Source organism: Zea mays, chromosome 4, assembly GCF_902167145.1.
Source record: "Zea mays cultivar B73 chromosome 4, Zm-B73-REFERENCE-NAM-5.0, whole genome shotgun sequence".
NCBI classification, from domain to species: domain Eukaryota; kingdom Viridiplantae; phylum Streptophyta; class Magnoliopsida; order Poales; family Poaceae; genus Zea; species Zea mays.
In genome coordinates, this window is record NC_050099.1 from 10,778,761 (window position 1) to 10,850,352 (window position 71,592).

A 71,592-nucleotide genomic window follows, 5' to 3' on the forward strand; every position below is an offset into this window, starting at 1 on the left:
TTGCAGGGTAGACATGCATTCAGCAGAACGAGACGGAGATGCCGAGGAGGCCGAGAACGTGAGCCACGAACTGCGCAAGATACGGTCCGGCCAGCTCGCCGCCGTCACGAGCTTCCTGTCGGGTGACCGCCCCTTGGGCCTCCACGGCCACGGCGCCACCAGCCAGCCTCGATATCACCCTCATGGAGTTCATGGGCACCCCGCTGGCGCACTTCTTGCCCCTGAGCAGCCCCGCCGGGGCGAGGAGCAAGTGGCCCTTGTCGATGCTGGCTGGCTACCACCTTGCCCTTGTCCGCGAACTCCCTGAAAAGCGCCACCGTGTCGTCGAGGGTCACCAGCAGCTCCGGCGTCCGGCCGCCCGGGAGGACGACGCAGTCGAAGTCACCGGCGCAGACGTCGTCCCAGTCCGTGGTCACGACGAAGTTGTGGCGCCGCCTCTACTCACTGACCGTGACGACGGACTCGCCCTTGCGCTTGGTCGGGCACGCGGCCTCGACGCGGCAGCCGCCGCCCGCCAGCGCCCGGAACGGCACGTTTGCCTCGTAGTCATCCACGTATTCCTGCACGGCGCGTCTCGGGGAAAAAAACAGCAGCGCGTGGGAAACTAACAAGCAAGGCAGCTACTACGACCGGCCGAAACTGCGGTGTGCGCGTCCGTGGCGTGTCCACGTTCCCGTTTGTTCAGCCACTAGGGCCATGTCTCCTTTGTGTATCAGCGTTTATATTCAAAAAACTAAATCTGAAAACTTGTCTCCAGTTTCTTTGATTTCATTCAAGCGATTCCAGGTCTCTCTCCAATAGCAGCAAGCTGACATTGCCGGTGGCAAGCTATTGTTGAACTCCAACGCTTGATCGATCCACGCTCGCTATGGCCTATGGCCCTGCAAGTGTGCTGGTGAAATGAGCTGCGGCCTGCGCGCGGCTAGTTTGCCGCGCGAGCTAGCAGAAGCACTAGCAGCGGCTTCACCCCTCTAAATTATTAGAAATCTAAAAGATTTAGAACAGTTTAGCCCATCTTTTTAAGTTTTAAAGTCCTAATACAAGATGGACTAAAGTTTAGGGCCGGCATACCTTGAACTACCTATTATTTCGAACTTTAATTCTAAAGTTTAGATCCCTAAAGTACAGACGAGGATATTAAAAAGAACACCTAACTCGTGCACTAGCTATGGAGGAACCCGCCGGCGCATGCTTTTCTTACCGGCTGTGCTTTGGCCATGCGCGCCATGCCAAAGTATCGTGCTTTAGAACACTAAAAAAACAACGCGCGTGCAAAGTCTCCGCTCGGCTGATCATACATCCCAGAAGCCTGCATGCATGTCAGAGATTCAATGGTCACATCAGATTGCTAGGAGATACGAGAAAATCGATGACCCATCGAATTCTAAGTTGTGTGTTTGGCTTTAATTAGAAATGACTTCTATTATTTCTAAAGTATTTTGTATATATAAATTACATCTAGTTCGAACAACAGCTCGGTTTAATCCAATTCTACACCAAGATAAACTTTTCCAACTCAAACGCATGGATCGTCCTCCGCAGCTATTGATACATGTTGGTTTCATTTTTTTTAACTTGTCTTGTAAAGATTTCTTTAGCATCTTAAATTTCACGTGTAAATGCATGATCACGTCCTTTATCTATTCGTTTTTTTTCTTCTTTTTGCAACTTTTCACGCAATGGTTTGGATGGAGCTCGTGTTTGGTATTAACGTTGACATACTCCCGCAGTTCTAATTTATAGTTCGTTTTATTTTTTATTTTAAATTTGACTAACTTACCTTATTAATAAAATATAATTATTATTGATTTTTTTACTATGATATCATTTAGCACATGATATAATTTAAGTGTGGCTTTAAATTTTTCATTCTTTCTAATTTTTTTAATAAGACAAGCCGATTAAACTTGGTTACAAAAGGTTAAACAAATTATAAATTGAGACGAGGGGAGTAGGATATTGTCTCTTCAGAGGAAAGATCCGCTACTAGAATCGTTTTATTTGGCGACTCCCACAAGCACTCGACAAAAGCCATTTTGCACTCGATAAATGATTTGCCAAGTGTCGCACTCGGCAAGGCTATGTCGAGCTTCGCACTTGGCAAAGAGCGCACAATAAAAAAATATTAGCAAAGGGCTCTTTGTAAAGTGTTCTTTTTAACGGTCACTCGGTGACACTTTGTCGAGTACCGGAAAACATTAAGAAAAAGAAAAATTAAAAAAGAAAACCCAAAAAATATTTTTAAAATCAGGGAGGCACCCAGCTCACACTATGCGACTAGCGACATTTTTTTCCCATATGCTATCACTTTTCACGCGCTTCACGATCCATCGGATTTAAACTCATGACCTCCCTCTCGCGTGCAGACCTAAGCATGAGACATCCGACCTGACCAATTCGGCCCAATTCACCCGGAAAAAACTGACCCAACCAATTTGACGGACAAGCACGAGCCATAGTTTTTGACCTGCAACTATACATGGGTCGGGTACGAGCCATGATTTTTTATAAAAAAACCCGACCCAACCCAAAAAAAGCTCAACCCAAAATAAACAAAACTCGACGCAACCAAAAAAAACACGACCCGACACGTCCGACATGTAGGCATAGGCCAACCCGACCCCAACGCAATAGGTAGGGTGAAAACAGGTCGGGTATACTCGCCAGGTATCGGATACGGATAGTGCAAATACCCGTTTTTCGGATACAGATTCGAGTATTTTTATATTCAGGACGGATATGAGTAATAACTGGATAGTACGGCTTCGAATTCGGATTGGATACGAAGCGAGAACTACTCGATAAATACCCAGATATTTGGGTTGGATACGGGTACTATAAAATCCACAATATGTCAACGTTTCTTCTATTTCATTTTCACTTCTTGCGTGAGTTATACGTGAAATCAGTCTAAGTATCCAAGTTTCAACATAATCAATACTTCACTTAACATTTTTATGTGGAAACTTGAGATTATCTTCTTGTAAATTATTTATTAATCTTGATAATTTATTTGCAATTTCGTGGTCGAACAAGAATATTTTATGATAAGCAATTAATGTATTATCCGACAAGTATCTGATATCCGACCAAATAATATCCGTATCCGTCACTTATCCGCCCAAATAAATATCTGGTCCCTGTATCTGTATTCGTGCCATTTCTAACTATATGTATCCGATCCCGAAATCATTTTAAATACATTAGGGTAGGATACAAGATGAGCTAATATCCGTCCATATCTACCCGTTTCACCCCTATCCATAGGTCAGGCACGTGCCATGCGAAACAACCCATGACCTGACCTTGACCCGACCCGAACCTCACCCGATCCGTCGTTTGAACAAGTCTACTATCGTGTGACCTCCTCTACCACTCCACTCTTATCTCACTTGTACCCATATTAAGTTTTCCGGCCCACATATTATAACAAATCGAATGTAAATTATTTGTTTGATGTACTAAATGAATACAAATGAAAATGTTGTCAACCATAAAGTTACATAACTTTTCTAGATTTTAGTAATGATCCTACGTGATTTTAGTTTCTCTAAGCTTATAGCATCTCCAAGAGATCCCCAGAAAATGACTCCTCAAAATCAGTTTTAAGGGACATCTAAATAATTAGTAGGGGTAGATTTTAATCATTTCTCCAACAAATCCCTTAAAACGGCAGATTGTTTCTGGGGAGCCCAACCCCCCCCCCCCCCTCATTTGTAACTACAAATGAGGAAGTTTTAAGGGCTATGAAAAAGTTGAGAGAGCTTCAGGGAAACTGTTGGAGACACGTTTTTGGATTTTTCCTAAAAAAACTGGATTTAGAGGAGACTTCTGAGAAGCTTTTGGAGATGCTATTATATCTCTATGCCTTCTTTTACAAATCTCTACATTTTCAGCTTTGTCGACGACATTATATTTTTATTTGACCCTCTGCTGCATAGAGAGAAGAAGAATACTGATATCCAGCTAATGCAAATTTCACTAAGGACTAGTTTGGTGACCAGAAAATTGAAAGGGATTCATGAGTAAAGGATTAGACTCCTCGAACTGAAACTGAGGTAGATCAAGGGGTCGATGGAGATGGTGTTGTACTACAGCTACAGGTCATAGACGGTTACCATAAACGCATGTCTACAGGATGAACAGGGTAGCAAGCATTAAACTATACCAAAAGAACGAGATCAAAGACACTTACAATTTCTAATGGAGTATCTTTACTGTTCATTGAAAGGATTAGCTAACTAAATAAAGACCAAATCGACCAGCCGTTCATCAGTATATATGATGTACCCGTGTGAACCTTGTTGGCTTCTATGCACGATTTTATATACTTTTACGGGCGTATGGCTTCTTAGACTATTTCCAACTGTCCTGAAACCGTTCACTACTATATATTTAGAAGATCTTCCTCCTCTATAAGTTCTAATGGTATCCACTATGGGCAAGTACAATAAATTGATGTAGGCGAACTATAAGACATGCCATGTCAGATGTGACTTAGAAGGAAGAGAAATAGAGATAGAGAAAACATACTACTCACTGGTAGTCAGCTGAAAGTGGACAGGTCACGTACTCCGATATAGTTTGTGAGAGCAAGAGATGGAGCAAGTATGAAATATACAACTTGTATTATTAATGGCTAGACTTTTAGATGGCTATATGTGACTTGACATTGCTCTAACGTGTAGGACACTCCTCCATCTTCTATATATAGAGACTCTCTCGCCTATTCTATATCCATTTTTATACTTTAAACAATAGATTAAGCAAAAGTAAAATACATATGTCTTTTGAGTGTACGATAAATATATATATACAAATATCTAGAGCAAAATATAACTCTAATATGAGTATTTAATGTATAAAGAATGAGATATAGAGAACTCTACTAGAGAGAAATATAATACATATGAGAAAATCTTTTAGAGTTGACGTATGGTTCCTATATTATAGTCAATCTACGCACGGTTGGCCGCCCGACATTGCAAAAAAGATACGACTGGCCGCCCGACATTGCAAAAAAGATACGACAACGATGTTGTTTGCTTCTACATATGCCCACATTGGTATGGACTTAACCTAGTCTAATCAATATTTAGCAAAACATTTAGTCCATTAGGTTTAAAGCAAAAGTTACAATGACACGTAGAGTTTTTGGAGATATTCTGTCGAGATGCGCGAGGACGGCGACACGGTGAGCACCTCGTCCATCGAGCATTTTACTAATCTAAGTAGTTCACATAGCACTACATTAATCACTTAATCTTGCCTTAAGCATTTTTTTGGTTATAGCACTCAGTGAAGTGTCTTAATGCCACTGTAACTTCAACACATAGTAACACACTCTATTTAGCCCAACAAAGAGGGTATATATAGCCTCCCAATGCAAATATAACCATTGGACTACATAGCAGTTTCTATGCATCCATCTAGTGTATCCATCGAATATGTCCCTTGCGCTGCCCCCACCTCCAAACCTCTTTGCATTCTCTGTGGAACTCATTGCTTGTCTCATGGAGGCTTCTAATGTCTTAATTGAAGTGTTGATCAATCCGATTATCATTTTGGTTGATTCCAACTCCACTTTGCATCTTTAAACTATGACAAAAATTCTATCAAACAACATTAGTTCAAACGGTTATATTGATCGTCAAACACTAAAATCAAACTTAAATGACCCATAGGGTCTATTTTGCTTACAATCCTCCCCTTTCTGGTGCTTGATGATAACATAACAAAAGTATTCAAATAATTGACACAAAAAATTAAAATGCAATTAGGATTAATGCAAAGGCAAGATCATATGATGCTAAAAGATGTCGATTGAACATAAAGGTAATACATATCTTGCGCTTGTCGATGTTCCCTTATGTGGTATTATGGACTTAAGCCTTCTCCTAACTCTTTAATCCACTTCCTTCCTTCCTTGGTCTAATTCCCCAAATCAAGTTGTCCATTTTATTTCCTTATAATCTCTCATAACAAATATCACTTGAACGATGCAATACCACTTGTATGCTTATTTGTTTTTTGAATTTGTGATTTTAGTATTTATCATGGGTTGGATTTGCTTTTGGTTCTTCAAATTCTCCTCTAATGAAACCAAACACCAAAAAGGAAGACAATATAACACAAGGGAGGGTCAAATTTTGTGAATATTCGTATGCGACATGCAATTGATCACAAACTTAACTCTCACATTAATTACAAACTAAGACCCCCCCTAAGTGTAGCATACATATAGGGGTTGTTTGAGACTGCTACAAGTTCTGAATCTAGCGTGGAGGTATAGTTTATAATATAAAATTAAATAGTTTTTTAAAAATATTTTAAGTCTAAATAATAAACAAAATAATTTATCTAAATGTATTCTAAAGATTAACAACTCTAGCTCCCAATTTTCTAGAGGTGTCTAATGATCTGCTCCAACAGCTCCACTAAATTTTGTAGAGCTGGAGTAGTCCGAAACACGATGGCAAAGCATACGTATAGTCAACCACCTCACATAATTTATATGTTATGTCTTCTCTTTATTTTTTTTCGCTGGATTTTAAAGAAAGTTTTAACGGCAGATCAAACCGCATTCTTTCTCGTTTTCATCGTACACGAGTTTTTGGAGAAATAAATATCGTCCATTGATCTCAAAGGTGGATTCGATGAAGAAGAAGTGTTACAAATATTCTATACGATTCTAATCTAAGAGAGTATCTTGCTAGTCAACCACCTTCCCCATATAAGGAAGTTTCTCCTCCTTGGATTTGGAGGTGCCCATATTACGTATATCATGGTGTATATGGCAAACGAGTTTCTCCTTCAGCATATATATAAGTATTTTATATATTTTAGTTTTGTCGCAATTATTACTAGGAAAGCCGATGGATAGAACACGATTGGGCTGGCCGGCCAACCCCCAACCTCCCGCGCTCCCTTCGCCACCACCGTCTTAATGGTCTTCCCAGTGGTTGCACCCACCTGGCCACCCCGCCCAGCCGCCCCCACCCGCGCGCTAGCGAGTAGGGAAGCTCTCTCTCTCTCTTCCGGTCTTCGGTCTCTTCCCCATCGTCTCCTCCCCGGTGATTCATATATACGCGCGCGCTCTCTCTCTCCGGCCACAGCGCGCGGCCTAGCTCGCCTTGCGGAACCGCATCACGCACGCCAGCAGCGCTAGCCAAGAGCAGCCAGCAGATGGAAACCACGGCCCACGCCGCCGCCTCCGGCACGATCCAGAACGCCCGGCACCGGACGAGCGCCCTCAAGCTGTGCTACCACCTGGCAGTCTCCAACGCGATGTACCTCCTCCTAGCCCCCGCGGCCGCGGCGGCGGCGCACTGGCTCTCCCGCCACAGCGCGGCCGAGCTCGCGGGCTCGGCCCGGTCCGCGGCCGCCGCCAACCCGCCCCTCGCCGTGGCGCTCCTGGTCCTGGGCGCGGTGCTCGCGACGGCGTACCTGATGCAGCGCCCGCGCGGCGTGTACCTTGTGGACTTCGCGTGCTACAAGCCCGGCGGCGAGCACGTGGTGACGCGGGAGACGTTCATGCGGCAGTCGGAGGCGGCGGGGGTGTTCACGGGCGACAACCTGGCGTTCCAGCGCAAGATCCTGGAGCGGTCCGGGCTCGGGCAGGGCACCTACTTCCCCAAGGCCGTGCTCAACTCGCCGCCCAACCCGTGCATGGCGGAGGCCCGCGCCGAGGCCGAGGCCGTCATGTTCGGCGCCATCGACCAGGTGCTGGCGAAGACGGGCGTCCGCGCCAGGGACATCGGGGTCGTCGTCGTCAACTGCAGCCTCTTCAACCCGACGCCGTCGCTCTCCGCCATGATCGTCAACCACTACAAGCTCCGCGGGAACGTCGCCAGCTACAACCTCGGCGGCATGGGGTGCAGCGCGGGGCTCATCTCCATCGACCTCGCCAAGCAGCTGCTCCAGGTGATTGAACAGATCGGAACCCTTTGCCTTTCCCTCTGCTAGCTCTATCTGCGACTGCGATTCCATCGAGAGCTGCAGGTGCAGCCGAGGGAGGGAGTGTGACGACTGACGACGTACTCACGAGCGTTCGGGGTGGGTGGCGGTTGCGGTTCAGCCACCGCAGCTGCTTGGTTTCGTGGCGGTTTGCCGCCGTCCGGTGATTCGTGAACGGACGGTCGAGATCGAGTAGTCTGACGACGCACGCAGGGTAGTTTTGACGGAAAAAAATTTGTTGCAGCCGGGCTGCAAACCAGTCCGTTTGCAGCCCCTCACAAAAATGAGGATAGGCCCCACCTGCAGGTCCACCAGATAACGTTTTTGTTGTATTATTGACCTGCAGGTGGGGTCTATCCTCATTTTTGTGAGGGGCTGCAAACGGCCTGGTTTGCAGCCCGGCTGCAACAAATTTTTTTCCGTTTTGACTTGGCTTTGACTCTGCATGCCTAGTACGACGCCACACGTGTCGTCTCGCTTCTGCAATTACTAGTAAACTCACCTACAAACAACTGAACTACTCATTCATCGATTGGCTTATATTTATGACCGCACGACCTAATAATAATACACGTATTTGACCTATACTATTTCAAAGTTGTGAGAAATTCAGTGTAGTTCTACGACGAGTAATATATAACTTTGAAAACTACTCGTTCATTATGTGTTGCAAATTAATGTCATCACGAAGCTAGCTAGAGAGTTCATGCATATATGTCTTGCGCCAAATCTAGCTGCATATATAGGATCAAAGTAATCATATAACAAAATTTTGGAGAAGCTGGAAAGATTATATTTAGAAGCGTTCAATTTCATGTGACCATGCGATACATATTTGAATTATTGCTGGTAGGGAAATTTGGCGTAGTTATGCGGATATCTTTCAAAAATCACTCGATGGTTTGCGAAGACCTTTTGAAAAAAATGAACTATATATAGTTTATGCACATACATTTTGCATGAAATCTTTCTGTAGATCAAAGTAATAATTAGCAAAAAAAATATGTGTGTGTATATCATCATCATCCAAGTATAAAGTGTAACAAATAACTGGAGCACTAGCTTTGGAAGTTTCCAAAGGGCTTAGAATTCTGGAGAAGTTTAGGACTAGTTTGGGAACGAGAAAACCAGAGGAGAATAGAGAGACTAGATTCTCCTTATTCAATTCTAAATAAGATGAGAAATTTAGTCCCTCCAATCCCCTCCGGTTTTATAGCTCACAAACTGGCCCTTTCTGGCTGAGGATAAAGGTAGCTACAAATGGAACATTGCGTGTACGTACCAGGAATAATCGTTCGCGTAAAAGTGATATCGATTATGACACAGCGGCGCCCTGTAATTTTTGATTTACTTATTTATGTCGGCAACATATGCAGGTTGATGTCGAAATATAATGAGTTTCCGATCAACTGAAAATTGGTTTAGAAAATGTCGTGAGCAACCATCATATTTCCAATCACCATCTGCACCCAATCACTCGAAATGGCCACGCGTACACGGCAGGAGCTAGGTTGCTTTACACGAGCGTCTAGAAGTAGAACACCGCTGGCGTGTACGATCACGATCCGAGCAGTAGCGAGCTAGCTGCTGCCGTTCGACTTCGATCACCAGTGCACCAACCAACCAGCCCGAACTGCACAACGGCTGCTGCTCTGCTTCTTCTACCTCCCGTCCCGCCCCGTCCGATCCGCTACGCTACGCTACTACTCTCCGTCCACTTTCTCTCCCTGCAGCTCGCTCATTATTAACGCCGTTAATTAATGGGCGGTCGGTGGCCTGTCTGCCGGCTGCCGCACGTATCAGCATCGCCGCCTGCAACCAAACGATGGTGGTGGTGGTGGACTGCTGGCGGTGGTCTCCGCATGGGCACCAGGGCACGGGCAGCGCTGTGCATGCAGTTCAGTCGTCCCTGTAGGTTGCAGCTAGCCCTCGCCATTGATGACGACAGCTAGCTGACGGAAAGCTCGTGGAGTAAATGCGGGCCACGGATTAAATACTTCCTTTGATCCTTTACATCGAGTCGTTGGGAGATGGGCGCAGGCGGCCGGCGCGCGTCGCGAAAGTTCTCGCGCCAATGGCAATGCGCACGGGTCCGTGGGGTCCGGGCTGTGACGACGACGCGACGACCGACGAGTAGTGATTAGTGAACCGTGTGTGGACGACCTCCTCCCCATCGTTTTCTCTTTCGTGAATTCCTCCTCATGAGCTGACGACGATGCATGCATGGCTGCAGGTGCACCGGGACACGTACGCCCTGGTGGTGAGCATGGAGAACATCACGCTCAACTGGTACTGGGGCAACAACCGCTCCATGCTCATGTCCAACTGCCTCTTCCGGATGGGCGGCGCGGCGGTGCTCCTCACGAACCGGCGCTCGGAGCGGCGCCGCGCCAAGTACCAGCTGGTGCACACGGTGCGGACGCACCACGGCGCGGACGACCGCGCGTACCGGTGCGTGTTCCAGGAGGAGGACGAGACGGGCCGCGTGGGCGTCGCGCTGTCCAAGGACCTGATGGCGGTGGCCGGCGAGGCGCTGCGCACCAACATCACGACGCTGGGCCCGCTGGCGCTGCCCATGTCGGAGCAGATCCTGTTCCTGGCGTCGCTGGTGGCGCGCAGGGTGTTCGGCGCCCGCGGCGTGCGGCCCTACATCCCGGACTTCAAGATGGCGTTCGAGCACTTCTGCATCCACGCCGGCGGGAGGGCGGTGCTGGACACCATCGAGAAGAACCTGGGGCTCAGCGCCTGGCACATGGAGCCGTCCCGCATGACGCTCTACCGCTGGGGGAACACCTCCAGCAGCTCGCTCTGGTACGAGCTCGCCTACACGGAGGCGCAGGGCCGCGTGCGCCGCGGCCACCGCGCGTGGCAGATCGCCTTCGGCTCAGGGTTCAAGTGCAACAGCGCCGTGTGGCGGGCGCTGCGCACCATCGACCCTGCCAAGGAGAAGCCCGCCGGTGGGAACCCGTGGGTGGACGAGATCCACAACTTCCCCGTTGAGGTGCCCAAGGTGGAGAGCGTCGTCATGTCCTCCTGACAGTGACACCCACGGAGGGCAACTACTATATGCTGGTGATGGAGGGCGTGCGCCGGCAGAGCGAACAATGATGGTGGACGTACGAGGTTATGCCTAAAATACTACAGTATTGTTAATGAAAGCATTGCAAAAGGTTTTTTCTTACACTCCAAATAGGTTGCTTTGGCTATCAAATTGGCAAGAGCACTAATATGAGTCGGTTGGTGGGATATTTAGAATATGATTGGTTCGGTTGTGAACCGTGAAAAAACTATTGTGAAATGTATGCTATTAAAAGTATGTTGTGAGTTATCTGCTGTAAAAAAAAGTTGAAAGTCGTTTAGTCAAACTGATGTGAATTGTCTATTATGAACAATTTGTATATTGTTCATATCTTAATCAATTTATCTAATTAAATTATGTTCATGATATTTTTATAAATAAAACTAGACTCCATTTGCTATATAATTTTTTTATAAAAAATATTTTTTATTTATTCTAACATTTAATTATATTTAATCCAACTTTATTTTCAATTTTCATATTTCTTCATTAATATATTAGATAAATTAATTAAATTTATAATTTTATTTTGTTAATTTTTTATTAAAAATATGTTTTATTTGATTTATGGTAACACTTAATTATTTTTAATCCTATTTTAATTTCTATTTATCATATCTCTCTATTAATATATTAAACTTATCATATCTCTTTATTAATATATTAAACTTGGATAACTAGCAAAACCAGAGTCCAAGTTGCTTTCAAATTTATACTATAAAAAATTGTCTTTTCAAACTAATAGCAGAACAAGTTGAACTCCTTTGGTTCACCTTGTACTTTTTTAAAGCAGAAGCATGTTGAAAAGGCTGAACCAAACACATCCTTGTAACGGGAAACTAGCCAACCAGTCATTATAATAAATATGGGTAATTTTCATGTGCCTTGAACCATCCGACATTCAACCCTCAAACCAATTCACACGGTGTCGGTGTTGTGTGCGTGTTCCGGGTTCTAGATGGTGTGCGTGGTGGGCGCAAGATTTATACTGCCTTGGGCAGAACGTCCCTACATCTAGCCTTCGACGACTTTATGCTATCGGCACCATTGTTGATCAATGCTCGTATTAGGGGTTACAAGCGGTCGAGAGAGGGAGGAGAGGCTCCCAAGTCTCTTGTTGTGGAGGTGGTGGTGCTAAGGGATATAGAGTGGAGTCCTAACTAAGTCTTGGCTTGGCAACGGACTCCGACCTCTAGGTCCTCATCGGTGCGTCCTCTTTCCTCCGTCCGTTTGTCGTCTTCGTGCTGGGTATCCATCTGGGCCTACCCCCTCGTCTGGGGACCAACCTCCTCCTTTTATAGGCCAAGGAGGGTCAGCCAGTGGTGGCTTCCTCGAGAAGGAGACACTGAGTGATGGTAAAACCGAGTGTTCTGCCACGGGGTGAAGCCCGTGGGCTCGAGATCGCCTGTTTGTCTCGTATTCTTTACAGCGAACGACGCGGGCAGCATGGGTCTTGAGCGTCATCATTCGAGCTACACCGATCCATGGCCTCCGTAGCCTGGGGCTCGGTGCGGCTTGTCTTGTTGTGCTCAGCAAGCGGTCTGCGCACTTAGGCCTAATCCTGATAGGTCATGAGTGCGCTGCAAGCTAGGGGACACACGGGCCATAAATATGCAGTAGTCCGAGGGGTTTGTAGGTTATGAGTGTGCCGCAACCCAAGAGGCTCGTAGGCCATGAGTGGGAGGCGGATCGGTGCCTCTGTCGTGGATCGACAACTGGTGTAGTTAATGCGACCGATCACTTATGATGGGTCGAGCTTGGGCCAAGCGAGAGGTCCACTCGAGTGGTTTCCCTTCGATTCGCCCTGCCACCCTATTTAGTTCTGCCACGCCCGACCCCGGCTTGGTGCCACGAGGTTCGTCCTAGGGCGGATGCTCCCATGGCAGACATTTCCTTTCCCCTCCATCCGACCGATGGGCCCTTGTCTCTAGAGGCCTCCTCCTAGCGCCATCGCTGACTGGCAGCCCTAGGGACCGGGGATCTTATCCCCGATAATACTATATTTGATCTCCAAACCCATCATGCCTAGTAAACTCTTGCACCTTTTTCCAGTTAAAAGGCTTACAACAAAACCAAAACACTCTATTAATATATTTTGAGTAAATAAATCATTTTATATAATGAACTTCTCCATTGATCATCATTATAGATTAACGAGTATCTAAAAAATGCCTCATATTTTCATCCATTGGAAACATAATGATTTCTTCTCTTGTATGTCCCTCAAGTCATTATCAAGATTACTCTAGTTTCTTGGATCATAGATATCCTCAGTTGAAACCGGTTCTTCAACAACACTAGCATTTTTTGTAATGATGTCAACAATTTCTTTAAGTGTAGGGCCATGATCTTCTGTGTTGATATTAGGTTGTTTCTCCACTGCAATAATAGCCAACTCATCTTTATGATTCAATAAACTCATTCACTTTTTTCTTCAATTCCTTTTCTTACTATCAAAAGCATGCCTTGTATGCAGCGTGACTATATGTTGAAAACTAAAGACAAAAGAATTATGATTTGAAAGCTACACCAAAGTTTTGAAGGTGATCGATTAATTTATAGAATTTTTACTGATTATGTAGAACTCAAGTTCCAAAATAATTTATCAATCGAAAAATATATCAATCAATTACATGTGTGTTTCCATACTACAAACAAATATTCAATAAAGTCATAAAAGTAAACTTGTATGTCATATTATCCATAAATATAATCAATATGTTATAAAACCACACATCTTTATTCGGGTAATTGGACAAAATTCTACCTTTGGTTCGATCGTGATGGGGAGATCGAGTGTTGTGATGTGGGCTAGATGCTACGGCGGCAACAACTCATCCTAGGATGCACCGTAGTAATATAATTGTCTAAACCCTAAACCCTAAATGTAGAAACATCTCTCAACCACAAAGTTACATATTCAACATTTGTATTTGTACAAACACAAAGATCATTCCATTCATCTGTACCAAAATTTACAATGCTTCTGAAGCACAATTTACGAATGTACGGTTAATGGAGTGCATGCATGTTATATTTTAATAATGTGTCTTAGATAGAATTAGGTAGGCAGGATCTTAAAAGCTTTGATATTCTATAATATAATTCTACATTAGATCTTAACATATGATCTTCGGTCTAAATTAAGATGTCATGACACATCGACTAAGGCACAACAAAAAGAGCAAATGTGCTCCTTCAAAACAATATGAACAATACATGAAGGGACACAACAAAAAACAAACATAGTCGAAAGCCATTGATAAAGGATCAGACGACTAATGGAAAAATGGTGACATGGACGGTTTGGGCTACGAGCACAGTAGTACAATTTAGCAAATTAAGCTCGCAGACGTCCCCAGCCCGAAGGTCGTTTGATGTCACCAAATGTTTCCCGCCCTCGGTGAAGCCCACAAATAACGGGAGGTGGTAGACTACAGGGCTTAATCTCTTCTTGGGGTCGTTCAGCATTATAACATCACAGCCATGCCTTCTCTGTCTAACTGCATTGGAAAGTGCACTTCTATCTGCGAGCTTGCTTCCCGACCCGATCCTGCCCCGGAGGCAGGTTTGGGCTCGATTTCTTTTGAATCACCTTTTCTCCAAGTTCCCTTATTGATGGAACCAGTATATCAGACTAACAGTATATCCCTTTATCGATGGAACTAGCTTGAATGGCAGACAACGAGCAGCCTAGTATGGATGTGGTCTGCACCGGTGCGTCTAACAAAGTTGATGAAGACGCGACCAAACTTGAATGGTAGACAACGAGCAGCTCCGGTGAAGGGAGCGGGGAGGATAGTTCTAGTGACGACAATCCTTGTACTCCTATACCTCCAAGGAAGAAAAAAACATCAGATGAATAGGGATGCAGTAAGGAAGTCGATGCTCTCTGCTATGGCCAAGATGTTTCGTGGGTGGAAGGCCGAGATGAATAGGGAATTTGTTAAGAAGAATAAGGTTTCTCCGCCCAAGAAAATGGGGAAAATCACTCAAGCTCAGTGGGAGGAATTTGTTCGTCAGAAGACCGAACTGAAGGCCAAAGAACTGGGCGAAACTAATTCTCAGAGAGCGAAGATGAACAAACACCCCCATCGCCTGGGGTCAACTGGATATCACCATAAAGTTGTGCAGTGGAACAGGATAATCGAGGAAGCTATAACTAACGGCACTTTGGACCCAATATTAAAAGATATCGATGAGCGAGCTATTCGTTGGATCTTAGGTCGGGCAGGTTTGAGTGAGGACGGCAAACTTTTGCATCCAGAATTGGTAGGCGAAGTTTCGACAAAAATTCAAGAATATGCAGATAAGAGAAAAAAGGAGAATTTAAGCCTCGGAGGGAGAATGACATACTAACTGCAGCACTAGGCAATCCTGAACACACTGGACGGGCTCGGGGAATCTCTTCTAAGATTTCCTGGAGAGAGGCGTTTCCAGAGTATGCGTCGTCATATAGGAAACACGAGAAGTCGAAAAGGACCCTTGAAGAGACTATTGATGAAAGGGTACAAAAGGCTATTAATGACGTGATGAACAAAATGAAGAAAACAGAATGCATATCATTTGAACTCAAGCCAAGCCACATGAGTCCACCTATAGTCCCTAGCAGCGTTGGATCTGTGCAAGACTTGACCAAGTACCCTGTAGACGATATTGTTGAGGACAAGCCTTGCTTTCTTCATATTCCAATCAATCGATCTGAGACAAAAACAAAGCAAGCTGCTACTGGTTTGGTAAAACCAGGACTTGTTAACTACAAGGATAATCCTGTCCCGCCACACTATGCTGTGGTCCAAGTTCTAGAAATCACAGACAGTGGTTGTGAAGATTAGGAGATAGATTTTCCAGTTGAGGGGATCATAACTTTGCAGGAGGCAATGAACGAGTTGGTCCTTTGGCATCGACGCGACATCAAGTTGGGTGATGAGCCGAATTCAACACCAATGCAACAAAAAGATAGTTCGATCATTCCACACCCCATGGTGCAGGAAAATATGACACCGACCTCCAAAAAATCGTTGAAACAATCATATCACCTCTTGCGAAGGAACTCAACGAGGGGGACGTAGACAAAATTGTTCCTCGGAATGTCGACGTCAACATCAAAAAGGAACCAAAGGTTGGCACCAATGTTGAAGGGCCAACTATTTCAAAGAAAATTCATAAGCGAATCGCCACTGACGATGTCAAGAAACCGTCAGAATCAGTGGCACGCTACCTGCATAAATTGCAGAGAGTTATGACAAATCAATCAAAAGCGGAATCAGCATCTCATGGAGTAGGCACACGGTCCCAAATAGACAATTTCGAAGTATGGGAAGAAGATGGAATGATTCATACTCGAGAATCATTACGTCCTAAAACCAATATCTCGGTATACAAGAAGGAGGATGTTCCTCCAAAATTTGTGAATGGGAGGCCGTTCTTGACGACGGTGCAACTTTCTAAGTTGTCGACTCCGGAGATTAGAATGCATGAGTGGTACATGGTGGCTAGCAACAAATACAAACTCGAGGACTTCACATTTGTTGTGCCAGAAGATGCATTTTGGAGCAATGATCATATAGATCCTGTGCGGCATTTATTCTTTGACGATCTCTGGTCGTTGTACCACCGACAAAGGATGGAAACCAACTACTTAACCCTCTTTTTCTTGTAAGTACCTCTAAACTTTCATATTTGTTAGTTTTGTACACGCACACATAAACGAGAGTCTAACGATTAACACTATTACACGTAGGATGCAATACATGGATGATAAGAAGAAACAACTTAAGACAGGGTTTCTTGACCCGTTGATGATATCCCAAGCTCGCTACAAAGTAGTTGCTCGGAGGCATGGAGAAGAATACAAAGACTTGGACGATGCTGAATTTGAGAAAGCCGTCAAACAGAATCAGAGAAAGAAAATGAAGGTAATGGCGGCATACATTGGACGAGCCATGTATAATCATGTACAACATGACAATGACTTAATAATAGCTCCGCACCACTTTAAGTAAGTTATCGACATGGTTTAATTTTGAACTATAAAGTATGGCAATCGTGATCTTAACATGTGTTTTCGTCTATGTCTATATAGTGACCACTACATTTGTATCATGATCTGGCCAAAGGATGGTAAAGTCGTGGTCTTCGACTCACTGAGAATGGAAAAGGCTAAGTATAATGACTTCTTGAAGATTTTAGAGAAGTATGATTATTATTGCACACTTGTACTTATTACAACTTAACAAATGTATTCTTAATCTCACAATGCTATTCTTATATGCAGTGCATACCGTTTTTATTGGAAAGATCTTGGCGGCGAACATCCAGAGGACAAGCCTAATTTGTCAATATCATTATTTCTATATGGTGACAAACAACCTCCGGGTACTGTCTTGTGCGCTTATTATGTATGCGAATGGTGTCGTGTCACCTTCCATTACATGGTCAATCGTGAGGATGTAAGTTCGCTATCATTGTCTATGTTGCAATTTTTATGTTATATTGTTGCTCATCACATTACTCTTAGCACCGCTTGCTTTTTGCTTTCATTGCAGGTTCCTAAATCCAAGATCAATACTGAATGGTTAGAAAGAGATATGGTTTCCGTCGGCGTTGCTAAGGTTGTAAGAGACTTGCTTTACTTTATGCGCCGTGAAGTTCTTCATCAACAAGGGCTATTCTACAATACAAATGGAAATTTGCAAAAATTCCCAGAACTAAGTTTGTACACAATATCACACAGTGTTTAGGTCTTTAGTTAGGAACTTTAGATGTTTAGTTGTCTATGAAACTTTGAGATGTTTAGTTGTATATGGAACTTGATATGTGTATAAATCTGTGTATGACGATGGAACTTGATATGTGGATGAATCTGTGTATTATACCTGTTATGGAACTTGTAATCTATGTATTATACCTATTATGAAACTTGTAATATGTGTAAATCTGTGTATGTGTATGAAACTGTGTATAATCTGTGTATTATGCAATCTGTGTGAATCTGTGTATAATCTGTGTATGAAATCTGTGTATATTCTGTGTTTGAAAATTCTGTATATATGAATCTGTATAATGAAAACCGTCTGTGATTTATATTGTATGCAGTCGGACTTATATAAAAACCGCCTGTGATGTGTGGCTATCACAGGCGGTTCCTTTGAACTGGACCGCCTGTAATCTGTGTTTTTCACAGGCGGTTTTTGATTGACCGCCTGTGATGTTGTTTTACATTACAGACGGTGCACCACAAGCGGTTCCTGGAACCGCCTGTGTAGTGTCGAACCAAACCGCCTGTACAGAGGTATGCTGTAGTAGTGGTTGTGCTGTTTTTGTTTCCCTTCTTTTTTATTTTTGCGACGAATATGTATATTTGTACGATATATATATACGAGCATGCATCAGAGCATGACGAAAGTTCTTGATGCGGACGGCAAAAAACTATCCAAACAAAATAGCTAATAACTCATACGCTTTAGCCTTGCCCAAATGCACTACCGGAATCGCGTTCTTTGCCGAGTGTCTAAGACACTCGGCAAAGGCTATTTTACACTCGGCAAAGGCTTTGCCGAGTGTAACACTCGGCAAAGAACACTCGGCAAAGATTTCATCGGCAAAGGGTTCTTTGCCGAGTGCTTTTTTTCGGACACTCGGCAAAGACTTTGCCGAGTGTCAAAAAGCACTCGGCAAAGAAAAACACTCGGCAAATTAAGAATCGAAAAAATTAAAAAAAAACAGCAAAACATTTTTTAAATTCTAGGAACAACTCTCCAACCCTACTCTATTACCTTACCTGTTGCCCTATCATTTTTCACTATTATTTTGAATCAAACTTATATGTTTTGTAAATGGTGAGATTCGAACTCACAACCTCTCCAACCTACCCTATTACCTTACCTGTTGCCCTATCATTTTTCACTATTATTTTGAATCAAACTTATATGTTTTGTAAATGGTGAGATTCGAACTCACAACCTCTCTCTCGCGCATACCCTTCTATACCACTACACTACTACACCAATTATGTTTATACTACGTTTTCATTCCTCATGTACTATAACAAATCGAGAGTAATTTGATTATTTAAGGCACTAAATGAGTTCATTTGAAAATGTGACCAACTATAAAGTTGCATAACTTTTTGAGATCTAAAAGTTTTATTTTAATAGTTTCTACATCCGAGACCATTTATAAAATTTGAATTTTAAATTTAAAAACTTCACACGAAATTTTCAATGATAAGATGATTTCAAATCAAAAAAATGTCAACTACAAAGTTTCATTACATTTCAAGACCTACAACTTTTATTTTGGTAGTTTTTCCATCCGAGACAGTTTGAAAAATTCATATTTCAAAATTCAAACATAGTTTTGCATAACAAGATGATTTCAAACTAAAACATTGTCAACTACAAAGTTTTATAACTCTTCAATACCTACAACTTTCATGTTGGTGGTTTTTCCTTTCGAAGTCGTTTTCAAAATTCAAATTTTAAATTTTTAAAATTCAGACATAGTTTTCGTTGACAATATGACTTCAAATGAAAAAGTTGTCAACTATAAACTTCTATAACTTCTCAAGATCTACAAAGTTTATTTTGGTTGTTTGATAATTTGTTTATCTCAGATGATGGTTATAACAATATGCACAAATTCTATACGTCTCTCTCGTAGTTTCATAAACTACGAGAGAGATATAGGTTTTGTGAACAAATTTATTTTTATTTTGTCATATGAAGAAATGTTCAATATATAAATTGTACATCATGATGAGTTATACAAATTTGTAGTTGAAAACTTTTTCATTTGAATTAATTTACTACTTTAAAATGTGATTTTTAAATTGTCTTTCTTATGGGTTAAGAAAGATCCTAACCAACTTATAAAGTGGACTCTATCTCTATGAGTATCATTTGTGAAGTTGGAAAAGATGACATGTGTGTGTCACTCGCACGAGCTCGCTCGCCGAGACGAGACAGATGGATAGGACAGTGCGAACGTGTGAGGTGTTGTGCTAGAATTTGATTTTTGCAGTTACGAATAACGATGGTGACCATAATGATCGATCTGGGCATTAACATGAATGTTACTAGCAACTTCTGGAATTAATCCTATCAATAGCGCCCAAGTTCACGTATTATGAACGAACTGTGTCTAGTTTCTTCCCCTCGATCTTAAGTGTGCTTAGGAGATGCATGGCTCCCTTCTCCCTCAAAGCTTTCTGCCATCACTGAGAACACCACATCTCCATAACCATAGCTCAGCGCGTGGCAAGAGCAGGCCTCCGGAAACCCCTATTTATTTGTTGAAGATACTGCTCGATCGGGATGATAGGACCAATAACGCACGTGAAGCTGCTGCTACTGGTTCGATCTCTGGTAGCGTGCACGTACATACACGTACGCACGCATCTTGCTTGGAGATCGAGTTTTCCGTTTTGGATCCTACTAGTTAATTTAATTGAAGTTTAAGCAAAGCATTGACCACTAGCCATATCGTATTAATTAGCTTAGGTAGCTAGGTCAAGGTCAAGCGCACTAGCTAGCAAGTACTACAGCTACGTCAATTTAATTATCTGTCAGTAACATTTCAGTAAACCTAGGCGACGACTGATTCGAGGATCGCTACTTGAGTTCCATGGACTGGAGTCCGCTTGCCATTATTATTATTATTATGAATCCACGATCTGTACGTGCATGGCCCAGCGCGCAGGGCAATATGCAAGCTAGCTAGGTCAACGTACTGGAGCTAATTAGTAGCTCCCAGATGATAGTAGTGTGTGCCAATGACTCACGTACGTACGCCGCATTGGGTTTTTCCGCCATGAACTAACTTGCATTGTTTGCCCTTCGGTTTCACTGCTAGTATACCATGCATACGTATATGTTTGGTTTATGCATGCATGCATGCATGCCCTTTCCATCAAGTACAAATAACAAACGCAATGTAAGCACGTCGTCGCTTATATTAATTACCTGTTTCAGTACAGGCACACCAAGGTCAGCTGCCTAACTCCAGGTTAGTACTTTTTTTGTCGTTCAAAAATAGCACAGTTAGCTGCAGGGGTCCAAAGAATCGACTTTAATTTGAAACGAACGACCCAGTGTTACAGAAAGGGAGAGACAGATTTAAAAAACATTCAGTGGAAAGAGTTTTACTCGGATTCATTTCTATTAAGAATTTCTTCTTGTTGTTTTTTTTTTCATCCCACCACGTACCTGTTTGATTCAAACAGGGACTATACAGAGAATATATACATCTGTGTGGAGAAATAAAGACACCTTCCGAGAGTTAGCTGATAATGATCATATATATGTGAAATAGCACCGGATCGGATCTGCACGTCGTACGACGAATACAGAAAGGAGGAGAGAAAAAAAAATAACAGCAGATCAATAATTAACTACGTACGTGTGTACGTGCGTCGTCGTGCAACTGTACAAAAATCATTCATGTGGCAAATGCTGGTACGAGAGCAAAGTTCTTGCACTACTGCATCGTATAGACGAACAAACTGGCGCGTACGCGCGGTACGCGCTGATTCATCAGTTCGTGCTAGCTAGCTTCTTGACCGCCCCAAACCAAACTAGCGTTCGACCTGGAATTTCCGGCCAGACGGCTGAGAAATGGCACACGCAACAAATGTCTCATCATGGATCTACATTGTTTTGTAGGGTCCTACTATGACCGACCTCGGTAACGAATCCAAATTTTGTTTGTGTTCTACCTATTTTTTGTCGGTTCCATATTATAAATTGTTTTATTTTTTTAGAAAGTCAAAACATCTCAAATTTAATCAAATTTGCATAACAAAATAATAATAATAATAATAATTAGATTCTTTATTAATTATATTTTTATAGTGCTTCCCACATCCCAAAGTCCAACTTTATCAATTTTGCATAACAAAAAAAAAGTCTTGGTCATTATGGGTAGCCGCCGCGTAGGGGGGGTATCCGGGCATGCACAGGAAAACTGAAAATTGGAGGGTCCAATGCGCAAGAAAATAGATACAGTACGCTCTGCATCTGACCATCTCCAGTTCTCCACCTCCAATCCTTCTCCCATAAGAGACAAGAACGAGGTCGTCTCGCCATCGCCGCCACTCCTATTTAAGAGCTGCCGGAGGTGGGGGTAGATCCGGCGAGCCGTTCCCGCTGTCCAGATTCAGGAACTAGACTCCTCCGGTCCGGTCCTCCCCCTCCCGCCCCGTCTCGCTCCAGCGGCTCCACGCCACCGTTTGCCATTCACTGCCAGGTATACAGTCTGCCCCCTCCCCTCTTTGGGGGGGAAAAACTTCCCGCCGGCGCTCGGGGTCTGGAGCACCAGTTCTTCTAGGATCGCCGCGTGGTTTAGGTGTCGCGCGCTCGTGCCCGCGCATTTGTTTTGTCGCTCGCGCGCCGTGAGTGAGCTGCTCTTCATCCTTTCGTTTCGCCTTATCGAAAACAGGGGGAGCAAAAGCTGTTGCCCTGTAGTTTGTTTTCCTGAAAAATATTGTGGGTTTAAGAAAAAAGTTTGTTTTCCTGAAAAATATTGTGGGTTTACTCTCATGGTCATGGCCGATGAGCGCTACAGAGATCGTGTTGGCTCTATTTGGTTAGTTTTCGTCCTAAGGCTCGATCTTCTGCGTGTGCAGAATGGCGCTCAACAAGGAGTACACGTACGCGGAGCTGGAGAAGGAGCCGTACTGGCCGTTCGAGAAGCTGCGGGTCTCCATCACCGGGGCCGGCGGGTTCATCGCCTCCCACATCGCGCGCCGCCTCAAGGGCGAGGGCCACTACGTCGTCGCCTCCGACTGGAAGAGGAACGAGCACATGCCCGAGGACATGTTCTGCCACGAGTTCCACCTCGTGGACCTGAGGGTCATGGACAACTGCCTCAAGGTCACCACGGGGGTTGACCACGTGTTCAACCTCGCGGCTGACATGGGTGGGATGGGGTTCATCCAGTCCAACCACTCCGTCATCATGTACAACAACACCATGATCAGCTTTAACATGCTTGAGGCTGCTAGAATTAACGGCGTCAAGAGGTAATTTCCAGCCTCAAGGTAGCTGCTCTTTGTTTATCATGCGTGCATTTACCCTGGTGAGCTAGTTTCATATATATTGCCTCCAGTGCTAAATCTGTTCAGTTAGGAAAATCTTGAAATCAAAGATAATACTTCTGTTCATGAAAGCTTTGCTCAATTTCTACATCTGAAGAATTATTAAACGGCCTGTGTTCATTAGTATATTCTGGAAATTTATTTACAGTTGACATGTTTCCTTTCCTCTTGGGTTTGTATATTGTATTGGCCCACAAGAGGGAAGTATTCATTGGGCATTGGCCACATGAAAACTGCTGTCAGATGCAGCTGAGGTTAATTTAGAGCCCATCTCTTGCAAAAAAAAAAAAGTTTGAAATTTCTGTCGTTTACATGGCAGGTTCTTCTATGCATCAAGTGCCTGCATCTACCCTGAGTTCAAGCAGCTGGAAACTGTAGTTAGCTTGAAGGAGTCCGATGCTTGGCCTGCCGAGGTTTCTAATAAACTTCTGCATTTCTTTACGCTCGTGTTAGCTGTCACCTACTTGAGCTGTGACTTGCGATGGCAAAATGGTTTTTACTGAACTGATGCCTAATTTTTAGCCTCAAGATGCCTATGGCCTGGAAAAACTCGCGACTGAGGAGCTGTGCAAGCACTATACAAAGGATTTTGGCATCGAGTGCCGGATTGGTCGCTTTCACAACATATATGGTCCCTTCGGCACATGGAAAGGTCAGTTTGCTATCTGGTAGCTAGTAGTATTTTGCCAGTTCTTTGTTGGTGCTATCGATTTTCTAGATGACGTTGTCCTATGTTTATTGCTTGGCAATATAGGTGGAAGGGAGAAGGCGCCTGCTGCTTTCTGCAGGAAGGCTCTGACCTCCACAGGGCGCTTTGAGATGTGGGGTGATGGCCTGCAAACCAGATCCTTCACATTTATTGATGAATGTGTTGAAGGTGTCCTTAGGTAAGCGAAATTTAATCTACCTTTGACTTCTACATTATAATATTTCCTTTTTCTTTCAGATATCTTAGATTTAAGATCATACTAACTAGCATCAACCTCGTATTGCTACTATGTCCCAAGAGAAAGGATTAGTGGTCTCTGATGTGCGGTTTTATAGGGGCCCTTGAAATTTCCGTTGAAATATGTGGTGGGACGAAAAGATATGCTTTGATAAACACGTTTTATATGGGCCTTACCATTTTGTGTAAGGCCTTTCTTGAAACATCCATCTAGTTCATACAGAACGATAACTGCACTATTAATTTGCTTGTGGCTCTTCAGAAATTCATGCCGTGCTGCAAATTCTACAAGATGCATAGACAGAGTAGTTCTTCACTTCTAAAACAGACATGCTCCTTCTGAAATAGGCAAAATGTCCTGTAGTTTTTGTTGCTTATGTCACTCTTTAGCTTGGACGCGATGGTCATATACTCATTTTTCACAAGTTCAACCTTAAAATGCAACCGAACAGTGAATCTGCTAAAAGATACTGTTCTCCCAAGTGTTTTCTCAACCAATAGTCACGAAGTATCGGAGAAAGAATGAAAAACTGTGAAACCTGCCTTCCATTTCTGAGCTTTGAATTAGTATCCTTGAAGCTTTGTACACCTGCAGCACCTTTGTCTCTGCTTGAACATCAGAGACCGGAGTTGAAAAACAACACAACATTTGGTAGAAAATCGTATTCCATCACATTTGTCTGTATGGTTGAAAACAAAAAAGGAGGTCAATCTATATTTTTTTGTTTCTGAGCTCTGAATAAGTATCCTTGAAGCCATATACATCTGCAGCAAGGATCTTCCAAAGCTCAGAAAGCCTGTACTGTCATCACCTCTGTCTCTGCTTATATATCAGAGATCGGAGTTGAAAAACAGCACGACATATATCAATACGCTAGTAAATTTTATTCATTAAAGAGTAGCTCCTTATTTTAAATAAAAAGCAAGTAAATCGTATTCCCCTGGCAATTACTTCGCACATCTTCTACAAAAAGGCTTATCTGAGTTCTGAATAATACTCGTTTTGGTACAGAAAGTTCCAAATGAAATCCTTTTATGGTGAACTAAGCTGTTATTTTGTCAAACACATCCAGGTTAACAAAGTCCGATTTCCGTGAGCCTGTAAACATTGGAAGCGACGAAATGGTGAGCATGAACGAGATGGCGGAAATGGTCCTGAGCTTTGAGAACAAGCAGCTGCCCATCCACCACATCCCCGGGCCGGAGGGCGTGCGTGGGCGCAACTCAGACAACACGCTCATCAAGGAGAAGCTTGGCTGGGCTCCGACTATGAGGCTGAAGGTACTCCACCAAACCTCGCACGTACCATCGCTCCAGTCCCTGAGCTGGATCACACCTACATAGTCTGATCGTTCATTGCACTGGACTCAAATTTGGCCTGCAGGACGGGCTGAGGATCACGTACTCCTGGATCAAGGAGCAGCTTGAGAAGGAGAAGGCCGAGGGCATGGATCTGTCGGTCTACGGATCATCCAAGGTCGTGCAGACACAGGCCCCGGTTCAGCTCGGCTCCCTCCGCGCCGCTGATGGCAAGGAGTGAACTTTGGCTGCGCCGGTCAGTTGCAGGGCATGATATACCAGTAATACACAGTTGTTTCAGTTTCCATGATTTGTAGTCACCATTTCTTGATTCACATTTGACTCCACAAGAGAAGACCATTTGGACGATGGATATTTTGTCAGAAGTTACGGGATTTAGTTCAAATTTGAACTGAATACAAAATATCCTGACACGATATCTGTCGTCCAAACACTTATAATAATTTCCACGCTGTTTTTTTTCCTCTTGTGTGCCTGTACAATAGAATATTTCAGACTTACAACACACATGTAAACTGGTGTCACTTTATTTCACAGAAATAGCAATGAATAAAATAAGGTTAAGCAGTCTTGAAATCATATGCTTGAGAGGGTCACTAGGTGGCACACGGTATTAACGCTGTCTCTAGCAGATCGTGCCTGTAGTCGTGCAAAGTAATATTTTGCATTGTAGCATGTACTATTCATACTGTGAAGTTTAAATATGAGATAATATAAGAGATATGATGAATAAGTTGTTAGAGACAACCTAACGCCTAACATAGTTTTAGTTTTTGGTCGAGACAACTTGTCAGTAGGAAAATGTTTGGCAGATTCTTTTTTAGGAGAGGCAGCTCTTTTCTTGGATCCGTTGTGTATAGGAGGGTAAATGCAAGGTACGGATAAGGGTTAAGATCCCATACATATTTGATTCCGAACATTTAGTATTCGATCTGTATCCGAGTATTCGGAGTTGGATAAATATGATGTCGATTAGTATTAAGTCTTATCTGGTACATTTAATCAATATTTATATCTGATCTGAATCTAAACAAATATTCGTATATAATCCAAATCTAAAGAAAAAAAATATGAAAACAATTACACTATCAGCGATATCTATCTGAATCCAAACAAAAAAAATATGGGCTGACAAGTATGTGTGTTCAGTTTTTGGGCTGACAGGCCAGGTCGCTAGACAAGATCACACGGCGAGCCTTTTTATTTAGCCCAGTTGATAGCTCACCGTGACAGGTTTTAGGGGCAGGACAAACAATTGTTGTAGCCTGTAATATCCATGTGATTGGTTGTCGTACGGTGGTAGCCTCGCTCGTACGCGAGGAGCTAGGCTCCTTGTGCACAGGCTAGACCCGTGCATATACTTCTGTTTGGTTGCTTGCATTTGTACATGTAGGACTGATATAACTTGTGTTTGGTTGTCTGCATTAGAATGTGTTAAGAGAAGAGTGTATAAATAAATCTTCAAATCTTATACAACATGTGTGATATAATTTTATTCGCAAAAGTCCTAGAAAAATTAATATAAAATCGGTTTGATAATTAAATCTTTTAACTAGAAGATATAATGGAAAAACATAAAAAAGAAGAGCCTTGGTTTGTGTGCAGCTGCACGAGCAACACCTGCATGTGGGCGTACGCTCGCTGGCTGCGTATGCCCGGAGCCTGGCCACGCCCCTCAGTTTGCATCAGCTTAGCCAGTACCCGGAGCGAAGTAAACCAAACAGCGCATGCTTTAATTCTCCGCGGGTACGAGAGCACGACCGCGCACGCCAACCAAACAGGCGGTAAAAGCTCACACCGCCAATCCACAAATCCAAAGCTCCATGCCTCCTCTTGTATTGTGGTGATCATCGTCGTCATCATGCTTGAAGTACGTCCATGAAACTATACAAAGCTACCACATCTAATAGCTAGTAAATGAATTACATGAAGAATTTTTTAGAGCATCACATGTCGACACGCAGGTCGTTATACAATAATGAAACAACCTCAACCCGGTTGTGATACTTTGCAGCATGCAGGCATGCACAAAAGTTATTACCAAAACATCACATGATATTAAGGCCATACCATTCACATCATAGGATTTCATGCATCATATCTATGGAAATTTCACTGAAAATCTCACGCGATTGATAAATCAACCCAAATTCGAGACCTTCAACTTGAAGAAGATTACACTGATGACGTCGATCTGTTACGTCAATCTGTTGATTGTGTATGTGTACGTGCAATCAACCCCAAGTGAGGGTTTTGGTGATTTAATGACAAAACAAATAAAGATACTAACAACTTTTGTTCCCAATGTATGATTAGAAAGAAACAAGAACTTAAGTAAGCACCAAGGACTTCATGCAACAGACGTATAAAATTTTATGTAAAATCTTGTGTTGCATGATGTAATTCTTCCTTATTCTTTTCCGCACAGGTAAATGTGTTTGCTATAGCTCAAGTCCCTAAATTCAAAAGCTATTTTCTGAAAACCAAAAATCACTTTAACATTATTTGGTTGACCATGGTTAGGTTTGAGAAACCTAGAGTGTTCTTGCTGAAAAGCAGCTGAACTTCTTCAACTGCAGCTGAGCTTTCCAGCTGAACTTAACTTCAGCTGAGTTGAGCTTCTTCAGCTGCAGCTGAGCTTTTCAGCTGAGCTGGACTTTAGCTGAGTTGAGCTTTCAACTCCAGTTGAACTTCAACTTCAGCTGTGGTTGTGGACCTCTTTGACCATACAACAGCTGAACTTGCCCTCGGGCAGCTGAGCTGGGGTTTTCTCTCCTAAACTCTCTGGTCTAGACCAGTTCAACTGGTCCTGGGGGGGCAGTTCAACTGGTCTCTGACCCCTCTGACTTCTGACCTGCAGTCTGCCAGTAAGACTGGCAGTCAGGTCACCAGGGTTGTCAGGGGGCGGTTCAACCGCCCTAGGGGGCGGTTCAACCGGTCCTGTCATGTCTGACCCGCCTGCAGGTCAGTCTGCCAGTCAGTCTGGCAGTCAGACTGGCAGACAGTCTGATGACATGTTAGGGGGCGGTTCAACCGCCCTAGGGGCGGCTCAACCGGTTTTCTGCGGGGTTCCTGGTCAAACGGCTAGTTTTTGAGCCGTGACTATAAATAGAACCCTCTCCCCCCTTCTTCAATGCGGTTGTACACTTACACATTTATTGCTCACCTAACTTGAGACAAAGCACTTCTCTCTCCCATCTCTCTCACACTTAAATCTTCCTCAAGATTCAACCTTGTTGGAGGAGCTCTTGGGTGTGAGGTTTGTGCTTGTGCTCACGATTTGGCTTTTCTCTCCCATCTCATTTTAAAAGACTTGAGCTTGTGCAAACCCCTCTTGTGCTTTCTTGGTGTTCTTGAAACCCTAGGTTTCAAGATCTTTTGAGATTGCTTGGGAGTCTCCAAATTTGTGGATGACCCTAAGAAGTTTGTATCACCCGCTCCTTGAGCTGAGATAAGAAGAGATTGCCTTGACCTTTGTTAGGACTGGGCGTTCGGGTTTACCCGAAATTTCGGGTCGGGTTTTTTGGGTTTTTTATATTTCGGGTTTTCAACAGTAGAACCCGTACTCGTACCCAAACTTTCGGGTACCCGCAATTTCGGGTACCCGTAATTTCGGGTTTGTGTTTGGGTAGAATTCGGGTACCCGGTATTATAAATCATACACAAGACTACAAGAGTACAAGACATCTATATGACGAAGATAATCATTAAGTAAACTGCAGCAGAAATTAAACTCCAGCAGCTTTGTGCTAACAGCCAACTAGGACGAAGATAATCATTAAGTAAACTGCTATGGTTCCAAAGCAACGCAACAGAAATTAAACTCTAGCAGCTTTGTGCTAACAGCCAACTAGGACGAAGATCCACGGACACCCAACAGCTTTGTGCTAAACGCCCAACAGAAATTAAACGCCAGTCGCCAACAGAAATTTAATTTAGCTTTGTGCTAAATTAAACGCCGGGCGCGTGTGCGCGTGTGCCTGCTGGCTGCAGCCTGAGCCTGGGACAGAGCCTGGGACAGAGGATGAGAGGAGTGCGCTGGGAGCGGGCTGGGAGGAGGACTGTGCGTCTGCGCGCACTGCGGTGCTGGGGCCTGGGAGCTTGGGAGGAGCCGGAATGGAGCCTGGAGGAGGACGCCGTCGGCGGTCGGCCCGTCGGCCGCCTGGGAGCTACTGAGCTAGGGACCTAGGGTTGCTGCCTTGCTTTGCTGGGACGGCTGGGATGGGATCAGGGGCAGCCGGACTCCGGACACGGAGTAGGCAGAAGCAGCGGCACAGGCTGCACAGCCCAGTAGCCCACGCCAACAGCGCAGCCCAACAGGCAACAGCCCACGGCTAGGACCAGTTCGGGTAGAATGGGTACTTCGGGTACCGCGGGTGAATACCCGATTAGGCCCAAACTTAGTTCGGGTATTTAGTTTTGTTACCCGTTGAAATTGTTCGGGTAACGGGCATCGGGCTAAACGGGTACGGGTTCGGGTATTTTGGGTAACGGGCTTCGGGCTCGGGTTTTATGCCCAGTCCTAACCTTTGTGGTCGGCTTTTGGAGGATTAGGGTTGAAAAAGACCCGGCCCTTTGTGGGCTCCTCAACGGGGAGTAGGACACCTTTGTGGTGTGGCCGAACCTCGGATTAAATCTTGTGTCTTGTATTCTTGCTTGTCTTTAACTTAAGATATTTTTACTTGCAAGATTGACATATATATTTTTCCGTAGAGTATATCTAGAAGTGAAATAGCCTTTACATATTCATCTTCTTATTCTAACTTAGCTATACCTTACTTCTCAAAAGAACTCGCAAAATACTTTTTCGAGTAGATTTTAGTCTAAAGTTTGTAAAACAGTTGGATTGGTTCAGAGTGGTTCAACTTGCGCACGTAGCTGTTGAACCGGCCTGCACCAGTCGAACTGTGTATTTAACAATCTTTCGAAGTTTGTTGTGAAAATTTTTAGATTAGCCTATTCACCCCCCTCTAGGCTACTTTCAATTGGTATCAGAGCTTCGTACCTCATTTTACACTTAACCGCGTGAGGAAACGATCATGTCTACTCAAAGGGACCATGTGGATCCTCTCCTCGAGGAAATCCCCATCACATCTTCCGGTGAGGAAGTGGATCCCAAGATCCTCGATCTCGCCATGAAGATTGCCGAGAAGATGTTCCTCAAAATGAAAGAGGAAGATGCTAAAAAAGGGCCAAAGAAGAAGAATCAAGAAGAAAGGCCGAAGAAGATAAAGGTAAGGGAAAATTTGAATACAATGACGACCTAGTGGATCTTTTGGTGTCGAAGGTGTTGAGCAAGGTAAGTCTCAACACCGAAGGATCATCTACCAAAAGTAAAGGTAACAAATTTAGTAAAGTTCAATTTGATTACTCTAGAAATTTTATTCCCAACTTGTCTTCCGCCCCACTTGGAAAGTTACCAACTCTTAGTGAGTTGAACTATGACGAGTGGGCCGATAAGATGAAGTCGCATTTAATCGGTGTGCATCCTAGTCTTTGGGAGATTGTTAATGTAGGTATGTATAAGCCACCCAAGGAGAAGAGATGACTCCGGAAATGATGCAAGAGGTTCACCGGAATGCTCAAGCGGTAAGCATAATTAAAGGAAGTCTTTGTCCAGAAGAATACCGGAAAGTTCAAGGAAGAGAAGATGCCCGTGACATTTGGAATATTCTTAAAATGTCACATGAAGGAGATCCCAAAGCTAAGAGACATAGAGTTGAAGCTTTGGAGAGTGAGCTTGCTAGATATGATTGGACAAAGGGTGAGTCGCTTCAATCACTCTTTGATCGGTTGATGGTGTTAGTAAACAAAATAAGAGTGCTTGGAAGTGAAGATTGGAGTGACTCCAAGGTCACAAGACTATTCATGAGAGCATACAAAGAAAAGGACAAGAGTCTAGCAAGGATGATAAGGGATCATGATGACTATGAGGAAATGACGCCTCATCAATTATTTGCAAAGATTCAACAACATGAATCCGAAGAAGCCCCAATCAAGGCAAGAGACTCTCATGCCTTGATCTCAAATGAATAAGACAACCCCAAGAAAAACAAAGACCACAAGGCAAAGAAAGTGGTCGAGACATCAAGTGATGAAGATAGCTCAAGTGATGAAGACACAACTATGTTCATCAAAACATTCAAGAAATTTGTAAGGAAAAATGACAAGTTTCAAAGAAAAGGAAAGAAGAGGACATGCTATGAATGTGGCCAAACCGGTCATTTCATAGTGGATTGTCCTAACAAGAAGGAACAAGAAGCCAAGAAGGAATACAAGAAGGACAAGTTCAAAAAGGGAGGCAAGACCAAGGGATATTTCAAGAAGAAGAAATATGGTCAAGCCCATATTGGTGAAGAATGGAACTCCGATGAAGAGAGTTCTAGCTCCGAAGAAGAGGAAGTGGTGGCAAACGTTGCCATCCAATCTACTTCAAGCTCGCAACTCTTCACCAACCTACAAGACGACTCCTACACTCCAACTTGCCTCATGGCAAAAGGAGATAAGGTAACTTTATTTAGTAATGATTTTCCAAATGATGATGATGATGAACAAATTGCCATGAAGAATAAAATGATTAAAGAATTCGGCTTGAATGGATATAATGTTATCACCAAATTAATGGAGAAGCTAGATAAAAGAAAAGCAACTCTTGATGCTCAAGAAGACTTGCTTATCCTTGAAAAGGAAAGAAACCTAGAGCTTCAAGAATTGCTACTCAATAAAGATGAAATGCTAGATGCCTTGACTAAGGAAGTATCTTTAGTCAAGATAACTATAGAGGATAAAGAAAAATAAGTAATCAATATGAAAACCTCTATAGCTAATCTTGCAAATGAAAAGGATGCACTTGAATCAAGCATGTTAAGCTTGAATGTCCAAAATCAAGAACTTCAAGTGCAACTTGAAAATTGCAAGAACATCAATGCCTCATCTTTAGTGATTGAATCTAAGTCTAGTTCCTCAAACAATACCTTTTGCAAACATTGTGCCAAATATCATGCTTCTTGTTGTCTAACTAACCATGCAAGGAAGAAAAGCCCACATGTGAAGGTCAAAGAGATATTGAAAAGATGCTCTAGCAATGATGGGTTAAAGAAAATTGAACCCAAGTACAAGTCCCTAAAGCCCAACAATGGAAGAAGGGGGCTTGGGTTCAACTCATCCAAGGAAAACCCTAGCATAGTGCATAAGGGGTGGAGATCCCCCAAGTTCATAGAGGGAACCACCCTATATGATGCCTTGGGGAGGATTCACTCCTCAAATAACAAGTCAACTCAAGTAAAGGTAAACTTGAGTTCCACAAAGAGTAAGATGAAGGAAGTGGGATCCTCAAGTGGAGAAAAATTTAATGCTCCCATTTCTCACTCTTATCTTTGTGATTATATGTTGACTTGGGATTTAGGAAAATTAGTTGTTAAATATGTGGGTGCCTACACTAAAAGAAAAGTCATGAAAAGAAGTGTGTGGGTACCCAAGGTTATAACTAACACTGCAGGACCCAATTCAATTTGGGTACCTAAAAGCATAGCCTAAATTTGTTTTGCAGGTCTACTCCTCTGGTGGGTCAAGCTGGGTGCTTGACAGTGGATGTACAAATCACATGACCGGGGAGAAAGACATGTTTCACTCCTTGCAACTAACCCAAGAAACACAAGAAATTGTGTTTGAGGATAGTGGCAAGAGTGAAGTGATTGGTGTTGGTAACATTCCTATCTCTGACCACCAATCACTTTCAAATGTTTTGTTAGTAGATTCATTAAGCTATAACTTGATGTCCGTTTCACAACTTTGTGGAATGGGATATAATTGCCTATTTACTGATGTTGATGTGAAGATTCTTAGAAGGGAGGATTCCTATGTTGCTTTTACAGGTCGCTTGAAGGGCAAACTCTATCTTGTTGATTTCACAACTAGTAGAGTGATGCGTGAGACTTGTTTAGTGGCAAAATCCGACAAGGGTTAGCTTTGGCATCACCGGCTAGCTCATGTTGGCATGAGGAACTTGGCCAAACTTCAAAAGGATAATCACATTATTGGACTAACGAATGTCATGTTTGAGAAAAACAAGGTATGCAGCGCATGTCAAGCGGGGAAGCAACATGGCGTTCCACATCAATCAAAGAACGTGGTCACAACCAAGAGGCCTTTGGAGCTTCTTCACATGGACCTCTTCGGACATGTGGCTTACATCAGTATTGGTGGTAGTTGAAAAAGAAATAGGCTTACACCTTTTCCTAAATTGATTTTGGTGGTTGAATTGCCCAACACAAATAATTGGACTAACTAGTTTGCTCTAGTCTATAAGTTTTACAGGTGCCAAAGGTTCACATCAAGCCAACAAATAGACCAAAGATGGGTTCAAATAAAGAGAGCTAAAGACATCCCAAAGGCACCCTGGTCTGGTGCACCGGACTGTCCGGTGTGCCACCGGACAGTGTCCGGTGCACCAGGGAACTCGAAGCTGAACTTGCCACCTTCGGGAAAATAGGAGGGCGCTCCGCTATAATTCACTGGACTGTCCGGTGAAGCACCGGACAGTGTCCGGTGCCACACCGGACTGTCCGGTGTGCCAGCAGAGCAACGGCTACTTCACGCCCAACGGTCGACTGCAACGCATTTAATGCGCGCCTGCGCGCGCAGAGGACAGAGCACGCGCAGAAGGCGCACCGGAGAGTCTACAGGACCTGTCCGGTGCACCACCGGACAGCCCAGAGGCCCCACCAGTCAGAGCTCCAACGGTCAGAACCTAAAGGCCGGTTGACGTGGCTGGCGCACCGGACAGTGTCCGGTGGCGCACCGGACTGTCCGGTGCGCCATGCGACAGACAGCCTTCCAACGGCCACTTTTGGTGGTTGGGGCTATAAATACCCCAACCACCCCACCATTAATTGCATCCAAGTTTTCCAACCTCCAACACATTACAAGAGCTATAACATTCAATTCTAGACACAACCAAAGAGATCAAATCCTCTCCCAAGTCCGGAATCACTCCAAATCAAATAGTGACTAGAGAGAGCGACACTTGTGTTCATTTGAGGTCTTGCGCTTGGATTGCTTCTTTTCTTTCTCATTCTTTCTTGTGATAAACTCAATTGTAACCGAGGCAAGAGACACTAATTGTGTGGTGGTCCTTGTGGGGACTTTGCGTCCCGTTTGATTGAGAAGAGAAGCTCACTCGGTCTAAGTGACCGTTTGAGAGAGGGAAAGGGTTGAAAGAGACCCGGTCTTTGTGACCACCTCAACGGGGAGTAGGTTTGCAAGAACCGAACCTCGGTAAAACAAATCATCGTGTCTCGCTCTTTATTTGCCCACGATTTGTTTTTCGCCCTCTCTCACGGACTCGTTTATATTTCTAACGCTAACCTGGCTTGTAGTTGTGCTTAAGTTTATAAATTTCAGATTCGCCCTATTCACCCCCCTTTAGGCGACTTTCAATTGGTATCAGAGCCGGTGCTTCATTAGAGCTTAACCGCTCGAAGTGATGTTGGGAGATCACGCCAAGAAGATGGTGATCGGCGGTGAGAAGTCCGCTACAAGCCACGGGAAGGCTCCATCAAGGGAGTCCGCCAACAACAAGAAGGATGGATCCCCTTCACGCATTCGATCGCACAAGAGTGGCGAGAAGAAGAATAAAATGAATAAAGTGGTCTACTACGAGACCGATTCTTCCTCGCCCTCTACATCCGGATCCGACGTCGCGTCCGTCACTTCTAAGCGCCAAGAGCGCAAGAAGTATAGTAAGATCCCCCTACGCTATCCTTGCATTCCTAAACATACTCCATTACTTTCCGTCCCATTAGGCAAACCACCGACGTTTGACGGTGAAGATTATTCTAGGTGGAGTGACATGATGAGATATCACCTAACCTCACTCCACAAAAGCATATGGGATGTTGTTGAGTTTGGTGTACAGGTACCATCCGTAGGGGATGAAGATTACGATGAGGACGAGGTGGCCCAAATCATGCACTTCAACTCTCAAGCCACCACTATACTCCTCACCTCTCTAAGTAAAGAGGAGTATAACAAGGTGCAAGGATTGAAGAGTGCCAAGGAGATTTGGGACGTACTCAAGACAGCGCACGAAGGAGACGAGGTGACCAAGATCACCAAGCGAGAGACGATCGAGGGGGAGCTCGGTCGCTTCCGGCTTCGCCAAGGGGAGGAGCCACAAGAGATGTACAACCGACTCAAGACCTTGGTAAACCAAGTGCGCAACCTCGGGAGCAAAAAATGGGATGACCATGAAATGGTCAAGGTTATTCTAAGATCCCTCATTTTCCTTAACCCTACGCAAGTTCAATTAATTCGAGGTGATCCTAGATACACGCTAATGTCTCCTGAGGAGGTCATAGGTAAATTTGTGAGCTTTGAGCTAATGATCAAAGGCTCCAAAAAGATCATCGAGCAAGGCGACTCCTCCATGCCCGAAGCACAACCCGTTGCATTCAAGGCGACGGAGGAGAAGAAGGAAGAGTCTACATCGAGTAGACAACCCATCGACGCCTCCAAGCTCGACAATGATGAGATGGCGCTCATCATCAAGTGCTTCCGCCAAATCCTCAAACAAATGAGGGGGAAGGACTACAAATCACGCTCCAAGAAAGTATGCTACAAGTGTGGTAAGCCCGGTCACTTTATAGCAAAATGTCCATTATCAAGTGACAATGACAGGGGCGACGACAAGAAGGGCAAGAGGAGAGAAAAGAAGAGGTACCATAAGAAGAAGGGCGGTGATGCCCATATGTGCCGCGAGTGGGACTCCGACGAGAGCTCCACCGACTCCTCCTCCGACGAGGACGCCACCAACATCGCCGTCACCAAGGGCCTCCTCTTCCCCAACGTTGGCCACAAGTGCCTCATGGCAAAGGACGACAAAAGGAAGAAGGTAAAATCAAGATCCTCCACTAAATATGCTTCCTCTAGTGATGAAGATAATTCTAGTGAAAATGAGGAGGATAACTTGCGCACCCTTTTTGCCAACCTAAACATGCAACAAAAAGAAAAATTAAATGAATTAATTAGTGCTATTCATGAGAAGGATGAACTCTTGGACTCCCAAGAGGACTTCCTAATTAAGGAAAACAAGAAGCATGTTAAGGTTAAAAATGCTTACGCTCTAGAAGTAGAGAAATGTGAAAAACTATCTAGTGAGCTAAGCACTTGCCATGATATTATTGCCAACCTTAGAAATGAAAATGCTAAAATGATTGCTAAGGTTGATACAAATGTTTGTGATATTTCAATTCCCAATCCTAGAGATGATAATGTTAATTTACTTGCTAAGATTGAAGAATTGAATGTCTCTCTTGCTAGCCTTAGAAACGATAATGAAAAATTAATTGCTAAGGCTAAAGATTTAAATGTTTGCAATGTTACAATTTCCAATCTTAGAAGTGAAAACGACATTTTACATGCTAAGATTGTTGAACTAAAATCTTGCAAAACCTCTGTATCTAGCGTTGAGCATGTTTCCATTTGTACTAGATGTAGAGACATTAATGTTGATGCTATTCATGATCACCTAGCCTTAATTAAGAAACAAAATGATCACATAGCTCAACTTAATGCTAAAATCAATGAGCATGACTTAGAAAATGAAAAATTTAAATTTGCTAGAAGCATGCTCTATAGTGGGAGACGCCCTGGCATCAAGGATGGCATTGGTTTCCAAAAGAGGGACAATGTCAAACTTAATTCCCCTCCTAAAAGATTGTCTAACTTTGTAAAGGGCAAGACTCCCATGCCTCAGGATAACGAGGGTTACATTTTGTACCCTACCGGTTATCCCGAGAGCAAAATTAGGAGAATTCACTCTAGGAAGTCTTACTCTGGCGCTAATCATGCTTTTATGTATAAGGGTGAGACATCTAGCTCTAGGCAATCAACCCGTGCAAAATTGCCTAAGAAGAAAACTCCTATTGCATCAAATGATTCTAACATGTCATTTAAAACTTTTGATGCATCTTATGTTTTGACTAACAAATCCGGCAAGGTAGTTGCCAAGTATGTTGGGGGCAAACACAAGGGGTCAAATACTTGTGTTTGGGTACCCAAAGTTCTTGTATCTAATGTAAAAGGACCCAAAACCGTTTGGGTACCTAGAAACAAGAACTAAATTTGTTTTGTAGGTTTATGCATCCGGGGGCTCAAGTTGGATCATCGATAGCGGGTGCACAAACCATATGACAGGGGAGAAGAAGATGTTCTCCTCCTATGAGAAAAACCAAGATCCCCAACGAGCTATCACATTCGGGGATGGAAACAAAGGTTTGGTCAAAGGATTGGGTAAAATTGCTATATCTCCTGACCATTCCATTTCCAATGTTTTTCTTGTAGATTCTTTAGATTACAACTTGCTATCAGTTTCTCAATTATGTCAAATGGGTTACAACTGTCTTTTTACGGATATAGGTGTTACTGTCTTTAGAAGAAGTGATGATTCAGTAGCATTTAAGGGAGTGCTAGAGGGTCAGCTATACTTAGTAGATTTTGATAGAGCTGAACTCGACACTTGTTTAATTGCTAAGACTAACATGGGCTGGCTCTGGCATCGCCGACTAGCACATGTTAGAATGAAGAATCTTCACAAGCTTCTAAAGGGAGAACACATTTTAGGACTAACAAATGTTCATTTTGAGAAAGACAGGATTTGTAGCGCATGTCAGGCAGGGAAGCAAGTTAGTGTTCATCATCCACACAAGAACATCATGACGACCGACAGGCCGCTTGAGCTACTCCACATGGATCTATTCGACCCGATTGCTTACATAAGCATCGACAGGAGTAAGTATTGTCTTGTAATTGTGGATGATTATTCTCGCTTCACTTGGGTGTTCTTTTTGCAGGAAAAATCCCATACCCAAGAAACCTTAAAGGGATTCTTGAGACGGGCTCAAAACGAGTTTGGCTTAAGGACCAAGAAAATTAGAAGCGACAACGGAACGGAGTTCAAGAACTCTCAAATTGAAGGCTTCCTTGAGGAGGAGGGCATCAAGCATGAGTTCTCTTCTCCCTACACGCCACAACAAAATGGTGTAGTGGAGAGGAAGAATAGAACTCTATTGGACATGGCAAGAACCATGCTTGATGAGTACAAAACTTCGGATCGGTTTTGGGCGGAGGCGGTCAACACCGCTTGCTACGCCATCAACCAGTTATATCTATACCGAATCCTCAAGAAGACATCATATGAACTCCTAACCGGTAAAAAGCCCAATGTTTCATATTTTAGAGTCTTTGGTAGCAAATGCTTTATTCTTGTTAAAAGAGGTAGAAAATATAAATTTGCTCCTAAGGCTGTAGAAGGCTTTTTACTAGGATATGATTCAAACACAAGGGCATATAGAGTCTTTAACAAGTCCTCTGGACTAGTTGAAGTTTCTTGTGACATTGTGTTTGATGAGACTAACGACTCTCAAGTAGAGCAAGTTGATCTTGATGAGATAGGTGATGAAGAGGCTTCGTGCGTCGCGCTAAGGAACATGTCTATTGGGGATGTGTGTCCTAAGGAATTCGAAGAGCCTCCAAATGCACAAGATCAACCATCTTCCTCCATGCAAGCATCTTCACCAACTCAAGATGAGGATGAGGCTCAAAATGATGGAGAAGATCAAGAAGTTGAGCCACCTCAAGAGGAGAGCAATGATCAAGGGGGAGATGCCCATGATCAAGATGAGGAAGATGAACAAGTTCCACGACCGCCACACCCAAGAGTCCACCAAGCAATACAACGAGATCACCCCGTGAACACCATCCTCGGCGATATTCAAAAGGGGGTAACTACTCGATCTCGTGTTGCTCATTTTTGTGAACATTACTCTTTTGTTTCCTCTATTGAGCCACACAGGGTAGAGGAAGCACTTCAAGATTCGGATTGGGTGGTGGCGATGTAAGAGGAGCTCAACAACTTCACTAGGAATGAGGTATGGCATTTAGTTCCACGTCCTAACCAAAATGTTGTAGGAACCAAGTGGGTCTTCTACAAAAAGCAAGATGAGCATGGTGTGGTGACAAGGAACAAAGCCCGACTTGTGACCAAGGGGTATTCACAAGTCGAAGGTTTGGATTTTGGTGAAACCTATGCACCCGTAGCTAGGCTTGAGTCAATTCGAATATTACTTGCCTATGCTACTTACCATGGCTTTAAGCTTTATCAAATGGACGTGAAAAGTGCCTTCCTCAATGGACCAATCAAGGAGGAGGTCTATGTTGAGAAACCTCCCGGCTTTGAAGACAGTGAGTATCCTAACCATGTTTATAGGCTCTCTAAGGCGCTTTATGGGCTCAAGCAAGCCCCAAGAGCATGGTATGAATGCCTAAGAGATTTCCTTATAGATAATGGCTTCAAAGTCGGAAAGGCCGATCCTACTTTATTTACTAAAACTCTTGCAAATGATTTGTTTGTATGCCAAATCTATGTTGATGATATCAGATTTGGGTCTACTAACGAATCTACATGTGAGTAATTTAGTAGGATCATGGCACAAAAATTCTAGATGTCTATGATGGGGGAGTTGAAGTACTTCTTAGAATTTCAAGTGAAGCAACTCCAAGAGGGCACATTCATTAGCCAAACAAAGTATATTCAAGACATTCTAAACAAGTTTGGGATGAAGGATGCCAAGCCCATCAAGACACCCATGGGAACCAATGGGCATCTCGACCTCGACACGGGAGGTAAATCCGTAGATCAAAAGGTATACCGGTCGATGATAGGATCTTTACTTTATTTATGTGCATCTCGACCGGATATTATGCTTTCCGTATGCATGTGTGCAAGATTCCAAGCCGACCCTAAGGAAGCTCACCTTACGGTCGTAAAACGAATCTTGAGATATTTAGTTTATACTCCTAAGTTTGGGCTTTGGTATCCTAGGTGATCCACATTTGATTTAATTGGTTATTCGGATGCCGATTGGGCGGGGTGTAAAATTAATAGAAAGAGCACATCGGGGACTTGCCAGTTCTTGGGAAGGTCCCTGGTGTCTTGGGCTTCAAAGAAGCAAAACTCTGTAGCTCTTTCTACCGCCGAAGCCGAGTACATTGCCGCACACTACACGACGGTTGATCTTTAGCGACCCTTATTAGGTACCAACTGTTGGTTGCTAAAGGTTAGGGACCGACGATCAGTCGCTAAATCCTTTTGTAGCAACGGTCGGTTGGTCGCTAAAAGTCTAGAAATTTAACAACTTATGGTTGGTCGCTATAGATGTCGTCGGGGACTAGCGGTGGGTCGCTATAGAGCAAGGATCACTATCAAATCTTATAGCCTGAACGTACCTGTTAGATGTTAGTGACTAAAAATTAATTAAAACAAGTAAATATTGATTGCTAAATTGCATGGTGATTTATTTTTTTAATATTGCTTGTATGCAATATTTGAGTTGTTGTAACACTATAAAATCCATCAACTAAAAATAATAAATTTAGTTATTACGATAAATAGGGTAATAAATTTTTATTCAAATGTTTATTATTTATTCGCATTCGTAATAATTTATTCAAATATTTATTATTTATTTGGTAAAATTTTTATGAATTTTTGAGTAATTTAAAAATGAATTTCGAAATAAATAAATAAAAAGAAAACCCTCCATAACCCTAAGGCCCACTAGGGGCCCATCTACCTAACCCTATCAGTCGCGCGTCCCTGGCTTCTCTCCCAGCCGCAGCCGCCGCCGCCGCCTCTCTCTCCCTTCCCTCTTCTCTCTGCCCTCACCTCTCTCCCCCTTCCATCGCCTCGCTAGTAACAGGTCACCGTGTGTGTGCGCGCCATGGGGATTCATCTGTCGCCGCCTGCCCTCGCCTTCTGCCTCTCGGCGCCCACTCGGTTCCAGTGGCCGCTTCGAGGAGGCGCTCGCGCGCATCGAGGAGCTCCGGGAGCGCGACACTGGCGCCGACGACAGCAGCACAGCCTCGTCGTTCTTGAGCGACGGAGAGGCGGCGTCGCGGCTAGCAGGCAAGCAGCAGTCGCACTCCGCAGATTTCTTGAGCGACGGAGAGGCGGCGTCCGGTGGCATTCAGAGACGTGCGTGACGGTCGGAGGTCGTCGAGCGCGTGTAAGCTTGTTGACCATTTTCAGCATGTGTAAATTGGCGGTTAGATTTCGTTCAAGAAGTAAGTGCTACATTTCTTGTGTCCTTAAATCAATTAATACCACTACTGCTTGTTCACTGGACATGTTTTAGCTAGATAGCATCCAAGACAAATAGCGTTGTTGGCGATCTGAGGCAGCTGGTAGGCAGTCTAGGCTTGGGCGCACGCGAGCCAGAGAGGGAGGGCTGGGAGCACGTCATCTCCAAGAGCAGCGACGACGTCTCCTACAAGGCCTGGTGCGACAAGCCCACGGTATGGCTTCATCTCCCTCTCGCCTTGTTCTGAGAATACAATATGCTCTGTGAATATGACCCATTTTTTTCGAATAAAATTCATCTAAGATTTGTGCAGCCAACCATTAGGGTTCTGCTATGCAAATAAAATTCATCTAAGATTGGTGGCCACTGTAAAGGGCTCGAGTCTGGTACTAGCAAATGTGAAGGTTTTGTAGTTTCTTAAGGACTTCATTATATAGCATAGAGTCGTACCTTGTGTTTCAAAACTTTAAATAGTACACTGGGTTACTTTATTGCTGTTAATTGGGAAAAAACTGAATCAGTCTAATTTTTCACTTTGATGTCGTCTTTAAATCCAGTTTTCGGCGATGCGATGAGGGTTTTCGGCGATCCGTGCTTGCTAGTTGCGCTCTACGATCAGGCGGAGGGGGTTTGAGATGTGAATATTCCACTTTTTCATTCTAGAACATCAAACCTGAGTTGCTCTACGATCAGGCGGAGGTTGTTTTGTAAGTACTTTGTTTCAGCTATGATCTGTGAGGTATTTTATTATTCTAAATGATTGCAGTTGGTGCTTTGGTTCAACTGATTAATGATCGGATGCTATCTCATTTAATGATGTCCTTTTTCTGAGATAAACTGATTATATTGGTGACTTGCAGGTAGTTGCCAATTGCGTACATGCATTGCAACAGATCTGGGCTCTAGAAGCTGCTAACTTGGTAGCAGAAAGATTGAGGCATTGCATAGCAAACCACTGGTATTTTAATTTTACCTATTAATCAAATGAGTTTCAATCTGGCTTGGAGCCTTTTCTATTAAATAATGCCAATGTGAATTTTCTTGAGTTCTCTATTTTTATCTGCAGGATCAAAGAGTTTAGTGAATGGCCACAGTGCATGTTCTTGAGTTGGCATCAAAGTTCCTTCCATATAATAATAACAAAATATTTGACATAATGAATCTGTTGGAGGATAGACTTCAACATGCAAATGGAGCCATTGTTTTGGCAACAATTAAAGTTTTTCTCCATTCCCATGACTGTTGTTCATCAACAGGTACGCATGTTACTCCTAGAGAGGTGGTCTGGATCATGCTGCATTATTGCTATTACTTCTCAAAAGCATTTCTTTCTTGTTCTAGAATATGAGATTTAGTATATGAGCACCTTCTGTTGATGCATAAAAACAAAATCTTATTTAGATTAAGATCCCATAACGGACTAGCACATGACATCACAACAACAACACACTTGGTCCATAGATAATGTTTTATTTGGAGGTTAATTTACTTGAATTTTTTTTAATTCCATGGACTCTTTACTCTGGTGGGTACTGGCAGTCCTAAATAGTCATTGGCCCTTTTATGTGTAAAATAACAGCTTCCTGGTGTTGATCCCAATGATCCATCTGTTAAAGGTCTCTGTATTGTGATGCAATGAAATTCATGTTGCCTCTAGACTATAGCATTGTTCTGCTTCACCTTGACTAAATAAGAATAAATATATTATATGTCACCAAATCTTCACATGAACTGCTATCCTGTATTATCTGGTGGAAATATGAAGGTTTCTTTATTTCTCTTCTTAAACAGCAAGAGAAGAAGGAAGACAAGTCAGACAAAACAGAAGACGAGAAGAACTGATGTATCCATGTTCATGCTTCCACTGTTGAAATGCATATTCAACATAGCTTGCTCAGCTCCTATCTGTTGTTTCAACGTTGATTTAAAAGAAGAGCTGGTAGTTGTGGGCTTTTGAACAATAGCTGGAATGATCTAGCTAGCTATATGTAAATGATCTAGTTGTGAATGATATTATAACTGTGATGCTTTTGTGAATATATAATTGTGGTGCTTTTGTGTTTATGTGATGGATCTATGACTGTGGTATACTGATTAACTGTGTATGTCTTTATGATTTGTGTATAAAAATCTGTGATTTGTGGTGCTTAATTAAATGTATATTTTTATTAATAACAACTGTAAAAATGGCGACTTTCTGTTGGTTGCTAAATGTATAGAATGACGACTTACGGTTGGTTGCTAAATCTATAGTACAACAATCCACGGTTGGTCGCTAAATATATAATATTAGCAACGGACAGTCGGTCGCTAAAGCCTTTAGCGACGGCACTTACAGCGACCATCCTTATGGGTCGCTAAAAGTTTTTAGCGACCAACCGTAGGTCGCTGAAGGCCGTTTTAGCAACCAACCGTAGGTCGCTGTAAGTCAACCGTCGTGTAGTGGCAGGCCATTGTTGCGCGCAATTGCTTTGGATGAGGAAAACTCTTAGGGACTATGGTTACAAATTAACCAAAGTTCCTCTTCTATGTGATAATGAGAGTGCAATCCGCATGGCGGATAATCCCGTTGAACATAGCCGCACTAAACACATAGCCATTCGGTATCATTTTCTAAGGGATCACCAACAAAAGGGAGATATCGAGATTGCATATATTAATACCAAGGAACAATTAGCCGATATCTTTACCAAGCCACTAGATGAACAATCTTTTAACAAACTTAGGCATGAGCTAAATATTCTTGATTCTAGGAATTTCTTTTGATGTCTTGCACATATAGCTCATCATTATACCTTTGATCATATCTCTTTCTTTGCTATGACTAATGTGGTTCTCAAGTGTATTTCAAGCTAAGTCATAGATTGAAAGGGAAATGGAGTCTTCGGCGAAGACAAAGGCTTCCACTCCACTCCATCAATTACTCATCCTCTGCCGTCGCTCCGAGCCGCTCTCCTACTTTGGTATAATCTTCACTCATATTTTGTTCACCAAAGGGGAGAAAGTAGTTAACAAAGGGCTTATATTTCACTCAAGTATCTGTTTTTGGCGATTCATGCTAAAGGGGGAGAAAGTATTAGCCCAAAGCAAAAGGACCGCACCACCACCAATTTTTCAAAATTTAAAAGGTCTTGAAATGATGAATTTTTCAATTAGTATTTAAAATAGTGTTTTCAAATTGGTATCTTATTTTTGATAGAATTTCAAATTGGAACACCCTCTTCAAAAACTAATATCTAAAACCCTCTTGAACACTAAGAGGAGGATTTTATTAAGGGGGAGTTTTGTTTAGTCAAAAGAAAAGCATTTGAAACAGGGGGAGAAAATTTCAAATCTTGAAAATGCTTCTCAAAATTTTATTCATCTACCTTTGAATATTTGCAAAAGGACTTTGAAAAGAAATTACAAAAGAATTTGCAAAAACAAAACATGTGGTGCAAGCATGGTCCAAAATGTTGAAAATAAAGAAACAATCCATGCATACCTTATGAAAATTTATTGGTACAATTCTAAGTAACCTTTGCACTCACAATTATGCAAACTAGTTCAATTATGCACTTCTATATTTGCTTTGGTTTGTGTTGGTATCAATCACCAAAAAGGGGAAGATTGAAAGGGAAATAGGCGTACACCTTTTCCTAAATTGATTTTGGTGGTTGAATTGCCCAACACAAATAATTGGACTAACTAGTTTGCTCTAGTCTATAAGTTTTACAAGTGCCAAAGGTTCACATCAAGCCAATAAATAGACCAAAGATGGGTTCAAATAAAGAGAGCTAAAGACATCCCAAAGGCACCCTAGTCTGGCGCACCGGACTGTCCGGTGTGCCACCGTACAGTGTCCGGTGCACGACCGGACAGTGTCGGTGCACCAGGGAACTCAAAGCTGAACTTGCCACCTTCGGGAAAATAGGAGGGCGCTCCGCTATAATTCACCGGACTGTCCGGTGTGCCAGCAGAGCAATGGCTACTTCGCGCCCAACGGTCGACTGCAACGCATTTAATGCGCGCCTGCGCGCGTAGAGGACAGAGCACGCGTAGAAGGCGCACCGGACAGTCTACAGGACCTGTCCGGTGCACCACCGGACAGCCCAGAGGCCCCACCAGTCAGAGCTCCAACGACCAACGACCGGCTAACGTGGCTGGCGCACCGGACAGTGTCCGGTGGTGCACGAGACTGTCCGGTGCGCCATGCGACAGAAAGCCTTCCAACGACCACTTTTGGTGGTTGGGGCTATAAATACCCCAACCACCCCACCATTCATTGAATCCAAGTTTTCCAACCTCCAACACATTACAAGAGCTATAGCATTCAATTCTAGACACAACCAAAGAGATCAAATCCTCTCCCAAGTCCGGAATCACTCCAAATCAAATAGTGACTAGAGAGAGCGACACTTGTGTTCATTTGAGCTCTTGCGCTTGGATTATTTCTTTTCTTTCTCATTCTTTCTTGTGATAAACTCAATTGTAACCGAGGCAAGAGACACCAATTGTGTGGTGGTCCTTGTAGGGACTTTGCGTCCCGTTTGATTGAGAAGAGAAGCTCACTTGGTCTAAGTGACCGTTTGAGAGAGGGAAAGGGTTGAAAGATACCCGGTCTTTGTGACCACCTCAACGGGGACTAGGTTTGCAAGAACCGAACCTCGGTAAACAAATCATCGTGTCTCGCTCTTTATTTGCCCACGATTTGTTTTTCGCCCTCTCTCGCGGACTCGTTTATATTTCTAACGCTAACCTGGCTTGTAGTTGTGCTTAAGTTATAAATTTCAGATTCGCCCTATTCACCCCCCCTCTAGGCGACTTTCAGTAGTAAGTATGGCTTAGTTATTGTTGATGATTTTTCTCGCTTCACCTGGGTTTTCTTTTTGAGTGACAAAGGTGAAACCCAAGAGACCTTGAAGAAATTCATGAGAAGAGCTCAAAATGAGTTTGAGCTCAAGATCAAGAAAGTGAGAAGTGATAATGGGACATAATTCAAGAACACAGGTGTCGAAGAATTCTTAGGCGAAGAAGGAATCAAGCATGAATTCTCGGTTCCCTACACTCCACAACAAAATGGTGTTGTGGAAAGGAAGAACTGAGAGCACCTAGAGGGGGGGTGAATAGGTGATCCTGTAAAAACTTGAAACTTAATCCACAAAGCTTGATTAGGAGTTAGCCCAGTAAAGCCAAGTGGCTAGAAAGGAGTTCTTGCAAAACACAATAACCACAAGAAGATCAACACAGATAGACACAGTGGTGTATCTCGTGGTTTGGCCAAGTCCAACACTGGCCTACTCCACGTTGTGGCGTCCAAACGGACGAGGGTTGCACTCAACCCCTCTCAAGCAGTCCAAAGATCCACTTGAATTCCACATTGTTTTGCTTTGTTTACTATATCCCGCTTGCGAGGAATCTCCACAACTTGGAGCCTCTCGCCCTTACAATTTGATGTTCACAAAGAAGCACGGAAGTAAGGATGGGATGAGCAACGCACTCAAGACACAAAATCAGAGCACAACACGCACACAAGTCACAACTCGAGCTCACAACACAACCCAAAGAGTTCTCTACTCAAATGGAGCTCTAGTTGCTATCACAAAGAATCGAATGCGTGGAATTGGAGTCTTGGTGCTTAGGAATGCTTAGAGAATGCTTGGTGTACTCCTCCATGCGCCTAGAGGTCCCTTTTATAGCCCCAAGGCAGCTAGGAGCCGTTGAGTGCATTCCAGGAAGGCAATTCTTGCCTTCAGTCGACTGGCGCACCGGACAGTCCGGTGCACCATCGGACAGTCCGGTGCACCACCGGACACTGTCCGGTGCACCACCAGACACTGTCCGGTGCGGATTTCTTTCCTTCTTTGGCGAAGCCGACCGTTGGAGATTTAGAGCCGTTGGCGCACCGGACACTGTCCGGTGCACACCGGACAGTCTGGTGCCCCCTTCTGACCGTTGGCTTTGCCACGCGTCGCGCGCGGATTACGCGTCCGACCGTTGGCCCGGCCGACTGTTGGCTCACCGGACAGTCCGGTGCACCACCGGACAGTCCGATGATTTATAGCCGTACACCGCCGTCGAAGTCCCGAGAGCAGCCAGTTGACAGACGCCAGCCTGGCGCACCGGACACTGTCCGGTGCACCACCAGACACTGTCCGGTGCACCACCGGACAGTCCGGTGCTTCCAGACTGCGCAGAGTCTTGGCTGCTCAGCCAAGTCTTTTCCAAATTGGTCTTTTCCTGTTTCTAGCACTTAGACACAATACATTAGTCTCCAAAACAATGTACTAAGTCTTAGAAACATACCTTTACTCTTGATTTGCACATCTTAAGTCTTTGGCACAATTTAACACTTAGGCACTTGTGTTAGACACTTAATCACCAAAATACTTAGAAATGGCCCAAGGGCACATTTCCCTTTCAATCTCCCCCTTTTTGGTGATTTATGCCAACACAACAAAAGCAACTAAAGGAAGTGCAACATCAATGCAAATGAAAACTCAAATTTGTTTTGATTCAAATTTGGTATATTTGGATCATTCTTTGCCACCACTTGGTTTGTTTTTGCAAATCAAACTCAATTTCCTATCTCTAAGTCAAAATCACTTGTTGAGGCATAGAGAGAGACATTCCAAGAGAAATTGATCAAGAATTCAAAAACTCCCCCTATTTCCCATATCCAACATTCTCCCCACAAGAGACCAACTTTTGACAAAAAGAGACAATAAGATTTTTGACAACTCAAAAGTCCTAACTATACTTTCAAAATTCTCAAGTGGTAGCTGATCCATTTCTTGCTTTGGCCTTATTTTCTCCCCCTTTGGCATCAAGCACCAAAACGGGATCAATCTTGGCCCTAAAACCTCATTGCCTCACCAAAATTGTCAATTAAGAGCAAAAGGCAATAAGAGCATGGAGATGAACTTGGAATAAGTTACCCTTTCATCGGAGTGCAATGGAAGTCTTGCATGGTCCAAGTTCACGTTTCCCTTTCAATTCACCTTTGAGACTAAATCAAGAAAACTCAAGCACATGGTTAGTCCCAAAGGGTCAAGTTGTAACACATCTCCCCCTAAATATGTGCATCACTTGCAAGTGGACTTGTGAGGTCCGGGGAGTGCTTGTACAACTTGAGCACCATAAATAAACAACAAAATACATAAGGAACATGATTAAGACATAAAACACATGTATGCTATAAGTCAATCCAAGTTCCGCGAATCTAAGACATTTAGCTCACTACGCAGCCTGCAAAAGGTCTTCTCATCTAGAGGCTTGGTAAAGATATCGGCTAGCTGGTTCTCGGTGCTAACATGAAACACTTCGATATCTCCCTTTTGCTGGTGGTCTCTCAAAAAGTGATGTCGGATGTCTATGTGCTTTGTGCGGCTGTGTTCAACAGGATTATCCGCCATGCGGATAGCACTCTCATTATCACATAGGAGTGGGACTTTGCTCAGATTGTAGCCAAAGTCCCGGAGGGTTTGCCTCATCCAAAGTAGTTGCGCGCAACACTGTCCTGCGGCAACATACTCGGCCTCAGCGGTGGATAGGGCAACGGAAGTTTGTTTCTTAGAACTCCAAGACACCAGGGACCTTCCTAAGAATTGGCACGTACCCGATGTACTCTTCCTATCGACCTTACATCCAGCATAGTCGGAGTCTGAATATCCAATCAAGTCAAAGGTAGACCCCTTTGGATACCAGATCCCGAAGCAAGGCGTAGCAACTAAATATCTAAGAATTCGCTTTACGACCACTAAGTGACACTCCTTTGGATCGGATTGAAATCTAGCACACATGCATACGCTAAGCATAATATCCGGTCTACTAGCACATAAGTAAAGCAAGGAACCTATCATAGACCGGTATGCTTTTTGATCAACGGACTTACCTCCTTTGTTGAGGTCGGTGTGTCCGTCAGTTCCCATTGGAGTCTTTGCAGGCTTGGCGTCCTTCATCCCAAACCGCTTTAGCAAATCTTGCATGTACTTCGTTTGGGAGATGAAAGTGTCGTCCTTGAGTTGCTTCACTTGGAACCCAAAGAAGTAGTTCAACTCGCCCATCATCGACATCTCGAATTTCTGAGTCATCACCCTGCTAAACTCTTCACAAGACTTTTGGTTAGTAGAGCCAAATATTATGTCATCGACATAAATTTGGCACACAAATAAGTCACCATCACATGTCTTAGTGAAAAGAGTTGGATCAACTTTCCCAACATTGAAAGCATTAGTAATTAAAAAGTCTCTAAGGCATTCATACCATGCTCTTGGGGCTTGCTTAAGTCCATAGAGCGCCTTAGAGAGCTTACACACGTGGTCGGGGTACCGTTCATCCTCAAAGCCAGGGGGTTGCTCCACGTACACCTCCTCCTTGATTGGCCCGTTGAGGAAAGCGCTCTTCACATCCATTTGGAACAACCTGAAAGAATGGTGAGCGGCATATGCTAGCAAAATACGAATGGACTCTAGCCTAGCCACAAGAGCAAAAGTCTCCTCAAAGTCCAAACCTGCGACTTGGGCATAACCTTTTGCCACAAGTCGAGCCTTGTTCCTTGTCACCACTCCGTGCTCGTCTTGTTTGTTGCGGAACACCCACTTGGTTCCCACAACGTTTTGCTTGGGACGAGGCACCAGTGTCCAAACTTCATTTCTCTTGAAGTTATTGAGCTCTTCCTGCATGGCCAACACCCAGGCCGGATCTAGCAAGGCCTCTTCTACCCTGAAAGGCTCAATAGAAGAGACAAAAGAGTAATGCTCACAAAAATTAACTAATCTAGAGCGAGTAGTTACTCCCTTGCTAATGTCACCCAAAATCTGGTCGACGGGATGATTCCTTTGAATCGTCGCTCGAATTTGAGTTGGAGGGGCCTGTGGTGCTTCTTCCTCCATAACTTGATCAACTTGTGCTCCCCCTTGATCACATGCCTCTACTTGATGAACCTATTCATAGTCTTGAGTTGGGGGATGCACCATTGTTGAGGAAGAAGGTTGATCTTGCTCCTTTTGTTCCTGTGGCCGTACATCTCCAATCACCATGGTGCGTATTGCGGCCGTTGGAACGTCTTCTTCATCTACATCATCAAGATCAACAACTTGCTCTCTTGGAGAGCCATTAGTCTCATCAAATACAACGTAGCTAGAGACTTCAACCAAACCCGATGATTTGTTGAAGACCCTATACGCCTTTGTATTTGAGTCATAACCTAACAAAAACCCTTCTACAGCTTTGGGAGAAAACTTAGAATTCCTATCTTTCTTCACCAGAATGTAGCATTTACTTCCAAATACACGAAAGTATGAAACATTGGGTTTGTTACCGGTTAGAAGCTCATACGAAGTCTTCTTGAGGAGGCGATGAAGGTACACCCGGTTTATGGCGTGGCAAGCCGTGTTCACGGCTTCCAACCAAAACTGCTCGAGCGTCTTGAATTCTCCAAGCATTGTCCTCGCCATGTCTATGAGCGTCCTGTTCTTCCTCTCTACCACACCGTTTTGCTGTGGTGTGTAGGGAGCGGAGAACTCGTGCTTGATTCCTTCCTCCTCAAGGTACTCCTCCACTTGAAGGTTCTTGAACTCGGACCCGTTGTCGCTCCTTATCTTCTTCACCTTGAGCTCAAACTCATTTTGAGCTCTCCTTAGGAAGCGCTTGAGGGTCCCTTGGGTTTCAGACTTATCCTGCAAAAAGAATACCCAAGTGAAGCGGGAAAAATCATCAACTATAACAAGACCATACTTACTTCCTCCTATGCTTAGATAGGCGACGGGTCCGAAGAGATCCATATGAAGCAGCTCCAAAGGTCTTGATGTGGTCATCACATTTTTGGTATGATGAGAGCTTCCCACCTGTTTACCTGCTTAACAAGCTGCACAAGGTCTATCTTTTTCGAAAGTAACATTTGTTAGACCTATCACGTGTTCTCCCTTTAGAAGTTTGTGAAGGCTCTTCATCCCCACATGGGCTAAACGGCGATGCCACAGCCATCCCATGCTAGTCTTAGCAATTAAGCATGCATCTAGACCGGCCTCCTCTTTTGCAAAATCAACTAAATAAAGTTTGTCGTCTAGTACACCCTTAAAAGCTAGTGAACCATCACTTCTTCTAAAGACAGACACATCTACATTTGTGAATAAGCAATTATATCCCATATTACAAAGTTGACTCACAGACAACAGGTTATATCCAAGAGACTCAACTAAGAACACATTAGAAATAGAGTGCTCGGATGAAATAGCAATCTTTCCTAACCCTTTCACCTTACCTTGATTCCCGTCACTGAATATGATTGAGTCTTGGGAGTCTTTGTTCTTGACGTAGGAAGAGAATATCTTCTTCTCCCCCGTCATGTGGTTTGTGCATCCGCTGTCGATAATCTAGCTTGATCCCCCGGATGCATAAACCTGCAAGGCAAATTTAGGCTTGGGTCTTAGGTACCCAACTCTTGTTGGGTCCTACAAGGTTAGTGACAATTGTCTTAGGGACCCAAATGCAAGTTTTATCTCCCTTGCATCTTGCCCCTAACTTCCTAGCAATCACCTTCTTATCCTTTCTACAAATAGTGAATGAAGCATTGCAAGTATGAAAAATTGTAGAACGTTCATAGTTTACTTTCCTAGGAACATGAACAACATTTCTTCTAGGCATAGCATTTTTCCTAGCCAAATTTCTATCATGCATAATAGAAGAACTAGAAGCAATGATGGCATGAGAATCAAAAGCATCATAACTTCTATAAACATTCCTAGAATGTCTCCTATCATGATACATGAAAGCATGGTTCTTTTGAGCACTACTAGCCATAGGGGCCTTCCCTTTCTCCTTGGCGGAGATGGAGGCCTTATGGCTTGTTAAGTTCTTGACTTCCCTCTTGTAGCCAAGACCATCCTTAATTGAGGGGTGTCTACCAATCGTGTAGGCATCCCTTGCAAATTTTAGTTTGTCAAATTCACTCTTGCTAGTCTTAAGTTAGACATTAAGACTAGCCACTTCATCATTCAAATTAGAAATTGAAACCAGATGTTCACTACAAGTATCAACATTAAAATCTTTACACCTATTGCAAATTGCAACATGTTCTACACAAGATGTTGATTTATTAGCTATTTCTAACTTAGCATTCAAATCATCATTTATGATCTTTAAGCTAGAAATAGAGTCATGGCATGTAGACAATTCACAAGAAAGCATTTCATTCCTTTTAATTTCTAAAGCAAGGGATTTTTGTGCCTCTACAAACTTATCATGTTCTTCATACAAAAGATCCTCTTGCTTTTCTAATAATCTATTCTTATCATTCAATGCATCAATTAATTCATTAATCTTATCAACCTTAGTTCTATCTAGGCCCTTGAATAAACATGAATAGTCTATTTCATCATCGCTAGATTCTTCATCACTTGAGGAAGCGTAAGTACTAGTATTATGAGTGCTTACCTTCTTTTCCCTTGCCATGAGGCAGGTGTGATGCTCGTTGGGGAAGAGGGCCGACTTGTTGAAGGCGGTGGCGGCAAGTCCTTCGTTGTCGGAGTCGGACGACGAACAATCTGAGTCCCATTCCTTTCCAAGGTGTGCCTCGCCCTTAGCCTTCTTGTAAGCCTTCTTCTTTTCCCTCTTGTTCCCTTGTTCCTGGTCACTATCATTATCGGGACAATTAGTGATAAAATGACCAATCTTACCACATTTGAAGCATGAGCGCTTCCCCTTTGTCTTGGTCTTGTTGGGATGCTTCTTGCGACCCCTTAGCGCCGTCTTGAAACGCTTAATGATGAGGGCCATCTCTTCCTCATTGAGTCCCGCTGCCTCAACTTGTGCCACCTTGCTAGGTAGCACTTCCTTGCTCCTCGTTGCTTTGAGAGCAACGGTTTGAGGCTCGTGGATTGGGCCGTTCAACGCATCGTCAACGTATCTAGCCTCCTTGATCATCATCCGCCCGCTTACAAACTTTCCAAGTATCTCCTCGGGCGTCATCTTGGTGTACCTAGGATTCTCACGAATATTGTTCACCAGATGTGGATCAAGGACAGTAAAAGACCTTAGCATTAGGCAGACGACGTCGTGGTCCGTCCATCGCGTGCTTCCATAGCTCCTTATTTTGTTGACGAGGGTCTTGAGCCGGTTGTACGTTTGGGTTGGCTCCTCGCCCCTGATCATTGCGAATCTCCCAAGTTCGCCCTCCACCAACTCCATCTTGGTGAGCATGGTGACGTCGTTCCCCTCATGTGAGATTTTAAGGGTGTCCCAAATCTGCTTGGCGTTATCCAAGCCGCTCACCTTATGGTATTCATCCCTGCATAATGAAGCTAGAAGAACAGTAGTAGCTTGTGCATTTTTGTGAATTTGCTCATTAATGAACATGTGACTATCCGTACTATCAAAGTGCATTCCATTTTCTACTATCTCCCATATACTTGGATGGAGAGAGAACAAGTGGCTACGCATTTTGTGACTCCAAAATCCGTAGTCCTCTCCATCAAAGTGGGGGGGGGGTTTACCGAGGGGAATGGAAAGCAAATGAGCATTGGAACTTTGTGGAATATGAGAATAATCAAACGAAAAGTTTGAATTAACCGTCTTCTTTTTCTCGTAGTCGTTGTCATCGTCCTTTTGGGAAGAGGAAGATTCGTCGCTGTCGTAGTAGACTATCTCCTTGATGCGCCTTGTTTTCTTCTTCCTCCCGTCTTTTCTTTTGTGGCCCGAGCCTGAGTCAGTAGGCTTGTCGTCTTTCGGCTCATTGAAGATGGACTCCTTCTCGTTGTTGTTGACCACCATCTCCTTTCCCTTAGGATCCATCTCTTCGGGCGATTAGTCCCTTTCTTGAAGAGAACGACTCCGATACCAATTGAGAGCACCTAGAGGGGGGTGAATTGGTGATCCTGTAAAAACTTGAAACTTAATCCACAAAGCTTGATTAGGAGTTAGCCCAGTAAAGCCAAGTGGCTAGAAAGGAGTTCTTGCAAAACACAATAACCACAAGAAGATCAACACAGATAGACATAGTGGTGTATCCCGTGGTTCGGCCAAGTCCAACACTTGCCTACTCCACATTGTGGCGTCCCAACGGACGAGGGTTGCACTCAACCCCTCTCAAGCGGTCCAAAGACCCACTTGAATACCATGGTGTTTTACTTTGTTTACTATATCCCGCTTGCGAGGAATCTCCACAACTTGGAGCCTCTCGCCCTTACAATTTGATGTTCACAAATAAGCACGGAAGTAAGGATGGGATGAGCAACGCACTCAAGACACAAAATCAGAGCACAACACGCACATAAGTCACAACTCGAGCTCACAACACAACCCAAAGAGTTCTCTACTCAAATGGAGCTCTAGTTGCTATCACAAAGAATCGAATGCGTGGAATTGGAGTCTTGGTGCTTAGGAATGCTTAGAGAATACTTGGTGTACTCCTCCATGCGCCTAGGGGTCCCTTTTATAGCCCCAAGGCAGCTAGGCCGTTGAGTGCATTCCAGGAAGGCAATTCTTGCCTTCAGTCGACTGGCGCACCGGACAGTCCGGTGCACCACCGGACACTGTCCGGTGCGGATTTCTTTCCTTCTTTGGCGAAGCCGACCGTTGGAGATTTAGAGCCGTTGGCGCACCGGACAGTCCGGTGCCCCCTTCTGACTGTTGGCTTTGCCACGCGTCGCGCGCGGATTACGCGGCCGACCGTTGGCCCGGCCGACTGTTGGCTCACCGGACAGTCCGGTGCACCACCGGGCAGTCCGGTGATTTATAGCCGTACACCGCCGTCGAAGTCCCGAGAGCAGCCAGTTGACAGACGCCAGCCTGGCGCACCGGACAGTGTTCGGTGCACCACCGGACAGTCCGGTGCTTCCTGAAAGGGAATTAGGCTTACACCTAGTCCCTAATTTATTTTGGTGGTTGAATTGCTCAACACAAACAATTGGACTAACTAGTTTGCCCAAGTGTATAGATTTCACAGGTGTAAAAGGTTCACACTCAGTCAATAAAAAGACCAAGTTTTGGATTCAACAAAAGAGCAAAGTGGGAACCGAAGGCCCTCTGGTCTGGGAGCACCGGACTGTCCGGTGTACACCGGACAGTGTCCGGTGCGCCACCGGACAATGTCCGGTGCACCAGAGGACTCCAACGCCAACTCGCCACCTTCGGGAATTTCCAGAGACGACTCCGCTATAATTCACCGGACTGTCCGGTGTACACCGGACAGTGTCCGGTGCGCCAAGGGAGGTCGGCCTCAGGAACTCGCCAGCTTCGGGAAACTCCAACGGCTAGTCCGCTATAATTCACCGGACTGTCCGGTGTGCACCGGACTGTCCGGTGCGACTCCGGAGCAACGGCTAACTCCGCGCCAACGGCTCTCTGCCGCGCATTTAATGCGCGTCCTGCGCGCGCAGATGGCAGGCGCGCCCACTCCGGTGCACCGGACATCAAACAGTACATGTCCGGTGTGCACCGGACACCCTGGCGGGCCCACAAGTCAGAAGCTCCAACGGCTAGAATCCAACGGCAATGATGACGTGGCAGGGGCACCGGACTGTCCGGTGTGCACCGGACTGTCCGGTGCGCCATCGAGCAGAAGCCTCCAGCCAACGGTCAAGTTGGTGGTTGGGGCTATAAATACCCCAACCACCCCATCATTCATAGTATCCAAGTTTTTCACTTCTCAACTACTACAAGAGCTCTAGCATTCAATTCTAGACACACTAAAGAGATCAAATCCTCTCCAATTCCACACAAAGCCCTAGTGACTAGTGAGAGTGATTTGCCGTGTTCCTTTGAGCTCTTGCGCTTGGATTGCTTCTTTTCTTTCTCACTTGTTCTTGAGATCACAACTCCATTGTAATCAAGGCAAGAGGCACCAATTGTGTGGTGGCCCTTGCGGGGAAGTTTTGTTCCCGGCTTTGATTAGAGAAGAGAAGCTCACTCGGTCCGTGGGACCGTTTGAGAGAGGGAAGGGTTGAAAGAGACCCGGCCTTTGTGGCCTCCTCAACGGGGAGTAGGTTTGCAAGAACCGAACCTCGGTAAAACAAATCTCCGTGTCTCATTTGCTTATTCGCTTGGGATTTGTTTTGCGCCCTCTCTTGCGGACTCATTTATTATTACTAACGCTAACCCCGGCTTGTAGTTGTGTTTATATTTGTAAATTTCAGTTTCGCCCTATTCACCCCCCCTCTAGGCGACTATCAATTGGTATCAGAGGCCGGTGCTTCATTAGAGCCTAACCGCTCGAAGTGATGTCGGGAGATCACGCCAAGAAGGAGATGGAGACCGGCGAAAAGCCCACTACAAGCCAAGGGAGCACTTCATCGGAAGAGTCCCGCACCAAAAGGAGGGAGAAGAAGAAAAGCTCCTCCAACAAAGGGAAGGAGAAGAAATCTTCTTCTCATCACAAAGAGAAGAAGGAAAAATCTTCTTCCCACAAGCCGCATCGGAAAGGCGACAAGCACAAGAGGATGAGGAAGGTGGTCTACTACGAGACCGACACTTCATCAACATCGACCTCCGACTCCGATGCGCCCTCCGTCACTTCTAAGCGCCAAGAACGCAAGAAGTATAGTAAGATCCCCCTACGCTACCCTCGCATTTCCAAACATACACCTTTACTTTCCGTCCCACTAGGCAAACCACCAACTTTTGATGGTGAAGATTACGCTAGGTGGAGTGATTTAATGCGATTTCATCTAATCTCGCTCCACAAAAGCATATGGGATGTTGTTGAGTTTGGTGCGCAGGTACCATCAATAGGGGATGAGAACTATGATGAGGATGAGGTAGCCCAAATCGAGCACTTCAACTCACAAGCCACAACAATCCTCCTCGCCTCACTAAGTAAAGAGGAATATAACAAAGTACAAGGGTTGAAGAACGCCAAGGAGGTTTGGGATGTACTCAAAACCGCGCACGAGGGAGATGAGCTCACCAAGATCACCAAGCGGGAAACGATCGAGGGGGAGCTCGGTCGGTTCCGGCTTAACAAAGGGGAGGAGCCACAACACATGTACAACCGGCTCAAGACTTTGGTAAACCAAGTGCGCAACCTCGGGAGCAAGAAGTGGGACGACCACGAAGTGGTAAATGTTATTTTAAGATCTCTCATTTTTCTAAATCCCACTCAAGTTCAATTGATTCGTGGTAATCCTAGATATACTAAAATGACCCCCGAGGAAGTTATCGGGCATTTTGTAAGTTTTGAGTGCATGATAGAAGGCTCGAGGAAAATCAACGAGCTTGGCGAGCCATCCGAAGCTAAACCCGTTGCATTCAAGGCGACGGAAGAAAAGAAGGAGGAGTCTACACCAAGCCGACAACCAATAGACGCCTCCAAGCTTGACAATGAGGAGATGGCGCTCGTCATCAAGAGCTTCCGCCAAATCCTCAAACAAAGGAGGGGGAAAGACTACAAGTCCCGCTCCAAGAAGGTTTGCTACAAATGTGGTAAGCCCGGTCATTTTATTGCTAAATGTCCTATGTCTAGTGACAGTGACCGAGGCGACGACAAGAAGGGGAGAAGAAAGGAGAAGAAAAGGTACTACAAGAAGAAGGGCGGCGACGCCCATGTTTGTCGGGAATGGGATTCCGACGAAAGCTCAAGCGACTCCTCCGACGATGAGGACGCCGCCAACATCGCCGTCACCAAGGGACTTCTCTTCCCCAACGTCGGCCACAAGTGCCTCATGGCAAAGGACGGCAAACGGAAAAAGGTTAAATCTAACTCCTCCACTAAATATGAATCTTCTAGTGATGATAATGCTTGTGATGAGGAGGATAATTTACGTTCCCTTTTTGCCAACCTTAACATAGCTCAAAAAGAAAAGTTAAATGAATTAGTTAGTGCTATTCATGAAAAGGATGACCTTTTGGACTCCCAAGAGGATTGTCTAATTAAAGAAAACAAGAAACATGTTAAGGTTAAAAAGGCTTATGCTCTAGAAATAGAAAAATGTGAAAAATTGTCTAGTGAGCTAAGCACTTGCCGTGAGATGATTGACAACCTTAGAAATGAAAATGCTATTTTAAATGCTAAGGTTGATTCACATGTTTGTAATGTTTCAATTCCCAATCTTAGAGATGATAACATTGACTTGCTTGCTAAGATTGATGAATTGAATGCATCTCTTGCTAGCCTTAGATTAGAGAATGAAAATTTAATTGCTAAGGCTAAAGATTTTGATGTTTGCAATACTACTATTTCCGACCTTAGAACTAAGAATGAAATGTTGCATGCTAAGGTTGTAGAACTTAAATCTTGCAAACCCTCTACATCTAATCTTGAGCATGTTTCTATTTGCACTAGATGTAGAGATATTGATGTTAATGCTATTCTTGATCATATGGCTTTAATTAAACAACAAAATGATCATATAGCAAAATTAGATGCTAAAATTGCCGAGCACAACCTAGAAAATGAGAAATTTAAATTTGCTCGTAGCATGCTTTATAATGGTAGACGCCCTGGCATTAAGGATGGCATTGGCTTCCAAAGGGGAGACAATGTCAAACTTAATGCTCCTCCAAAGAACTTATCTAACTTTGTTAAGGGCAAGGCTCCCATGCCTCAGGATAACGAGGGTTACATTTTGTACCCTGCCGGCTATCCTGAGAGCAAAATTAAGAGAATTCATTCTAGGAAGTCTCACTCTGGCCCTAATCATGCTTTTATGTATAAGGGTGAGACATCTAGCTCTAGGCAACCAACCCGTGCCAAGTTGCCTAGAAAGAAAATTTCTAATGCATCAAATGAACATAGCATTTCATTTAAGACTTTTGATGCTTCTTATGTTTTGACTAACAAATCCGGCAAGGTCGTTGCCAAGTTTGTTGGGGGCAAGCACAAGGGTTCCAAGACTTGTGTTTGGGTACCCAAAGTTCTTGTGTCTAATGCCAAAGGACCCAAAACCGTTTGGGTACCTAAAGTCAAGAACTAAAATTGTTTTGTAGGTTTATGCATCCGGGGGCTCAAGTTGGATACTCGACAGCGGGTGCACAAACCATATGACTGGGGAGAAAAGAATGTTCTCCTCATATGAGAAAAACCAAGAGCCCCAACGAGCTATCACATTCGGGGATGGAAATCAAGGTTTGGTCAAAGGATTGGGTAAAATTGCTATATCTCCTGACCATTCCATTTCTAATGTTTTTCTTGTTGATTCCTTAGATTACAACTTGCTTTCTGTTTCCCAATTATGTCAAATGGGCTACAACTGTCTATTCACTGATGTAGGTGTCACTGTCTTTAGAAGAAGTGATGATTCAATAGCATTTAAGGGAGTGTTAGAGGGTCAGCTATACTTGGTAGATTTTGATAGAGCTGAACTCGACACTTGCTTAATTGCTAAGACTAACATGGGTTGGCTCTGGCACCGCCGACTAGCCCATGTTGGGATGAAGAATCTTCACAAACTTCTAAAGGGAGAACACATTTTAGGATTAACAAATGTTCATTTTGAGAAAGACAGGATTTGTAGCGCATGCCAAGCAGGGAAGCAAGTTGGCACTCATCATCCGCATAAGAACATAATGACGACCGACAGGCCACTGGAGCTCCTGCACATGGATCTATTCGGCCCGATCGCTTACATAAGCATCGGCGGGAGTAAGTACTGTCTTGTTATTGTGGATGATTATTCTCGCTTCACTTGGGTATTCTTCTTACAGGAAAAATCTCAAACCCAAGAGACCTTAAAGGGATTCTTGAGACGGGCTCAAAATGAGTTCGGCTTAAGGATCAAGAAAATAAGAAGCGACAACGGAACGGAGTTCAAGAACTCTCAAATCGAAGGCTTCCTTGAGGAGGAGGGTATCAAGCATGAGTTCTCTTCTCCCTACACTCCACAACAAAATGGTGTAGTGGAGAGGAAGAATAGAACTCTATTGGACATGGCAAGGACCATGCTTGATGAGTACAAGACACCGGACCGGTTTTGGGCCGAAGCGGTCAACACCGCCTGCTACGCCATCAACCGGTTATATCTTCACCGAATCCTCAAGAAGACTTCATATGAACTCCTAACCGGTAAAAAGCCCAACATTTCATACTTTAGAGTTTTTGGTAGCAAATGCTTTATTCTTGTTAAAAGAGGAAGAAAATCTAAATTTGCTCCTAAAACTGTAGAAGGCTTTTTACTTGGTTATGACTCAAACACAAGGGCATACAGGGTCTTTAACAAGTCCACTGGACTAGTTGAAGTCTCATGTGACGTTGTGTTTGATGAAACTAACGGCTCTCAAGTAGAGCAAGTTGATCTTGATGAGATAGGTAATGAAGAGGCTCCATGCATCGCGCTAAGGAACATGTCTATTGGGGATGTGTGTCCTAAGGAATCCGAAGAGCCTCCAAATGCACAAGATCAACCATCCTCCTCCATGCAAGCATCTCCACCAACTCAAAATGAGGATGAGGCTCAAAATGATGAAGAGCAAAATCAAGAAGACGAGCCACCTCAAGATGATAGCAATAATCAAGGGGGAGATGCAAATGATCAAGAAAAGGAGGATGAGGAAGAACCAAGACCGCCACACCCAAGAGTCCACCAAGCAATACAACGAGATCATCCCGTCGACACCATCCTCGGCGACATTCATAAGGGGGTAACCACTCGATCTCGTGTTGCACATTTTTGTGAACATTACTCTTTTGTTTCCTCTATTGAGCCACACAGGGTAGAGGAAGCACTTCAAAATTCGGATTGGGTGATGGCAATGCAAGAGGAGCTCAACAACTTCACTAGGAATGAGGTATGTCATTTAGTTCCACGTCCTAACCAAAATGTTGTAGGAACCAAATGGGTCTTCCGCAACAAACAAGACGAGCATGGTGTGGTGACAAGGAACAAAGCTCGACTCGTGGCCAAGGGGTATTCACAAGTCGAAGGTTTGGATTTTGGTGAAACCTATGCACCCGTAGCTAGGCTTGAGTCAATTCGCATATTATTAGCCTATGCTACTTACCATGGCTTTAAGCTTTATCAAATGGACGTGAAAAGTGCCTTCCTAAATGGACCAATCAAGGAAGAGGTCTATGTTGAGCAACCTCCCGGCTTTGAAGACAGTGAGTATCCTAACCATGTCTATAAGCTCTCTAAGGCGCTTTATGGGCTCAAGCAAGCCCCAAGAGCATGGTATGAATGCCTTAGAGATTTCCTTATTGCTAATGGCTTCAAAGTCGGCAAGGCCGATCCTACACTCTTTACTAAAACTCTTGACAATGACTTGTTTGTATGCCAAATTTATGTTGATGATATTATATTTGGGTCTACTAACGAGTCTACATGTGAAGAGTTTAGTAGGATCATGACACAGAAATTCGAGATGTCTATGATGGGGGAGTTGAAGTATTTTCTAGGATTCCAAGTCAAGCAACTCCAAGAGGGCACCTTCATTAGCCAAACGAAGTACACTCAAGACATTCTTGCTAAGTTTGGGATGAAGGATGCCAAACCCATCAAGACACCCATGGGAACTAATGGGCATCTCGACCTCGACACGGGAGGTAAGTCCGTGGATCAAAAGGTATACCGGTCGATGATTGGTTCATTGCTTTATTTATGTGCATCTCGACCGGACATTATGCTTTCCGTTTGCATGTGTGCAAGATTCCAATCCGACCCTAAGGAATCCCACCTTACGGCCGTAAAACGAATCTTGAGATATTTGGCTTACACACCTAAGTTTGGGCTTTGGTACCCTCGGGGATCCACATTTGATTTACTTGGTTATTCGGATGCCGATTGGGCGGGGTGCAAAATTAATAGGAAGAGCACATCAGGGACTTGCCAGTTCTTGGGAAGATCCTTGGTGTCTTGGGCTTCAAAGAAGCAAAATTCGGTCGCTCTTTCCACCGCCGAAGCCGAGTACATTGCCGCAGGTCATTGTTGCGCGCAATTGCTTTGGATGAGGCAAACCCTGCGGGACTATGGTTACAAATTAACCAAAGTCCCTTTGCTATGTGATAATGAGAGTGCAATTAAAATGGCCGACAATCCCGTCAAGCATAGCCGCACTAAGCACATAGCCATTCGGTATCATTTTCTTAGGGATCACCAACAAAAGGGAGATATCGAGATTTCTTACATTAACACTAAAGATCAATTAGCCGATATCTTTACCAAGCCTCTTGATGAACAATCTTTTACCAGACTTAGGCATGAGCTCAATATTCTTGATTCTAGAAATTTCTTTTGTTAGCTTGCACACATAGCTCATTTGAATACCTTTGATCATATCTCTTTTATATGCTATGACTAATGTGTTTTCAAGTCTATTTCAAACCAAGTCATAGGTATATTGAAAGGGAATTGGAGTCTTCGGCGAAGACAAAGGCTTCCACTCCGTAACTCATGCTTCGCCATCACTCCGAGCAACTCTCTATTCCTTAGGGAGAAATGAGCATTAAAGAAAAGGACTTCATCCTTGGGGGAGAGAGTAAAAGCTCAAAAGCAAAAGGACCGTACTTCATCTTTGGTATAATCTTAACTCATTTACTTATGACCAAAGGGGAAGAAATTACTTCGAGGGCTCTAATGTATCCGTTTTTGGCGATTCATGCCAAAAAGGGGGAGAAATGAGCCCAAAGCAAAAGGACCGCACCACCACCACCAAACTCAAAAACTTAGTGCTTTCCAAAAGTATTTATCATTTGGTATCCTATTGTGTTCAAAAGGGGGAAAGTAGTATTTCAAAAATGGTATATCAAAACCCTCTTGAACACTAAGAGGTGGATCTCATTTAGGGGGAGTTTTGTTTAGTCAAAGGAAAAGCATTTAAAACAAGGGGAGAAAATTTTGAAAATGCTTATCAAAATCTTATTCATTTACCTTGACTATTTGCAAAAGAACTTTGAAAAAGATTTACAAAATAGTTTGCAAAAACAAAACTCGTGGTGCAAGCGTGGTCCAAAATACTAAATAAGAAAGAAACATTCCATGCATATCTTGTAAGTAGTTATATTGGCTTAATTCCAAGCAACCTTTACACTTACATTATGCAAACTAGTTCAATTATGCACTTCTATATTTGCTTTGGTTTGTGTTGGCATCAATCACCAAAAAGGGGGAGATTGAAAGGGAATTAGGCTTACACCTAGTCCCTAATTTATTTTGGTGGTTGAATTGCTCAACACAAACAATTGGACTAACTAGTTTGCCCAAGTGTATAGATTTCACAGGTGTAAAAGGTTCACACTCAGTCAATAAAAAGACCAAGTTTTGGATTCAACAAAAGAGCAAAGTGGGAACCGAAGGCCCTCTGGTCTGGGAGCACCGGACTGTCCGGTGTACACCGGACAGTGTCCGGTGCGCCACCGGACAATGTCCGGTGCACCAGAGGACTCCAACGCCAACTCGCCACCTTCGGGAATTTCCAGAGACGACTCCGCTATAATTCACCGGACTGTCCGGTGTACACCGGACAGTGTCCGGTGCGCCAAGGGAGGTCGGCCTCAGGAACTCGCCAGCTTCGGGAAACTCCAACGGCTAGTCCGCTATAATTCACCGGACTGTCCGGTGTGCACCGGACTGTCCGGTGCGACTCCGGAGCAACGGCTAACTCCGCGCCAACGGCTCTCTGCCGCGCATTTAATGCGCGTCCTGCGCGCGCAGATGGCAGGCGCGCCCACTCCGGTGCACCGGACATCAAACAGTACATGTCCGGTGTGCACCGGACACCCTGGCGGGCCCACAAGTCAGAAGCTCCAACGGCTAGAATCCAACGGCAATGATGACGTGGCAGGGGCACCGGACTGTCCGGTGTGCACCGGACTGTCCGGTGCGCCATCGAGCAGAAGCCTCCAGCCAACGGTCAAGTTGGTGGTTGGGGCTATAAATACCCCAACCACCCCATCATTCATAGTATCCAAGTTTTTCACTTCTCAACTACTACAAGAGCTCTAGCATTCAATTCTAGACACACTAAAGAGATCAAATCCTCTCCAATTCCACACAAAGCCCTAGTGACTAGTGAGAGTGATTTGTCGTGTTCCTTTGAGCTCTTGCGCTTGGATTGCTTCTTTTCTTTCTCACTTGTTCTTGAGATCACAACTCCATTGTAATCAAGGAAAGAGGCACCAATTGTGTGGTGGCCCTTGCGGGGAAGTTTTGTTCCCGGCTTTGATTAGAGAAGAGAAGCTCACTCGGTCCGTGGGACCGTTTGAGAGAGGGAAGGGTTGAAAGAGACCCGGCCTTTGTGGCCTCCTCAACGGGGAGTAGGTTTGCAAGAACCGAACCTCGGTAAAACAAATCTCCGTGTCTCATTTGCTTATTCGCTTGGGATTTGTTTTGCGCCCTCTCTTGCGGACTCATTTATTATTACTAACGCTAACCCCGGCTTGTAGTTGTGTTTATATTTGTAAATTTCAGTTTCGCCCTATTCACCCCCCCTCTAGGCGACTATCACTTCCAGACTGCGCAGAGTCTTGGCTGCTCAGCCAAGTCTTTTCCAAATTGGTCTTTTCCTGTTTCTAGCACTTAGACACAATACATTAGTCTCCAAAACAATGTACTAAGTCTTAGAAACATACCTTTACTCTTGATTTGCACTTCTTAAGTCTTTGGCACAATTTAACACTTAGGCACTTGTGTTGGACACTTAATCACCAAAATACTTAGAAATGGCCCAAGGGCACATTTCCCTTTCAATCTCCCCCTTTTTGGTGATTTATGCCAACACAACAAAAGCAACTAAAGGAAGTGCAACATCAATGCAAATGAAAACTCAAATTTGTTTTGATTCAAATTTGGCATATTTGGATCATTCTTTGCCACCACTTGGTTTGTTTTTGCAAATCAAACTCAATTTCCTATCTCTAAGTGAAAATCACTTGTTGAGGCATAGAGAGAGACATTCCAAGAGAAATTGATCAAGAATTCAAAAACTCCCCCTATTTCCCATATCCAACATTCTCCCCACAAGAGACCAACTTTTGACAAAAAGAGACAATTTTCTAAAGATATTGCAGGAAATGAAATCACACCAAATGTAGCCATCAAGAAGCTTGCAATAGGTGAGGTGGAGCCACAAGAAAAGGACGATGATGAAGGGAGAATTTGGATGACAAATAGGGTTGTTGATGGGAGTGCTAGAGTGGTTGGTGAAAATCCTTCCATCCAAGCAAACCCATCAACCTCAAGTCATCCAATTCTTGAAGAAGAGCTTCTACCACAAGATATGCCAACCATTGTGGAGAATGAGCAAGAAGAAGCTGCTAGTGAAGAAGAAGAAGCCGTTGAACAAGATGATCAAATTCAAAGACATTCTCGGGTGCCTCACCCTCGAGTGCACCAGGGCATTCAGAGAGATCATCCTGTGGACAACATCCTGGGTAGCATCAGGAGAGGGGTAATAACTCGATCTCGTTTAGCAATTTTTTGTGAATTTTACTCATTTGTGAGATTTTGGCTATGATTTTAAAAGAATCCCACTACTATGTGACAATGAGAGCGCCATTAAACTAGCCAACAATCCCATGCAACACTCTAGAACCAAACACATAGATATAAGACACCATTTTCTGAGGGACCACGAAGCAAAAGGAGATATCGAATTATGTCATGTAAACACAGAAAATCAACTAGCCGATATCTTCACAAAACCCCTCGATGAGACTAGATTTTGCTTTCTTAGGATTCTCGTAACTTAACTTGAAAACAGACACAGATTGTTTGATTCACTATTTTTTGTTTGATAGTTTTAAAGCTTTGTGATGATCATTCAAAACTTGATGGAAATGTTAAAATTCAAATGAATTTTAGTGCTAAAACCTTTTAAATTTTTCACTCGAAGCTCAACTGGCTTGGCCAGCTGAACTAGACAGTTCAGCTGGAGGAGGCCAGCTGAACTTCGGAGCTGAACTTCCGCTCAGCTGCTTTTAACCAGAAATAACTAGGACTTTCCTGGCCGAAACCGGTTGAACCGGTATTGGGGACCGGTTGAACCGGTCTGGTTCTGACCGGTCAGCCTGCAGTTTTCTATCTGCGCAGTCTTCTTGCAGACCGTGTCAGCAACTTTTCAGACCACCTTTTCAGGCCGCGCAACAGCTTTTGCAGGCGTCAGGTCACATTTGTGCAGCGTTTTTTGACTTTCGTGGCTTTTGGAATCTGTAGCTTTATTTTATGTCCTGTCTGGTCACTTCAGTGTCTTTTCAGTCACTTTTTGGAGCACTTTTTCAGAAACTTGTGCATCACCTTTTTCAACTTTTTACTTTTCACAGAATCTGCTTTTTACTTTTCAGATGCGTCAGATTTTTTTTTGGCGTTTTCCTCTTGACCGATTCTGGTCCTCTGACCACGCTGCTCATTTGCGGTTGAACCGGTCCTGGGGACCAGCTCAACTGCCTATTTAAATGCACCCCCCCTCTCTTCCCTCACTCCAACCATTCAAGACTTAGTCTCTCAGCATTGTTTTGAGCCTCCTCCCTCACTCACCTCAACCGGTTCAAAGTTCCAAAAGCCTCTCCAAACATGGTGCGTCGTCGCAACCCATCCGTGATTGAGTTCAGCAGCGACTCGGATGAGATTCAGGAGGAATCTCCGGTCCCCTCTCCTCCGCCTCGTCGTTCCCTCTCTAAGAGAGGATGCAGCTATGGTAGCATGGAAGGAGAGGGTTCCTCTATGCCCTCGCAGCCGGCTCGCGGGAGGCGCCAAAAAGTTGGTGCCACTCGACCTCGTCGCAGCACTTCTTCCTCTGGATATGCTCCTTGCTAGGAGGAGGATGGGGCATTCGACGACTTCATTGATCTTCCGGCGCCTGATTCACTCTACATCACCGGTCTGCACATGCATCCGACGAATGTTACCCGTGGACCCAATGAACCTCCCGTCGACTTCTCTCTGAAGGGAGTGGACACCCTTCAGCGCCTGAGGTTCACTAATACTTCTCTCACTCCTCGTCATCCTGGTGTCCAGGACACTCGGTTCTGGAATCTTTTCCAGGCTGATTTCTACAATTCTGTCATTTTATCCAAGAAACACCCAGTCGTTAGGCATAGGTTTATAGACTTGGAAGGATGTGAGAACATGGGAGATGCTGACATGACGTCAGCTCTCTGCAACTTGGAGAGAAAGGGGTTAAAAAATATTATGACCATGGAATACCCCTGGAACGACGAGGTGATAGCTCAGTTTTATGCCACCCTCTGGATCAAGAAAGTAGATGAGGAAGCCGATGGGTATGAATACCCTGTCATGTATTTCTTCATCCAGGGGAACTGGCACAAAGTCAGTTACCGTCGTTTTGCCCATATTCTGGGCTTCTCTGATGCTCATATTCAGGGCAGCAACATGCGAGTCCATGACATTAAGCTACCTATGCGGGAAGAGACTGAATTTATTCATGTCTCTATGGATCGGGAGTTCTGGACGACCGCTAACATGCATAGGTACTACAGGTACCTTAACTCTTTATCCAGGATGACCGTTCTCCCGAAGGGCGAGAATCAAATGAACGTCCTTAGGGAGAGTCGGGTCTTCCTTCTCCTCCTTGCTCCCAACAGTCTCGCCCGCATTAATGTGTTTGACATGATCTGGGAAGAGATCATCCGTGCTTCCTGATCTCCTCTCAAAGGGTGTCTTCATGCACCCTTTATCATGAAGATGATCGAAGTGGTTGTTGGAACTTGCTCTCCTGGGCAAGTTGATCCAACGGAAGGGTGAAAGCAATATGAACAGGGTTTTTGCTCGAGATGGCAATAGCTCTTTTAATCTAGCCTCTCAAGGGCACTGTGCGGGGGTATTTATAGGTATCTGAGTGCCCTGCGTCCTAAGTTAAGGACGCATGTGCCCTCGGGTACCTAGTTTATCCCCAGAATATTCCCATAAAGCAGGGTTACAGACTGTAATTACAGGGAGACCCTTACAAATTAGGCCTGTAATCCGTGACGGCCACGCAGGGCCTGTTACGATGGGCCGGATCACACGTGGGCCTCCATATTGGGCGAGGCCGCGAGACGAGACGACCTCGACACAGGTCTTCGTCCGGCGACGCGTGGGACGAAGGGTGAGTCTGCCAGTCGTCTTGTCTCCGTTGGTGCAGCGAGGTTGGCGAAGGCATCAAGCGAAGGGTGGCGTTTTCGCCTTCGCCCCAACAGTGGTCACCCAGACTCACTTCGAAAAACCTGTCAAACACTCCCGCTACGTACCCTACTGGGTTGATTCCTCCAACCCAGCTGCTCGTACGAAGTGGGCTCCCTCAGGGTCTGGAGGCCCTGCCTCCTCTGATGAGCCACCTCCTCAGCCTCCTCATCACCCATCCTCCTCTCGCGCCGCCGCTGCCTCGCGTCCGATGGACCGCAGCGGGAGAGGAAGTGGTCCGGGCCAGGGTCAGGGCCGAGGCCGGGGACTTTTCATTCGTCTGGCCAAGGGCCTTCTTGGCGTCTTCGCCATTTGCCGCACCCGGGCGGTCAAGGAGTCTGTGCGCCGTCGCAGGACCGACCGGCTGCATGAGGATCTTCGTCGTTATGTAGCCGAGACTGGTCATCCTCTCCCTCCTGGGTCCCCTCCACCTCCAGCCCCTACCTTCCCCGTAGACCTTAATGAGTGGCACCAATAGGAGTTTGGTGTGCCATTCATTACCCCGGAGGATGAGGTTGAGGACTATGATGACCCTTTCTACACCTCGGACCCTCCTCATCCTCCTCCTCCCTACTCGGGTCAGGGACCCACTCTCGGTGACCCTAGGCCGTCCGGCTCTGGTCACTATCCTCCTCCTCCCTACCCGGGTCCGGGACCCATTCCTGGTGACCCGCGGCCTTCCGGCTCTGGTTACCATCACCACCCTCCTCCTCCACCTCCTCCTCCTCATCGTACATCTTCGGCATCCAGTTTTTCTGCGGGTGATGAGCCCCCTAGGGACTCCTCACTCGAGGAAGACGTAATGAGGACTTTCTTCCCTGACTACACATCATATCCTCCATCATATCCTCCATCCTATCCTCCTCCTGGAGGATATTGATTCATGTGTCTTCTTCTCCCACTCTCTTCGTTTTTGGTACTTGCTGCCAAAAAGGGGGAGAAAATCCAAATTTCTAGTCATTCTATTTGTGGTTCTTTCGGTTATGTATTTCTTTTTATTATTGTTTTTGTTTTGGCCACTATTGTGGCTTGTATCCTCTTATTATTGTATGAAATAAAACTGTTGGGTTATTATTCAATGTGATATGATTGTCTTCTGGCCATCATCTTTTGTCCCATCAGTTTGTAATGATTGCTTTGCTATGAAGTAAAAATAATGTGTGTTTAGAGATAGTCATATGCATCACAACTCCTGTTATGACACTCTTGCACCCCTCGGATGGTTGTATTTAGTATGGTTTTTGTCACTATCTCTAGATGTGTTGCTCACTTGACATATTATGTCAAAACATTGGATTCACAATCGTGCACACATTTTGGGGGAGCCATCTACATACAATCATTCAAAAGAAATTTTCTATTTCAAATGTTTATCTTTTTTACCTTAATTGTTTTGGCATCAATCACCAAAAAGGGGGAGATTGTAAGTGCAATCAACCCCAAGTGAGGGTATTGGTGATTTAATGACAAAACAAATAAGGATACTAACAGCTTTTGTTCCCAATGTATGATTAGAAAGAAACAGGAACTTAAGGAAGCACCAAGGACTTCATGCAACGGACGTATAAAATTTTATGTAAAATCTTGTGTTGCATGATGTAATTCTTACTTATTCTTTTCCGCACAGGTAAAGCTGTTTGCTATAGCTCAAGTCCCTAAATTCAAAAGCTATTTTTGAAAACCAAAAATCACTTTAACATTATTTGGTTGACCACGGTTAGGTTTGAGAAACCTAGAGTGTTCTTGCTGAAAAGCAGCTGAACTTCTTCAACTGCAGTTGAGCTTTCCAGCTGAACTTAACTTCAGCTGCAGCTGAGCTTTTCAGCTAAGCTGGACTTCAGCTGAGTTGAGCTTTCAACTCCAGCTGAACTTCAACTTCAGCTGTGGACCTCTTTGACCATACACCTGCTGAACTTGCCCCCGGGCAGCTGAGCTGGGGTTTTCTCTCCTAAACTCTCTAGTCTAGACCAGCTGAAGTGGTCCTGGGGGCAGTTCAACTAGTCTCTGACCCCTCTGACTTCTGACCTGCAGTCTGCCAGTCAGACTGGCAGTCAGGTCACCAGGGTTGTCAGGGGGCAGTTCAACCGGTCCTGTCATGTCTGACCCGCCTGCAGGTCAGTCTGCCAGTCAGTCTGGCAGTCAGACTGGCAGACAGTCTGGTGACCTGTCTGGGGGCGGTTCAACCGCCCTAGGGGGCGGCTCAACCGGTTTTCTGTGGGGTTCCTGGTCAAACGGCTAGTTTTTGAGCCGTGACTATAAATAGAACCCTCTCCCCCCTTCTTCAATGTGGTTGTACACTTACACATTTATTGCTCACCTAACTTGAGACAAAGCACTTCTCTCTCCCATCTCTCTCACACTTAAATCTTCCTCAAGATTCAACCTTGTTGGAGGAGCTCTTGGGGTGTGAGGTTTGTGCTTGTGCTCACGATTTGGCTTTCCTCTCCCATCTCATTTTAGAAGACTTGAGCTTGTGCAAACCCCTCTTGTGCTTTCTTGCTGTTCTTGAAACCCTAGGTTTCAAGATCTTTTTAGGTTGCTTGGGAGTCTCCAAATTTGTGGATGACCCCAAGAAGTTTGTATCACCCGCTCTTTGAGCTGAGATAAGAAGACATTGCCTTGACCTTTGTGGTCGGCTTTTGGAGGATTAGGGTTGAAAAAGACCCGGCCCTTTGTGGGCTCCTCAACGGGGAGTAGGACACCTTTGTGGTGTGGCCGAACCTCGGATTAAATCTTGTGTCTTGTATTCTTGCTTGTCTTTAACTTAAGATATTTTTACTTGCAAGATTGACATATAGATTTTTCCGTAGAGTATATCTAGAAGTGAAATAGCCTTTACATATTCATCTTCTTATTCTAACTTAGCTATACCTTACTTCTCAAAAGAACTCGCGAAATACTTTTTCGAGTAGATTTTAGTCTAAAGTTTGTAAAACAGTTGGATTGGTTCAGAGTGGTTCAACTTGCGCACGTAGCTGTTGAACCGGCCTGCACCAGTCGAACTGTGTATTTAACAATCTTTCGAAGTTTGT

The 71,592-nt window shown here is 44.2% G+C and overlaps 3 protein-coding genes and 1 non-coding gene across 11 annotated transcripts; all 4 read left to right on the top strand.

Annotated features, from left to right (window-relative positions):
• The first annotated feature begins 6,957 nt into the window (after positions 1–6,957).
• On the top strand, positions 6,958–11,392 carry LOC103655094 (3-ketoacyl-CoA synthase 2). Its single transcript, XM_020552457.3, has 2 exons — positions 6,958–7,923; positions 10,190–11,392. The coding sequence occupies exons 1-2, from the start codon at positions 7,186–7,188 to the stop codon at positions 10,991–10,993; spliced, it is 1,542 nt and encodes a 513-aa protein (XP_020408046.1). The 5' UTR covers positions 6,958–7,185; the 3' UTR covers positions 10,994–11,392.
• Positions 11,393–22,076: 10,684 nt separating this feature from the next.
• LOC100280325 (uncharacterized) lies at positions 22,077–25,974 on the top strand. Of its 2 annotated transcripts, none has more exons than XM_020551520.3 (7): positions 22,077–22,427; positions 22,662–23,057; positions 23,452–23,545; positions 23,655–23,784; positions 23,887–24,019; positions 25,152–25,359; positions 25,463–25,974. In XM_020551520.3, exons 2-7 carry the CDS (start codon positions 22,663–22,665, stop codon positions 25,616–25,618), a joined length of 1,116 nt encoding a protein of 371 aa, XP_020407109.1. In that variant the 5' UTR covers positions 22,077–22,427; position 22,662; the 3' UTR covers positions 25,619–25,974.
• On the top strand, positions 24,837–24,943 carry LOC111591448 (small nucleolar RNA snoR97). The gene has a single exon (XR_004858079.1). It is a non-coding gene; the product is annotated as a small nucleolar RNA snoR97 (small nucleolar RNA).
• A 15,032-nt stretch (positions 25,975–41,006) lies between the features above and the next one.
• On the top strand, positions 41,007–43,354 carry LOC103652817 (uncharacterized). 7 transcript variants are annotated; one of them, XR_004857673.1, is made up of 6 exons: positions 41,018–41,520; positions 41,596–41,751; positions 42,095–42,244; positions 42,398–42,495; positions 42,604–42,793; positions 43,329–43,354. XR_004857673.1 is itself a non-coding variant. In XM_008679795.3 (5 exons), exons 1-4 carry the CDS (start codon positions 41,178–41,180, stop codon positions 42,692–42,694), a joined length of 630 nt encoding a protein of 209 aa, XP_008678017.1. In that variant the 5' UTR covers positions 41,061–41,177; the 3' UTR covers positions 42,695–42,793; positions 43,329–43,354. The 7 variants fall into 7 exon arrangements, 1 of the variants encoding a protein (XP_008678017.1); XR_565093.4 differs by having other exon boundaries at positions 41,034–41,462; positions 41,592–41,751; XR_004857672.1 differs by having other exon boundaries at positions 41,007–41,751.
• Positions 43,355–71,592: the final 28,238 nt, after the last annotated feature.

What these genes read in the sequence shown, in the direction of transcription:
- LOC100280325 (XM_020551520.3), top strand. Translation starts at nt 22,663, where the DNA reads ATGGCGCTCAACAAGGAGTACACGTACGCGGAGCTGGAGAAGGAGCCG. An exon ending in CCGATGCTTGGCCTGCCGAG is followed by an intron (nt 23,546 to 23,654) that starts GTTTCTAATAAA and finishes CCTAATTTTTAG; the next exon opens with CCTCAAGATGCCTATGGCCT. An exon ending in TCCCTTCGGCACATGGAAAG is followed by an intron (nt 23,785 to 23,886) that starts GTCAGTTTGCTA and finishes TTGGCAATATAG; the next exon opens with GTGGAAGGGAGAAGGCGCCT.
- LOC103652817 (XM_008679795.3), top strand. Translation starts at nt 41,178, where the DNA reads ATGGGGATTCATCTGTCGCCGCCTGCCCTCGCCTTCTGCCTCTCGGCG. An exon ending in CCTGGTGCGACAAGCCCACG is followed by an intron (nt 41,752 to 42,397) that starts GTATGGCTTCAT and finishes GGTGACTTGCAG; the next exon opens with GTAGTTGCCAATTGCGTACA. An exon ending in CATTGCATAGCAAACCACTG is followed by an intron (nt 42,496 to 42,603) that starts GTATTTTAATTT and finishes TTTTATCTGCAG; the next exon opens with GATCAAAGAGTTTAGTGAAT.
- LOC103655094 (XM_020552457.3), top strand. Translation starts at nt 7,186, where the DNA reads ATGGAAACCACGGCCCACGCCGCCGCCTCCGGCACGATCCAGAACGCC. An exon ending in TCGCCAAGCAGCTGCTCCAG is followed by an intron (nt 7,924 to 10,189) that starts GTGATTGAACAG and finishes GCATGGCTGCAG; the next exon opens with GTGCACCGGGACACGTACGC.